The sequence below is a fragment of the Phyllobates terribilis genome, unplaced genomic scaffold, assembly GCF_046119375.1.
Source record: "Phyllobates terribilis strain yellow unplaced genomic scaffold, ASM4611937v1 Scaffold_12__6_contigs__length_324123572, whole genome shotgun sequence".
NCBI lineage: Eukaryota > Metazoa > Chordata > Amphibia > Anura > Dendrobatidae > Phyllobates > Phyllobates terribilis.
In genome coordinates this window covers 73,474,310-73,544,123 of record NW_027362772.1, presented here as the reverse complement: position 1 = coordinate 73,544,123, position 69,814 = coordinate 73,474,310, and the positions used below count along the sequence as shown (strand labels likewise).

Here is a 69,814-nt window from a genome sequence, read left to right as displayed (position 1 = left end):
GAGCGAGTCCCTTTCTCGAGAAGGGGGGTTTGCAGAGCGAGTCCCTTTCTCTGGTGGGGGGGTTTGCAGAGTGAGTCCCTTTCTCGGGGGGGGTTTGCAGAGCGAGTCCCCTTCTCGGGGGGGGTTTGCAGAGCGAGTCCCTTTCTGGGGGAGGTTTGCAGAGCAAGTCCCTTTCTCGGGTGGGTTGCTGAGCGAGTCCCTTTCTCGGGGGGTTTGGAGAGTGAGTCCCTTTCTCGGACGGGGTTTGGAGAGTGAGTCCCTTTCTCGGGCGGGGTTTGCAGAGCGAGTCCCTTTCTCGGGCGGGGTTTGCAGAGCGAGTCCCTTTCTCGGGCGGGGTTTGGGGAGCGAGTCCCTTTCTCAGGCGGGGTTTGGAGAGCGAGTCCCTTTCTCAGGCGGGGTTTGGAGAGTGAGTACCTTTCTTGGGCGGGGTTTGCAGAGGGAGTCTCTTTCTCGGAGGAGGGGATTTGCAGAGCGAGTCCCTTTCTCGCAGGAGGGGTTTGCAGAGTGAGTCCCTTTCTCGGGGGTGGGGGTTGCAGAGTGAGTCCCTTTCTCGGAGGGGTTGCAGAGCGAGTCCCTTTCTCGGGGGTTTGCAGAGAGAGTCCCTTTCTTGGGTGGGTTGCAGAGGGAGTCCCTTTCTCGGGAGGGTTTGCAGAGTGAGTCCCTTTCTGGGGGGGTTTGCAGAGTGAGTCCCTTTCTCGGGGGGGGTTTGAAGAGTGAGTCCCTTTCTCGGGGGGGGTTTGCAGAGTGGGTCCCTTTCTGGGGGATGTTTGCAGAGTGAGTCCCTTTCTTGGGTGGGGGGGGTTTGCCCATGGGTTTGTCTATGGGAGTATGTGCACCTCTGCTCCATTCTGGACAGGGTTGGACAGTGAGTCGCTTTCTCAAGTGGGTTGCAGAGTGAGTCCCTTTCTCGGGGGAGGGGGGTTACAGAATGAGTACCTTTCTCGGGGTGGGGGGGTTGCAGAATGAGTCCCTTTCTCGGGGGGGGGTTGCAGAGCGAGTCCCTTTCTCGGGGGGGGTTGCAGAGCGAGTCCCTTTCTCGGGGGGGGTTTGCAGAGCGAGTCACTTTCTCGGAAGTTTGCAGAGCGAGTCCCTTTCTCGGGAGTTTGCAGAGAGAGTCCATTTCTCGGGTGTTTGCAGAGGGAGTCCCTTTCTTGAGGCGGTGTGCAGAGGGAGTCCCTTTCTCGGAGGAGGGGATTTGCAGAGTGAGTCCCTTTCTCGCAGGGGGGGTTTGCAGAGTGAGTCCCTTTCTCGGGGGGGTTGCAGAGTGAGTCCCTTTTTTGGGGGGGGTTACAGAGCGAGTCCCTTTCTCGGGGGTTTGCAGAGAGAGTCCCTTTCTCGGGTGGATTGCAGAGGGAGTCCCTTTCTCGGGGTGGTTTGCAGAGTGAGTCCCTTTCTGGGGGGGGTTTGCAGAGCGAGTCCCTTTCTCGAGAAGGGGGGTTTGCAGAGCGAGTCCCTTTCTCTGGTTGGGGGGTTTGCAGAGTGAGTCGCTTTCTCGGGGGGGGGGTTTGCAGAGCGAGTCCCCTTCTTGGGTGGGTTGCTGAGCGAGTCCCTTTCTCGGGGGGTTTGGAGAGTGAGTCCCTTTCTCGGGCGGGGTTTGGAGAGTGAGTACCTTTCTTGGGCGGGGTTTGCAGGGCGAGTCCCTTTCTCGGGCGGGGTTTGGAGAGCGAGTCCCTTTCTCGGGCGGGGTTTGGAGAGCGAGTACCTTTCTTGGGCGGGGTTTGCAGAGGGAGTCTCTTTCTCGGAGGAGGGGATTTGCAGAGCGAGTCCCTTTCTCGCAGGAGGGGTTTGCAGAGTGAGTCCCTTTCTCGGTGGGGGGGTTGCAGAGCGAGTCCCTTTCTCGGGGGTTTGCAGAGAGAGTCCCTTTCTCGGGAGGGTTTGCAGAGTGAGTCCCTTTCTGGGGGGGGTTTGCAGAGTGAGTCCCTTTCTCGGGGGGGTTTGCAGAATGAGTCTCTTTCTCGGGGGGGTTTGCAGAGTGGGTCCCTTTCTGGGGGGGGGTTTGCAGAGTGAGTCCCTTTCTTGGGTGGGGGGGTTTGCCCATGGGTTTGTCTATGGGAGTATGTGCACCTCAGCTCCATTCTGGACAGGGTTGGACAGTGAGTCGCTTTCTCAAGTGGGTTGCAGAGTGAGTCCCTTTCTCGGGGGGGGGGTTACAGAGTGAGTCCCTTTCTCGGAAGTTTGCAGAGCGAGTCCCTTTCTCGGAAGTTTGCAGAGCGAGTCCCTTTCTCGGGGGTTTGCAGAGCGAGTCCCTTTCTCGGGGGTTTGCAGGGCGAGTCCCTTTCTCGGGAGTTTGCAGAGCGAGTCCCTTTCTCGGGTGTTTGCAGAGGGAGTCCATTTCTCGGGTGTTTGCAGAGGGAGTCCCTTTCTCGAGGGGGTTTGCGGAGGGAGTCTCTTTCTCACAGGGGCGGTTTGCAGAGTGAGTCCCTTTCTCGGGGGGGGGGTTGCAGAGGGAGTCCCTTTCTCGGGTGGGTTGCAGAGGGAGTCCCTTTCTCAGGTGGGTTGCAGAGGGAGTCCCTTTCTCGGGGTGGTTTGCAGAGCGAGTCCCTTTCTTGAGAAGGGGGGTTTGCAGAGCGAGTCCCTTTCTCGAGAAGGGGGGTTTGCAGAGCAAGTCCCTTTCTCGGGTGGGGGGGTTGCAGAATGAGTCCCTTTCTCGGGGGGGGGTTTGCAGAGCGAGTTTCGTTTTTGGGGGGGTTTGCAGAGCGAGTCCCTTTCTCGGGGGATTGCAGAGCGAGTCCCTTTCTCGGGAGTTTGCGGAGCGAGTCCCTTTCTCGGGTGTTTGCAGAGGGAGTCCCTTTCTCGGGTGGGTTGCAGAGGGAGTCCCTTTCTCGGGTGGGTTGCAGAGGGAGTCCCTTTCTCCGGGTGGTTTGCAGAGCAAGTCCCTCTCTGGGGGGGGTTTGCAGAGTGAGTCCATTTCTTGAGAAGGGGGGTTTGCAGAGCAAGTCCCTTTCTCGGGTGGGGGTTTGCAGAGCGAGTCCCTTTCTCGGGAAGGTTTGCGGAGCGAGTCCATTTCTCGTGGGGGGTTGCAGAGCGGGTTCGTTTCTCGGGGGGTTTCAGAGCGAATCCCTTTCTGGGGGAGGTTTGCAGAGCGAGTCCCTTTCTCGGGTGGGTTGCTGAGCGAGTCCCTTTCTCGGGGGGGGGGTGTGCAGAGCGAGTTCCTTTCTTGGGTGGGGTTTGGAGAGTGAGTCCCTTTCTTGAGGGGGTTTGTAGAGCGAGTCACTTTCTCTGGGACGGGGGGTTTGCAGAGCGTGTCCCTTTCTCGGGGGTTTGCAGAGCGAGTCCCTTTCTCGGGGGGTTTGCAGAGCGAGTCCCTTTTTCGGGAGTTTGCAGAGCGAGTCCCTTTCTCGGGTGATTTCAAAGCGAGTCCCTTTCTCGGGGGGGTTGTTGAGCGAGTCCCTTTCTCGGGGGGGGGGGTTGCAGAGTGAGTCCCTTTCTCGGGGGGGGTTCAGAGCGAGTTCCTTTCTCGGGGGGGTTTCAGAGCGAGTCCCTCCCTCGCAGGGGGGGAGAGTTTGCAGAGCGAGTCCCTTTCTTGGGGGGGTGGGTTTGCAGAGTGAGTCCCTTTCTAGAGGGGGTTGCAGAGTGAGACCCTTTCTCGGGCGGGGTTTGCAGAGCGAGTCCCTTTCTCAGGGGGTTTTGCAGAGCGAGTCACTTTCTCGGGGGGGGTTCAGAGCGAATCCCTTTCTCGGGGGGTTGCAGAGTGAGTCCCTTTCTCGGGGGGGTTTGCAGAGTGAGTCCCTTTCTCGGGGGGGATTTCAAGAGTGAGTCCCTTTCTTGGGCAGGGTTTGCTGAGTGAGTCCCTTTCTTGGGTGGGGTTTGCAGAGTGAGTCCCTTTCTCGGGCAGGATTTGTAGAGCGAGTCCTTTTCTTGGGCGGGGTTTGCAGAGCGAGTCCCTTTCTCGTCGAGGGTTTCAGAGCGAGTCCCTCCCTCGCGGGGGGATTTCAAGAGCGAGTCCCTTTCTTGGGCAGGGTTTGCAGAGCGAGTCCCTTTCTCGGGAGTTTGCAGAGCGAGTCTCTTTCTCGGGTGTTTGCAGAGGGAGTCCATTTCTCGGGTGTTTGCAGAGGGAGTCCCTTTCTCGAGGGGGTTTGCAGAGGGAGTCCCTTTCTCGGAGGAGGGGTTTGCAGAGCGAGTCCCTTTCTCGGGGGGGTTGCAGAGGGAGTCCCTTTCTCGGGGGGGTTGCAGAGGGAGTCCCTTTCTCGGGTGGGTTGCAGAGGAGGTCCCTTTCTTGGGTGGGTTGCAGAGGGAGTCCCTTTCTCGGGTGGGTTGCAGAGGTAGTCCCTTTCTCGGGGGTTTGGTTAGTAGAGCGAGTCCCTTTCTCGTGGGGGTTTGCAGAGCGAGTCCCTTTCTCAGGGGTGGTTTCAAAGCGAGTCCCTTTCTCGGGGGGGTTGCAGAGCGAGTCTCTTTCTTGGTCGGGGTTTGCAGAGCGAGTCCCTTTCTCGGGGGGGTTGTTGAGCGAGTCCCTTTCTGGGGGGGGGGTTGCAGAGTGAGTCCCTTTCTGGGGGGGTTGCAGAGCGAGTCCTTTTCTTGGGCGGGGTTTGCAGAGCGAGTCCCTTTCTCGTCGAGGGTTTCAGAGCGAGTCCCTCCCTCGCGGGGGGATTTCAAGAGCGAGTCCCTTTCTTGGGCAGGGTTTGCAGAGCGAGTCCCTTTCTCGGGAGTTTGCAGAGCGAGTCTCTTTCTCGGGTGTTTGCAGAGGGAGTCCATTTCTCGGGTGTTTGCAGAGGGAGTCCCTTTCTCGAGGGGGTTTGCAGAGGGAGTCCCTTTCTCGGAGGAGGGGTTTGCAGAGCGAGTCCCTTTCTCGGGGGGGTTGCAGAGGGAGTCCCTTTCTCGGGGGGGTTGCAGAGGGAGTCCCTTTCTCGGGTGGGTTGCAGAGGAGGTCCCTTTCTTGGGTGGGTTGCAGAGGGAGTCCCTTTCTCGGGTGGGTTGCAGAGGTAGTCCCTTTCTCGGGGGTTTGGTTAGTAGAGCGAGTCCCTTTCTCGTGGGGGTTTGCAGAGCGAGTCCCTTTCTCAGGGGTGGTTTCAAAGCGAGTCCCTTTCTCGGGGGGGTTGCAGAGCGAGTCTCTTTCTTGGTCGGGGTTTGCAGAGCGAGTCCCTTTCTCGGGGGGGTTGTTGAGCGAGTCCCTTTCTCGGGGGGGTTGTTGAGCGAGTCCCTTTCTGGGGGGGGGGTTGCAGAGTGAGTCCCTTTCTGGGGGGGTTGCAGAGTGAGTCCCTTTCTCGAGGGGGGGGGTTTCAGAGCGAGTCCCTTTCTCGGGGGGGTTTCAGAGCGAGTCCCTCCCTCGCAGGGGGGGAGAGCTTGCAGAGCGAGTCCCTTTCTTGGGGGGGTGGGTTTGCAGAGTGAGTCCCCTTCTATGGGGGGTTGCAGAGTGAGTCCCTTTCTAGGGGGGGTTGCAGAGTGAGTCCCTTTCTAGGGGGGGTTGCAGAGTGAGTCCCTTTCTAGGGGGGGTTGCAGAGTGAGTCCCTTTCTCGGGGAGCTTGCAGAGTGAGACCCTTTCTCCGGCGGGTTTGCAGAGCGAGTCCCTTTCTCAGGGGGGTTTGCAGAGCGAGTCACTTTCTCGGGGGGGGGGGTTCAGAGCGAGTTCCTTTCTCGGGGGGGGTTGGAAAGCGAGTCCCTCTCTCGGGGGAGGTTGCAGAGTGAGTCCCTTTCTCGGGGGGGTTTGCAGAGTGAGTCCCTTTCTGGGGGGGTTTGCAGAGCGAGTCCCTTTCTCGAGAAGGGGGGTTTGCAAAGTGAGTCGCTTTCTCGGGTGGGGGGGGTTTGCAGAGCGAGTCCCTTTCTCGGGGGGGTTTGCAGAGCGAGTCCATTTCTCATGGGGGGTTGCAGAGCGGGTCCCTTTCTCGGGGGGGTTTCAGAGCGAGTCCCTTTCTGGGGGAGGTTTGCAGAGCGAGTCCCTTTCTCGGGTGGGTTGCTGAGCGAGTCCCTTTCTCGGGGGGGTGTGCAGAGCGAGTCCCTTTCTTGGGCGGGGTTTGGAGAGTGAGTCCCTTTCTTGAGGGGGTTTATAGAGCGAGTCACTTTCTCAAGGACGGAGGATTTGTAGAGCGAGTCCCTTTCTCAGGGGGTTTGCAGAGCGAGTCCCTTTTTCGGGGGTTTGCAGATCGAGTCCCTTTCTCGGGGGTTTGATTTGCAGAGCGAGTCCCTTTCTCGTGGAGGCTTGCAGAGCGAGTCCCTTTCTCAGGGGTGGTTTCAAAGCGAGTCCCTTTCTCGGGAGGGTTGCAGAGCGAGTCCCTTTCTCGGGGGGGTTGTTGAGCGAGTCCCTTTCTCGGGGGGGGGGTTTCAGAGCGAGTCCCTTTCTCGGGGGAGTTTGCAGAGCGAGTCCCTCCCTCGCAGTGGGGGAGAGTTTGCAGAGCGAGTCCCTTTCTTGGGGGGGTGGGTTTGCAGAGTGAGTGCCTTTTTAGGGGGGGTTGCAGAGTGAGTTCCTTTCTAGGGGGGTTTGCAGAGCGAGTCCCTTTCTCTGGGGGGTTTGCAGAGCAAGTCACTTTCTCGGGGGGGGGTTCAGAGCGAGTACCTCCCTCGCGGGGGGGTTTCAGAGTGAGTTCCTTTCTCGGGGGGGGTTGCAGAGCGAGTCCCTTTCTTGGGGGGTTGCAGAGTGAGTCCCTTTCTTGGGGGGTTTACAGAGTGAGTCCCTTTCTCGGGGGGGATTTCAAGAGTGAGTCCCTTTCTTGGGCAGGGTTTGCAGAGTGAGTCCCTTTCTTGGGTGGGGTTTGCAGAGTGAGTCCCTTTCTTGGGCAGGGTTTGCAGAGTGAGTCCCTTTCTCGGGGGGGTTTGCAGAGCGAGTCCATTTCTCGTGGGGGATTGCAGAGCGGGTCCCTTTCTCAGGGGGGTTTGCAGAGTGAGTCCCTTTCTTGGGCAGGGTTTGCAGAGTGAGTCCCTTTCTTGGGTGGGGTTTGCAGAGTGAGTCCTTTTCTCGGGCGAGATTTGTAGAGCGAGTCCTTTTCTTGGGCAGGTTTGCAGAGCGAGTCCCTTTCTCGTCGAGGGTTTCAGAGCGAGTCCCTCCCTCGCGGGGGGATTTCAAGAGCGAGTCCCTTTCTTGGGCGGGGTTTGCAGAGCGAGTCCCTTTCTCGACGAGGGTTTCAGAGCGAGTCCCTCCCTCGCGGGGGGATTTCAAGAGCGAGTCCCTTTCTTGGGCAGGGTTTGCAGAGCGAGTCCCTTTCTCGGGTGGGGTTTGCAGAGCGAGTCCCTTTCTCGGGTGGGGTTTGCAGAGCGAGTCCCTTTCTCGGGTGGGGTTTGCAGAGCGAGTCCCTTTCTCAGGGGGGTTTGCAGAGCGAGTCCCTTTCTCAGGGGGGTTTGCAGAGCGAGTCACTTTCTCGGGGGGGGTTCAGAGCGAGTCCCTTTCTCGGGGGGGGTTTCAGAGTGAGTCCCTTTCTCGGGGGGGTTTCAGAGCGAGTCCCTCCCTCACAGGGGGGGAGAGTTTGCAGAGCGAGTCCCTTTCTTGGGGGGGTGGGTTTGCAGAGTGAGTGCCTTTCTAGGGGGGGTTGCAGAGTGAGTTCCTTTCTAGGGGGGGGGTTGCAGAGTGAGTCCCTTTCTCAGGGAGCTTGCAGAGTGAGACCCTTTCTCAGGCGGGGTTTGCAGAGCGAGTCCCTTTCTCAGGGTGGTTTGCAGAGCGAGTCACTTTCTCGGGGGGGTTCAGAGCGAGTGAGTGAGTTCCTTTCTCGGGGGGGGGGCTGCAGAGCGAGTCCCTTTCTTGGGGGGTTGCAGAGTGAGTCCCTTTCTCGGGGGGGTTTACAGAGTGAGTCCCTTTCTCGGGGGGGATTTCAAGAGTGAGTCCCTTTCTTGGGCAGGGTTTGCAGAGTGAGTCCCTTTCTTGGGCAGGGTTTGCAGAGTGAGTCCCTTTCTTGGGTGGGGTTTGCAGAGCGAGTCCATTTCTCGTCGGGGATTGCAGAGCGGGTCCCTTTCTCGGGGGGGTTTGCAGAGTGAGTCCCTTTCTTGGGCAGGGTTTGCAGAGTGAGTCCCTTTCTTGGGTGGGGTTTGCAGAGTGAGTCCCTTTCTCGGGCGGGATTTGTAGAGCGAGTCCTTTTCTTGGGCGGGTTTGCAGAGCGGGTCCCTTTCTCGTCGAGGGTTTCAGAGCGAGTCCCTCCCTCGCGGGGGGATTTCAAGAGCGAGTCCCTTTCTTGGGCCGGGTTTGCAGAGCGAGTCCCTTTCTCGACGAGGGTTTCAGAGCGAGTCCCTCCCTCGCGGGGGGATTTCAAGAGCGAGTCCCTTTCTCGGGCAGGGTTTGCAGAGCGAGTCCCTTTCTCGGGTGGGGTTTGCAGAGCGAGTCCCTTTCTCGGGTGGGGTTTGCAGAGCGAGTCCCTTTCTCGGGCGGGGTTTGCAGAGCGAGTCCCTTTCTCGGGCGGGGTTTGCAGAGCGAGCCCCTTTCTCGGGCAGGGTTTGCAGAGCGAGTCCCTTTCTCGGGCGGGGTTTGCAGAGCGAGTCCCTTTCTCGGGCGGGGTTTGCAGAGCGAGTCCCTTTCTCGGGCGGGGTTTGCAGAGCGAGTCCCTTTCTCGGGCGGGGTTTGCAGAGCGAGTCCCTTTCTCGGGCGGGGTTTGCAGAGCGAGTCCCTTTCTCGGGCGGGGTTTGCAGAGCGATTCCCTTTCTCGGGCAGGGTTTGCAGAGCGAGTCCCTTTCTCGGGCGGGGTTTGCAGAGCGAGTCCCTTTCTCGGGCCAGGTTTGCAGAGCGAGTCCCTTTCTCGGGCGGGGTTTGCAGAGCGAGTCCCTTTCTCGGAATCTCGCAGAAAATGAAAAAATGAAGAGGAAATATTATTTTGTCCAAAATACACAATTTCCCAACCTACGTCAGGGGTCCTCATCATCTTATGAGGCACTAAACTACATTTAAAAAAAATTAAATTCATGAGGACATAATAAAAAAATAAATAACTTGCATACTCCCCAATACATGGACATGCACTCAGGATACAGCCGACCCCATGATCGAGGTGGAGGCAGCGCAGGCACAAAATACTACTGAAGCGACCACTCATAAACCTCCCAATCATGGCGGGGGGTGCATAATATTAGAAGTGCGCACAGATGAGGCTTGTGTATCTTCATTTCTCCCGCTTGCATTACTCTGTAATCTTATTATATTTGTGCATTTACCCCCTGAAATGTAAATTACTGCGAAACATGCTGCCTCTATCAAAGGGGTTGTCCGGTAAAAAAGTCAACAGGATAGGTGATAAATTACTGATCGGGTGGGGGCCGACCACTGGAACTTGCACCGATTAGGAACCTTAAACCCTGTTATAATGGAGCAGCATTGCGTATGCCCGACCTCCGCTCTATCCATTCTCTATGGATGAATGTCGTGGGGCCCAATCTTCCGCGCCACTTTGTAACAAAAATAAAAATCTCTGAAACCTGCACCAATCAGGACAATCCCTTTAATAAAAATGATAAATTCTGTTCTTAGTATAGAAAATCTGGGTGTAACTAAGAAACTGCCCAGTAGAGGGTGCCATTGCAGCAATCAATCTGATGACTGACCGTAGGATGACCCATGGGGGGTAAATGACCCCTTGATAGCTGATGGGTGATTATGACTTTGGCCATGGGACCCCGTCCTCTCATTTGGACTACTTTTGTCATGGTCGTTGGTCTCCAGCCTCTAATTCTGAAGAATGCGGCGCGTCTGTCACCCGACAGTAAGTCTTTGTTTTCTCAGATAAACGTACAGGGAGTGCCCTGAAGCTAATGACAAGGTACGAGCTGGCAGACTGCCATGCTGCCACATTAAACTGAAACTCTGGGAAAGCGGTACTACCCGAAAAACAATGAGAAGGAGAAACCCTGATTAGGTCCCTATTCACTCCCTGACACTTCTTGGAACAGTTGCTTTGTGAACTCTGAATAGAGATCAGGTAAAGAGACAGCCAATGGCATAACTGGGACTTTCTGCACCGCTGTGCACTGGTCTCCAGTAAGACGTCCTCCTCCTATCCTGTCAGTCAGGCTCTCACCCCCTCTGGCCCAGTTTCCCATCCCGCAAAGTGATGTGGCCTCTCAGCACCTAAGGACAATGTCACCGGCTCATCTCCTGTGATTGAACACTACCCAGGTGTACGCACGACTGTGAGCCTGCCAGGATGTACCACTCATCAGCACTACCCTTCAACCTCTTCTCCGGCTTCACAGCAGATCTGGCCAGCACTGCTACCCAGACAGGTAAGAAGTTTAATGTTATTTAACTGATACCAGAACTTTTTAAAAACTTTTTTTTCACGTGTTTAAAACTTCTGACCAATGGTTAGAACACATGAAAAGTTTTTTAAAAGTTTCAATAACTTTATTCTTTGTGCCTTTTTTAAAAGTTTCAAAAACTTTATTGTCTATTCTTCGCACCTTTTTTAAAAGTTTCAAAAACTTTATTGTCTATTCTTCGCACCTTTTTTAAAAGTTTCAAAAACTTTATTGTCTATTCTTTGCACCTTTTTAAAAGTTTCAAAAACTTTATTGTCTATTCTTCGCACCTTTTTTTTTAGAACGTTTCAAAACTTTATTCTCTATTCTTTGCACCTTTTTTAAAAAGTTTCAAAACTTTAGTCTCTATTCTTTGCACTTTTTTAAAAGTTTCAAAAACGTTATTGTCTATTCTTCGCACCTGTTTTAAAAAGTTTCAAAACCTTTATTCTCTATTCTTTGCACCTTTAAAACTGTTACAACTATTTTATTATACAATGGTCATAGAGCTTGTAATAATTCTGCCCATTTGTGTCATTCTCATATTTAACTATCTATACAAAACCCAAAAAAAGATAATCTAGGGCAAAGTGAAAGGTCCCAAATACGAAACCAAAACCTAAGTAGCCATAATAATAAAATATAGATTTTATTAAAAATGGGTTAAAGAAATTATATGTATTTATTCAGCACAGTAGACACAAAAAGAAAAGTGGCGCAAATGGCAAAGTAGGCTTAATATATTTGTACAGTCTAAGTAAAAATTGATAGAACATGGTTAAGTATACATTGGAAGCAGATCAGATTGGAGTGCCCAAAAAAAAAAGAGGTACATGCTAAAAGAGCAGCTCACCCACCAAATACACCTGACTTGCGTTTCACAAACGCTTCATCAGGGGCAAACACATTTCACAAATGGTTTGTCGGAAGCATTTGAGAAATTTGACAAATGCAATGACAAAGAATTTGCAGTGTATATCCTCCGGCCCCCTGCCGTGCAGTTTGCCATTACTAACATGTGACAGACTGGCTGGTGGTGCAGTGCTCCCTGATACCAGCGTGGTCCTATAATAGGAGCCACCGGAGTAACAAGTCTGTCCATGACATTTCTTCCTCCTAAATTTTCCCCATCACCTGTGAGTGATATTATTGAAAAGTGGAAAGAACCGCAGCAACTCAGCCACAAAGTGGAGACCCCGTAACGTTACAGAGCGGGGGGCCGAGTGCTGAGGAGCAGAAGGGAGAAAAGTCACCACCGCTCTGCTGACTCCATAACTGCAGAGTCCAGATCTCCTCTGGTATAACATCAGCACAAACACTGCGCCCCCGCCTGGAGCTTCATGGCCGAGCAGCTACATCACCAGGCACAATGCTGAGCGTCGGATTCAGTGGTGTAAAGCCACCACCACTGGACTCTGGAGGAGACGTGTTCTGTGCAGTGACGGATCACACTTCTCTATCTGGCGTCTGATGGAGGAGTCTGGGTTTGGTGATTCCAGGAGAACGTTACCCCCTGACTGCATTGTGCCCCTGTACAGATGGTGGAAGAGGATAATACTATGGGCTGTTATCAGGGGTCAGCCTTGGGCCCTTCGTTCCAATGATTGGAAATCTCAATACTTTAGCACAAGACATTGTGGACAATTGTAGCTTTATGGGAAAAGTTTGGGGAAGACCCTTTTCTGTTTCCCATGACTGTGCCCAGTGAGGAGGGAGTTTGGTTTGAAAGAACATGACGGCAGCAAAGTTCCTGGACCTTAACCCCATCCAACACCTAGCCAACTTGTGATGTCAACGCAGACCGTAATTATTTATAAACACCAACAATAAGGACAATGTATAAGAACAATCCGTGACCCTTGTTCTCCTGCTGTCTATTTGAGCTCATTCACGTCTCACCAAAAAAAATCCTTACCACTGCACCAGTCCACAGGAATTGATCCAGTTGGGGTTAGTAGTTATGTATTAAAAAAAAGTTTTAGAAATATCTATAAAACCTTTTCCTGTTAGTAATAAAACTTTTATATATGGTGTATGTAAATAATCCACACCTCAACCCCCGCAGTCATGGAATCTGAGCACCTACCTAGAATACTACAAACTAGTGCGTAAACCCTATACTTAAATGATCACAGGTACGGGTTTTTGACAACCTAAAATGTGAACAGTGCCTTCCAATTGATTCTTAAATGGGTTAAAATGGCAAAGTTTGTAAAATCAAGCAACTTTACAATTTACTCTGTATTTTAAAATCTTCTTTCCAATCAAGAACAGGGTATTTTTTATTTTGGAATTTACATCTCGTTGTTTAGTTACCGGCCACCTCCTACAATCTCAGAGGTGGCAAGTTTCTTAGACAAGGAGCGAAGGTCTTGCCAGCTGCAGCGCCCATGCCGATGCAGCAGATGCAAAGCAGCCTCCTCTAGCAACATTGGAGAGTCGGGGTGAGCAGACTGGTGAAAGTTTGGGTTGTGGTACCTGACCCGAACTTTTGTCAAAACTTCGGTTTGGGTACCAGAACGGTACCTGAACTTCAACCAGAACCCGAACTCTCTCTCTGTGTCTCTCTATCTGTGTCTCTCTCTGTCTCTCTTTCTGTGTTTCTCTCTCTGTCTCTGTGTCTCTCTCTGTCTGTATCTCTCTGTGTATGTGTCTCTCTCTGTGTCTCTCTCTGTGTATGTGTCTCTCTGTGTCTGTGTTTCTCTCTCTGTGTCTGTGTCTCTCTCTCTGTCTGTGTCTCTTTCTCTGTGTGTGTCTCTCTCTCTGTGTCTCTCTCTCTGTCTGTGTCTCTCTCTCTGTCTGTGTCTCTCTGTGTCTGTCTCTCTCTGTGTCTCTGTCTGTGTCTCTTTCTGTCTGTGTCTCTTTCTGTCTGTGTCTCTCTCTGTCTGTGTCTCTCTCTCCGTAGGCCCTCTCTGTCTGTCTCTCTCTCTGTCTGTGTCTCTCTGTTTGTGTCTCTCTGTGCCTCTCTCTTTCTGTCTCTCTCTGTCTGTGTCTTTCTATGTCTGTCTTTCTCTCTCTTTGTCTCCTCTCTCTGTGTGTGTCTCTCTGTCTTGTGTCTCTCTCTCTGTCTTGTGTCTCTCTCTGTCTCTCTATGTCTGTGTCTCTATGTGTCTCTCTCTGTCTGTGTCTCTGTCTCTCTCTCTGTGTCTCTTTCTGTGTCTGTGTCTCTCTGTGTCTGTGTTTCTCTCTGTCTCTCTCTCTGTCTGTGTCTCTCTGTCTGTCTCTCTCTGTGTCTCTCTCTGTCTGTCTCTCTCTGTCTCTTTCTGTCTGTGTCTCTCTCTGTCTGTGTCTCTCTCTGTCTGTGTCTCTCTCTCTGTTTGTGTCTCTCTGTGCCTCTCTCTTTCTGTCTCTCTCTGTCTGTGTCTTTCTATGTCTGTCTTTCTCTGTGTGTCTCTCTCTGTCTGTGTGTCTCTCTGTCTTGTGTCTCTCTCTCTGTCTCTCTATGTCTGTGTCTCTATGTGTCTCTCTCTGTCTGTGTGTCTGTGTCTCTCTCTGCGTCTGTGTCTGTCTGTCTCTCTGTCTGTGTCTCTCTCTGTGTCTGTGTCTGTGTCTCTCTCTGTCTGTGTCTCTCTCTCTGTCCGTGTCTCTCTGTCTGTGTCTCTCTCTCTGTCTGTCTCTCTCTCTGTCTGTCTCTCTGTCTGTGTCTCTCTCTCTGTCTGTGTCTCTCTCTCTGTCTGTCTTTCTATGTGTCTCTGTCTGTGTCTCTCTGTAGGCCCTCTCTGTCTGTCTCTCTCTCTCTGTGTCTTTCTATGTCTGTCTTTCTCTCTCTGTCTGTGTCTCTCTCTGTCTGAGTCTCTCTGTGTCTCTCTCTGTCTGTTTCTCTGTGTGTGTGTCTCTCTGTGTCTGTCTGTGTCTCTCTGTCTGTCTCTCTCTGTGTCGTGTCTCTCTGTGTCTGTGTTTCTCTCTGTGTCTGTGTTTCTCTCTGTGTCTCTCTGTGTCTCTCTGTCTGTGTCTGTCTGTCTCTCTTGGTGTCTGTGTCTCTCTCTGTGTCTGAGTCTCTCTCTCTGTGTCTCTTTCTGTCTGTGTCTCTCTCTGTCTGTGTCTCTCTCTCTGTAGGCCCTCTCTGTCTGTGTCTCTCTGTTTGTGTCTCTCTGTGCCTCTCTTTCTGTGTCTTTCTATGTGTCTTTCTCTCTCTGTGTCTCTCTGTCTGTGTGTCTCTCTCTGTCTGCGTCTCTCTCTCTGTCTCTCTATCTGTGTCTGTGTCTCTCTCTGTGTCTGTCTGTGTCTCTGTCTGTGTCTCTCTCTGTGTCTGTGTCTCTCTGTCTGTGTCTCTCTCTGTGTCTGTGTCTCTCTCTGTCTGTGTCTCTCTCTGTCTGTGTCTCTCTCTCTGTCTGTCTCTCTGTGTCTGTGTTTCTCTCTGTGTCTGTGTTTCTCTCTGTGTCTCTCTGTGCCTCTCTTTCTGTCTCTTTCTGTCTGTGTCTCTCTCTGTCTGTGTCTCTCTGTCTGTGTCTCTCTCTGTCTGTGTCTCTCTCTCTGTTTGTGTCTCTCCGTGCCTCTCTCTTTCTGTCTCTCTCTGTCTGTGTCTTTCTATGTCTGTCTTTCTCTCTGTGTCTCTCTCTGTCTGTGTGTCTCTCTCTGTCTGTGTGTCTCTCTGTCTTGTGTCTCTCTCTCTGTCTCTCTATGTCTGTGTCTCTATGTGTCTCTCTCTGTCTGTGTGTCTGTGTCTCTCTCTGCGTCTGTGTCTGTCTGTCTCTCTGTCTGTGTCTCTCTCTGTGTCTGTGTCTCTCTGTGTCTCTCTGTGTCTGTGTCTCTCTCTGTCTGTGTCTCTCTCTCTGTCCGTGTCTCTCTGTCTGTGTCTCTCTCTCTGTCTGTGTCTCTCTCTCTGTCTGTCTCTCTATGTGTCTCTGTCTGTGTCTCTCTGTAGGCCCTCTCTGTCTGTCTCTCTCTCTTTCTGTCTCTCTCTGTCTGTGTCTTTCTATGTCTGTCTTTCTCTCTCTGTCTGTGTCTCTCTCTGTCTGAGTCTCTCTGTGTCTCTCTCTGTCTGTGTCTCTGTGTGTGTGTCTCTCTGTGTCTGTCTGTGTCTCTCTGTCTGTCTCTCTCTGTGTCGTGTCTCTCTGTGTCTGTGTTTCTCTCTGTGTCTGTGTTTCTCTCTGTGTCTCTCTGTCTGTGTCTGTCTGTCTCTCTTGGTGTCTGTGTCTCTCTCTGTGTCTGAGTCTCTCTCTCTGTGTCTCTTTCTGTCTGTGTCTCTCTCTGTCTGTGTCTCTCTCTCTGTAGGCCCTCTCTGTCTGTGTCTCTCTGTGCCTCTCTTTCTGTGTCTTTCTATGTGTCTTTCTCTCTCTGTGTCTCTCTCTCTGTCTGTGTGTCTCTCTCTGTCTGCGTCTCTCTCTCTGTCTCTCTATCTGTGTCTGTGTCTCTCTCTGTGTCTGTCTGTGTCTCTGTCTGTGTCTCTCTCTGTGTCTGTGTCTCTCTGTCTGTGTCTCTCTCTGTGTCTGTGTCTCTCTCTGTCTGTGTCTCTCTCTGTCTGTGTCTCTCTCTCTGTCTGTCTCTCTGTGTCTGTGTTTCTCTCTGTGTCTGTGTTTCTCTCTGTGTCTCTCTGTCTGTGTCTTTCTATGTCTGTCTTTCTCTGTCTGTGTCTCTCTCTGTGTCTGTGTCTCTCTCTGTCTGTGTCTCTCTCTGTCTCTCTATGTCTGTGTCTCTCTCTATGTAGGCCCTCTCTGTCTGTCTCTCTCTCTGTGCCTCTCTCTTTCTGTCTTTCTCTGTGTCTTTCTCTCTCTGTGTCTCTCTCTGTCTGTGTCTCTCTCTCTGTCTCTCTATGTCTGTGTCTCTCTGTCTGTGTCTCTCTGTCTGTGTCTCTGTGTCTGCATCTCTCTCTGTGTCTGTGTCTGTCTGTGTCTCTCTCTGTGTCTCTCTCTGTGTCTGTCTCTCTCTCTGTCTGTCTTTGTCTGTGTCTCTCTGTCTGTGTCTCTCTCTCTGTCTCTCTCTGTGTCTGTGTTTCTTTCTGTGTCTGTGTTTCTCTCTGTGTCTCTCTGTCTGTGTCTGTCTGTCTCTCTTGGTGTCTGTGTCTCTCTGTGTCTGTGTCTCTCTCTCTGTGTCTCTTTCTGTCTGTGTCTCTCTCTGTCTGTGTCTCTCTCTCTGTAGGCCCTCTCTGTCTGTGTCTCTCTGTTTGTGTCTCTCTGTGCCTCTCTCTTTCTGTGTCTTTCTATGTGTCTTTCTCTCTCTGTGTCTCTCTCTCTGTCTGTGTGTCTCTCTCTGTCTGCGTCTCTCTCTCTGTCTCTCTATCTGTGTCTGTGTCTCTCTCTGTGTCTGTCTGTGTCTCTGTCTGTGTCTCTCTCTGTGTCTGTGTTTCTCTGTCTGTGTCTCTCTCTGTGTCTGTGTCTCTCTCTGTCTGTGTCTCTCTCTGTCTGTGTCTCTCTCTGTCTGTGTCTCTCTCTCTGTCTGTCTCTCTGTGTCTGTGTTTCTCTCTGTGTCTGTGTTTCTCTCTGTGTCTCTCTGTCTCTCTGTCTGTGTCTTTCTATGTCTGTCTTTCTCTGTCTGTGTCTCTCTCTGTGTCTGTGTCTCTCTCTGTCTGTGTCTCTCTCTGTCTCTCTATGTCTGTGTCTCTCTGTCTGTGTCTCTCTGTCTGTGTCTCTTTCTGTGTCTCTCTCTATGTAGGCCCTCTCTGTCTGTCTCTCTCTCTGTGCCTCTCTCTTTCTGTCTTTCTCTGTGTCTTTCTCTCTCTGTGTCTCTCTCTGTCTCTCTATGTCTGTGTCTCTCTGTCTGTGTCTCTCTGTCTGTGTCTCTGTGTCTGCATCTCTCTCTGTGTCTGTGTCTGTCTGTGTCTCTCTCTGTGTCTCTCTCTGTGTCTCTCTCTCTGTCTGTCTTTGTCTGTGTCTCTCTCTCTGTCTCTCTCTGTGTCTGTGTTTCTCTCTGTGTCTGTGTTTCTCTCTGTGTCTGTGTTTCTCTCTGTGTCTGTCTCTCTCTGTGTCTCTCTCTCTGTGTGTCTCTCTCTGTGCCTCTCTCTTTCTGTCTCTGTCTGTGTCTTTCTATGTCAGTCTTTCTCTCTCTGTGTCTCTCTCTCTGTGTCTCTCTCTATGTCTGTCTCTCTATGTCTGTGTCTCTCTCTGTGTCTCTGTGTCTCTCTGTGTCTGTGTTTCTCTCTGTGTCTGTGTCTCTCTCTGTGTCTCTCTCTGTCTGGCTCTCTCTCTCTGTCTGTCTCTCTCTCTGTCTCTCTCTGTCTGTCTCTCTCTGTGTCTGTGTCTCTGTGTCTCTCTCTCTCTCTCTGTGTCTCTCTCTGTCTGTCTCTCTCTCTGTCTCTCTCTGTGTCTGTGTCTCTCTCTGTCTGTGTCTCTCTCTCTGTCTGTGTCTCTCTCTCTCTGTGTCTCTCTCTCTCTGTGTCTCTCTCTGTGTCTCTCTCTCTCTTTGTCTGTGTCTCTCTCTTTGTCTCTCTCTCTTTGTCTGTGTCTCTCTCTCTTTGTCTGTGTCTCTCTCTCTTTGTCTGTGTCTCTCTCTTTGTCTGTGTCTCTCTCTCTCTGTCTGTGTCTCTGTCTGTGTCTCTCTCTCTGTGTCTCTCTCTCTGTGTGTCTCTCTCTGTGCCTCTCTCTTTCTGTCTCTGTCTGTGTCTTTCTATGTCAGTCTTTCTCTCTCTGTGTCTCTCTCTCTGTGTCTCTCTCTATGTCTGTCTCTCTATGTCTGTGTCTCTCTCTGTGTCTCTGTGTCTCTCTGTGTCTGTGTTTCTCTCTGTGTCTGTGTCTCTCTCTGTGTCTCTCTCTGTCTGGCTCTCTCTCTCTGTCTGTCTCTCTGTCTCTCTCTGTCTGTCTCTCTCTGTGTCTGTGTCTCTGTGTCTCTCTCTCTCTCTGTGTCTCTCTCTGTCTGTCTCTCTCTCTGTCTCTCTCTGTCTCTCTGTGTCTGTGTCTCTCTCTGTCTGTGTCTCTCTCTCTGTCTGTGTCTCTCTCTCTCTGTGTCTCTCTCTCTCTGTGTCTCTCTCTGTGTCTCTCTCTCTCTCTTTGTCTGTGTCTCTCTCTTTGTCTCTCTCTCTTTGTCTGTGTCTCTCTCTTTGTCTGTGTCTCTCTCTTTGTCTGTGTCTCTCTCTCTTTGTCTGTGTCTCTCTCTTTGTCTGTGTCTCTCTCTCTCTGTCTGTGTCTCTGTCTGTGTCTCTCTCTCTGTGTCTCTGTCTGTGTCTCTCTGTCTCTCTCTGTGTGTCTCTCTCTCTGTCTCTCTTTCTGTGTCTCTGTCTGTGTGTCTTTCTCTCTGTGTGTCTCTCTTGCTGTCTCTCTCTTTGTCTGTATCTCTCTCTCTGTGTCTCTCTCTGTCTGTGTCTCTCTCTGTCTGTGTCTCTCTCTGTCTGTGTCTCTCTCTGTCTGCGTCTCTCTCTCTCTGTCTGCGTCTCTCTGTCTCTCTTTCTGTGTCTCTCTGTCTGTGTTTCTTTCTCTCTGTGTGTCTCTCTTGCTGTCTCTCTCTCTTTGTCTGTATCTCTCTCTCTGTCTGTGTCTCTCTCTCTGTCTGTGTCTCTCTGTCTGTGTCTCTCTGTGTCTCTCTCTCTCTGTCTGCGTCTCTCTCTCTGTCTGTGTCTCTCTCTCTGTCTCTCTTTCTGTGTCTCTCTCTGTCTGTGTGTCTTTCTCTCTGTGTGTCTCTCTCGCTGTCTCTTTCTCTGTGTCCGGTAGGAACACCGAACATTTCTGTTCGCTCTTCTCTATCGGAGAGCCATGCTGCTGTTCTGAACTGGCAGCCTGCAGGAGCGCACCGCCACCACCCAGCAAGCAGAGAGGCAGAGGAGTGGTGCACTCCTAGACAAGAAACTTGAGACCACTCCTTTTTTAAAGGGTTATACCTTGTAAAGAAAACAAAGGTTATTCATTTGTAAGATGTCATTTTTTCTAATAGACTATTTATACCAATTCATCACTTTTCAGATCTCTTGTGGCATTCATTGGAAACCTTCATTATCAGTTTCCAGAGGATGATAATTTGCATTGGTCGTGGGATGGTCGCAGTGGAAAGCAGCTTGTCGCATGAGAAGCTACTGTGCACACGTGTGAGCTTCATATGACGAAAATACAGGGAGGTTTCTATTAAAGGGAACCTGACGGAAAAAAAAAAACAATTTCCTGCTACCTTGGTGGCAATCTGCAGGTAAATATCCCTTTAAACATATGGTTTAAATTGGAGCAGCAGCTACAGGGAGAAAGTAAAGTTTTATTCTCCCTGCAGCCACTTGCTTCCAGTCATCAGTGCGGGAACAGTCACCGATCACTATACAGTGAGTGCACTGTAATCACCCCCTGCACTTTGACCGTCTGCTGTGCAGCGTGTGCGCAGAGCAAGCTGTCAATCAATCATGTCAGCCACACACTGTATAGTGAGCCGTGACTGTTACCATTTCTTGCACCGCCCCGATGATTGGAAGCGAGCGGCTGCAGGGAGAATAAAATTCACTTTCTCCCTGTAGCTGCGCTTCCATTAAACCAGCCAGACATGAATAAAATGGTATTTACCTGCAGTTAACAACTATAAAATACTGGATTTTTTTTTTGCTGAGTGGTCGTAACCATAGATACCTAAGCTACTGCAATGCCCTGCACATGGGGTAAAAGACATAGCTAATCAGGAGAACTATACTACATTTCTAATCAGAGATTTTTGCTAATATTATTATTATTACACCTGCTACACATTGGGACAGGATCTTGGAGATGGGAAATACCCCTTTAAGTTGTAAAAACCGGTTATGATGGAGTAAAATAACAAGAGAATTAATACTCCCTTTACCAATCCCCTGTGCCCACAATTCTCTGATTCTCCTCCAGGCTGTGTTTACCAAGTGCAAACAATGAAGTGTGTGTGTACCCTGCAGCCATTGACTGGCTGTAGCGGTGATACAGGTGCATCTCACAAAATTAGAATATCATCAAAAAGTTAATTTATTTCAATTCATCAATACAAAAAGTGAAACTCCTATATTATATAGAGTCATTACAAACAGAGTGATCTATTTCAAGTGTTTATTTCTGTTAATGTTGATGATTATGGCTTATAGCCAATGAAAACACAAAAGTTATCTCAGTAAATTAGAATAATTAACAAAAAACACCTGCAAAGGCTTCCTAAGCGTTTATAAAGGTCCCTTAGACTGTTTCAGTAGGCTCCACAATCATGGGGAAGACTGCTGACTTGACAGATGTCCAGAAGGCAGTCATTGACACACTCCACAAGGTCCTAGAGTTCCAATTTTCATTTGGAAATCAAGGTCCCAGAGTCTGGAGGAAGAGTGGAGAGGCCACAATCCAAGCTGCTGGAGGTCTAGTGTGAAGTTTCCACAATCAGTGATGGTTTGGGGGGCCATGTCATCTGCTGGTGTAGGACCACTGTGTTTTATCAAGACCAAAGTCAGCGCAGCCGTCTACCAGAAAATTTTAGAGCACTTTATGCTTTCCTTTGCTGACAAGCTTTATGGAGATGGAAATGTCATTCTCCAGCAGGACTTGGCCCCTGTCCACACTGCCAAAAGTACCAATACCTGGTTTACACACAACAGTATCACTGTGCTTGATTGTCAGCAAACTCGCCTGACCTTAACCCCATAGAGAATCTATTATAGAGAATCTATGGGGTATTGTCAAGAGGAATATGAGAGACACCAGACCCAACAATGCAGACGAGCTGAAGGCTGCTATCAGCACAACCTGGGCTTCCATAACACCTCAGCAGTGCCACAGGCTGATCGCCTCCATGCCACATTGCCGCATTGATGCAGTAATTGATGCCAACGGAGCCCGACCAAGTATTGAGTGCATTTACTGAACATACATTTCAGTAGGCCAACATTTCGGATTTTAGAAACATTTTTCAAGCTGTTGTTATAAAGTATTCTAATTTACTGAGATAATGACTTTTGTGCTTTCATTGGCTGTAAGCCATAATCACCAACATTAACAGAAATAAACACGTGAAATAGATCACTCTGTGTGTAATGACTCTATATAATATATGAGTTTCACTTTTTGTATTGAAGAACTGAAATAAATTAACTTATTGATGATATTCTAATTTTGTGAGATGCACCTGTATTTTAACACCACTGAGGCCAGTGATTGGCTGCAGCGGTCACATGTCATTGCTCGAGGCTGGCTGCTTGTGTTTTGCTGTGTGTAGACAAAACCTTTTCCACCATTGGACCGAAAATGTTCAGACTGAGCGCAGTATGAGCCGGACGGCACGCAGGTGGTTGTGCTGCTGGTATCAAATGCCTGAAATGACGTCACAGTTCTTGGCATTGCACAGCAGATGCAGACAACAGGAATAACAGGACCGTGCAGCTTGTGAGAAGTTCCAGTAAAAACGATAGATAAGAAGGAATCGGAACAGGTCCTGTTGTAACTATCAACATCCATATCTCTAGATCCAGCAAGCCCGGGCGAGTCTCCATCGTGTACAGGCCGCCACCGCACAAATTACTGTACTGAAAGTTCATACCCCCAGAACATGTAGTTAGATAATCTTCCTTGCTGTCAGTGTGTGGATTGGATGCTGAAAAACGATCCCCATCAGATTCCCATCTATTGGTTTCCGCAAATATTTGGAATATTTCGTAGCGTGGCATTTTATTTCCATGGATCCCAAACAATGCGTCCAAAGGCAAAATGCTCTTGCTTACCCCACATGGGGTTCCGGGGGGAAAACAAGGCAAGACTCCAGCGCAAAATTTGTATAACTGAGCCATGGAAAAAAAAACATGGTCTGGTGAATCCTTATTTCGGTTGCACCATGCTGATAGAAGGGTCCAAAATTTTGCACAATTCAGGCTGATGAACGTGAGGCGAACGTTTTCTCGGCACCCTTTGGGTTCCTAATACTCGTGGTCAGACTTTTGGACCATAGGACATCCATAAACATTTTGGTGATCCCTTCATCACAGCTGTTTGCAGGACACTTTTTCAGCAGGGCCGTGCAGTCATAGATTGGTCCCAAGGACAAAGCAGTGAGTTTTCCCTGCCCCCCTGCCCCATCTTTGGATGAGGCCATTCAGAAGATATCATTATCCTTTATCTAATTAGCTTGTCCACAAGCTACTAAATGGGCGTCTGTATTAAAGTAGCCATTCAATAGTTTACATGTACAAGCACTGTAGAGAGACGTCCGTCACTGAGCAGAAGATCTTGAGGCTCTTTGTATTGATCTTGGGATGTAACGAAACAGACATCCATGTATCGTAGTTAAAGCCTTGGATTTGTGATCTGACATATAAAAGGTATTACAACGTTGGTGAACTTCTTCCAGTCGTAAAAGAACTTGTATTTTGGTATAGACCTATAATTTTATAATAATGACATTTATCTACACAGTCATCCTTAGGGCTTTTCCAAGAAGGACATTTATCTACACAGTCCTCCTTAGGGCTTTTCCAAGAAGGACATTTATCTACACAGTCCTCCTTAGGGCTTTTCCAAGAAGGACATTTATCTCCTATCCATAGCACAGATCCCAATCGAATGTTCCTCCTCTGAGGTCAGGATTGAGTGGGGCGGTACATGGTTGCTTATTGTCTATGGGACTGATGACGATCATGTCCCCTTCTAGTGATTGGTGGGACCTCAGGTGATCAGACCTATCCTAGGTGTACGTGTTAAATGTCTTTGGTGGGAAAATCCCTTTTACGCATAAAAGCAATTTCATCACATACCGTGTTACAGAGGTATTCTACCCTAGAGGCACTAAAAGTGGATCTGTCACCATAATATACTGTATTTTCGCAGGGCTGTTAGGCCAAATGGCTCAAAATTATATCATAATATTTGGTTAATACCAGAGTCCCCCATTAATCTCACCACATTCTCTCGCCCCCTGACCATTGATGGCCATTCACATCAGAGGGTATCCGATATAAAAGCCCCCTCATTCAGAAGATGTCATTACCTTTTATCCAATTAGCTTGTCCACAACCTACTAAATAGGTGTATTTAATAAAGTAGCCATTCAGCAGTTTACATATACAATTACTGTCGAAAGATGTCCGTCACTGAGCAGAAGATCTTGAGGCTCTTTCTATTGATATTGTGATGTAGCGAAACAGACATCCATGCATCATAGTTAAGACCTTGGATTGGTGGAGTAAAGTTGGTCGAACCCACTAATATTGAGGGGAGAGTCAGGCGACCACCACACACATTAGACTGTTGGCCGATCCCACCAATATTTGGTGTTGATGTGTGTGGTCAACTCTTCCCCAACTGATGATATTGGAGAAGAGAAGAATTGGAACCATGTTAGATTCTCATAGAGGACACCAGGGCGCTCGATCAAGCTGAAAGTTACTGTATATGGGGAAGTTGGGAAAGATGGCTGTCGGTCAATCGATGGTTCAACTGACAGGTATTCAATGTGTACTGAGGTTAAAGAGCCTGTCCTTGTGTTTTGCTACATATTGGGGTGAAAGATTAAAGCAATCCCCCCGAGAAACAAGTAACAAAAGAAAGCGTCTTATTATTTCCCTATTGTATATACAATTCTGAACCTTGATTTGGCTTTTATTTGCAGAGCTTTCCACCCTCATGAATTCCTGGGACTGTACAGACTACGACTATGATGTCAATGACATAGATTTGCCCTTTTTGGCTTATCTTACCTCTCCTGATTATTCCTCATGTGACTCAGACATCTGTAACCTGTCTGAAAGCACTGGCGTCAGTGAAACGCTCCCTCACTTTACAGGTGAGTGCACTGATAAGAGTTTTATTATTTAATATTACCTGTCTAAAGCTTGCCCGTACACTAAAGGTCCATTTACACCGACTTTCCTAGGAACCCTAATTTCCCGATAATTGCGCCGCGTAGACAGGCTGCCAATCACCCGACGAACGAGCAAAACGATCTCTTGGTTTGCACAAAAGATCATCCTTCTTGGCAGCACATCGTCCAGTGTAAACAGGATTCGCGCTGCCGAGAACAATGGCTGTCTTTTCTGCACAATCTATTACTGATCGTTCTGCCCACATATTTAATGTGGTCGGCCCATCTAAACAAGCTGTTAAACGACCGCTGATCAGCAAACAAGTATCTGGCGGTAGTGTAATGCCGCATATCAGGTGGTGGAAACCCACCCAGAACATTATCAAAGACCACCACAGAGTCTCAAGGAGGATTATTCCCCTATTCATGGAATAGGGGATAACTTGCTGATCCTCCATGGCTCTGAATCGCGAGAAACTAACTCTGCAGAGCCCCATCTCGAAAAGGGGAGTTATGCATGCTCGACCTCCACTCTTTCCCTTGTTATCTATGGGCCTGCTAGGAATAACAGAGCGCTGTTTTCTGCTTTTGCCAACAGTCCCGTAGACCATGAAAGGAGAGGAGGTCGTGCATGAACAGCTCCGCTTTATTCAAGACTGGTTCAGGTCTTGAGATTGCTAAGCATCTCGGTAGTCCCATCAGTAAGTTGCACCCTATCCTGCAGACAGGGTTGGACTGGCCCACCAGAGAACTGGAGAATCCTCCGGTGGGCTTCTCTTTCAGGAGAGTTCATAGTGCAAACCTTGCAGCTGCTATGGGTTTCTTGAGTGGGGGAGAAAGGTGGGCCCTCAGAATCAAATCCTCTGGGGGCCCAATGTTCTTCAGTTTGACACTGCCTGCAGAAATGCTCTTTGGGGCCTTTAGTTACTCGGGAACATGACATTAGGGTCCTTTTTCTAAAGGGAACCTGACAGCTGATACATGCTGCCCGATCCACATGATTTTGGCCATAAAACGCTGCTGTGTTTCAGAGAAGACTAGTCGGACAGACGGGTCCCCGGTGGCTTTTCTCGAGTGACAGGTCTCTCACTGCGTGCATGTATAGGGAGAGACCTGTCAGTCATTGGCAGTGGGCGGGGAGAAGACACCAGGGACCCGCCTCTCTGACTAATCTCCTGTGTAGAAAGATGTATTCTATGAATCTCATTTCCTTCCTGGAGGTCTTCTCCTTGCAGCTGTTTCTTCTCGTATTATGTCATTAATCCTAACAGAAGGTTTATCACAATCTCCGTCTTACATATCTGATCAGACTCTACGGTTTGTTTGCCAACCCTCAGTTCAGTGGCCTCATAACTTTTTTTTCTTTTTTTTATAAGTTATTTACTTGAAGTGGTTCTCATATTCAGATGTAAGAGTTTTCATATAAGGGGAACTTGTAGAGCAAGAATGTCCAGCTGAAAGGGAATTAGATGCCCCCGAAATAATGAAGCTTGAAAATGAGGAGCTAAATGCCAAGGCCTCCATTCATTATTGCATTTGTTCCTTTATTTTTTTACAACATTCATGAACCAAGTGCAAATAAAATATCCAATGAGTAAATGCCACAAGACAAAAAAAAAAGTGAAGCGTAAATTAATCGGGCCCTAAAAGAAAAAAAACGGGGAGATGGTGGGTCCTACTCTGTCTGTGCACGTCATGGACTTCAGTAGAAACTGTGTGATGCTTCATATCCCCTGTGGTGGCGCTGCAGAGATATTGATCGCTTTCTGTGCTAGCTTTTCCAAAAGATCACAGTTGATTTTTAACATGAAAGGACCCTCCTCCCCCCAAAAAAAGAATTGTCCCAAGCAGAGACTGTTGTGAATGGGCACACAGAGTCTCAGGATCAGTTGTATGAGTGAGAGACTTTGTTCCTTCCATCGAAAAGAAGAGTAAGGGCGGGGTATCAGGGGTAGGAATAGCTTTTGGCAAACTGTTAGACCTTTAAAGGGAATCTCCCCCATCTAAAAGCAGCATATTGTAAGGGCAGAGACCCCGTTTCCAGCAATGTGTCACTTATTAGGCTACTTGCTGTAGTTTTGATAAAATCCGTTTTATCTGCTGCAGTTCTCTGAATGCTGAGCTCTGTATAGCCCCGCCCACACCACTGATTGGCAGTTTATGTACAGTACACATAGAAAGCAGCCAATCAGTGGTGGGGGGCGTAGTTGGACTACATGGCTGCAGGTTTACTAGTCCTCTAGTGATAATCTCCTGCTGATAAAACTGTAATTTTATAGAAACTACAGCAAGCAGCCCAGTAAGTGACACATCGCTGGAATCAGGGTCTCTGTCCCTACATCATGGTGCTCACTGATTAGGTGACAGATTCCGTTTAAAGCATTTCAAAGCATATTTTGGCTTTAATTGATGTCCTACCCTCAGGAGCCGAGTATAGAAGGAACAGCTTTCGTCACCTAAGTCATGGCCACCCTGAGGCAAGGCTCACACGGAGTGTTTTTGTTTTGGCAGAAAAATCAAAAAAAATTTCTAAGAAAAATACATTTCAGGGAAAGTTCCTTTTTTGTTGTTTTTGGAGGGGTTTTTTTCCAGGAAGAGGGTTTTCTGAAGCATCACCTCCCCCCTCCCCATGTTGTTTAGCAACTTTTTAGACTTCACTGTATCAAGTTCAGAGCAGAATTTACTTCCAATGAAGCATAGCTATACTCGCCCTGATTTTTTTTTCCTTTTGAGGACCCACCCTGCTGCTTCAAACGGCGAGTTTTTTGACACTCAGGTCAATTGGTCAAAACACTGAGTGAGGGGAGGAAAAAAAGCCTTCAAAAAGTTAGCTTCAGAAAAAAGTTTCTTGAAACTTTTTTTTTTTTTCCGCCTCCAAAAACATTTTACCCTTAGCCTCAGTGAGGTTTTCACAACCTTGCAGCAAAATAAAATGCTCTAAAAAAAATGTAAAAAAATCTTTGAAAGAAATAAAAATAAAATCTTTCAAAACTATTAAGCTTTTAATTAAAAAAACAGAGTATTTTGGACCGGATGCACTTTAAAATCCTCCTTCAAAGCACATGTGTGAGCCCGGCCTGAGGATCCTGTGGTTATGACCAAAAAATATCCTTCCAAGTGGAGTAAGGGTGGAGCGTTTCCGAAAAACGCAGTAGAAAAAAAAAAAAAGAATCAATCAAAACTTGTGATTTTTGAAGAGTTTCTACTCTGAAAACTTATCAGATCTTTGCCTGAAATTAATATAGAATTGTATATTATTAACCTAAAAATGCAAAAAAAATATATATGCCCAAGTGAGAAGGGGTTAAGTTTTTGGCAATTATTGGCAGCGAGCTCGGTATCGACCACAGCAGTCTTCTATCTAACAGTCTACGGTTTCTTGTCTCCCTTTGTTTCTGGTTAATGTGTCACCGCCCCGCAGACCTGCTGGCCACAGTGACAACACACAGAAAGAATTTGGACCAACAGGTTTTACAGGAGAAGATAAACCCTCAGACTCCGGCGTGCGGTAAGTGGAACGCGGCATCTGCAATAATACGAGTGTATGTTTGGAAACGGCCGATCGCATAAGAACACAATGTGGCTGCCCTGTTCACATGAACTAATCACACGCAACCAGGTATATGGGATAAATTGACGGACGGCGGTAACAACCTGGACTTACCATCTAGATTTTCTGTGAAGCTCAGAAAATCCAGGGGAGAAACTGAGCTGATTTTATTTTAATTTATCTTGCAGATCAGTTCAGGATCCATTGCGGATTTTCCCTATTGGGGAAGTTTAAATCCTATTTTTGTAAATTTGACGTAATCGCCAAAATCTAAGAAAAAAAACTTTTAAAATGACTGGGATAAGATGACATGGCTTGACCAGGAAAGGAAGCCGATGATGCGCTGAGGAAGGCTTATCAATGTTAGATTGTTGGGGGTCTGAGACCTTGGACCACCGCTGATCAGCCACCGGCGGGGCTCAGAGACCTTGGACCCCTGCCGATCAGCCACCAGAAGTTCAGTGTACGGTGCTGCAATATCACAACTTGGTTCACTGTGTAGCAGCCATGCTTAGGTCCGGTTTAAAGGGGGCGTCCAATAAAAACAAGTTATTGCCTATTCGGAGGATAGGTGATAACTTGCTGATCAGTAGGAGAATGGGGGGGTGGTCGTGGCTGCTGGGGTCCGCAGTGATCTGTGGGAATGGTGGAAAAAGCTGAGCGCAGTATTCGTCACCCCCATTGGAAACAGACGCAGCAACAGTCGAACATGTGCACTGCTGCGCCATGTTAAAGGGGATAAAAGTGCCCGATTCCGCTGACTAGTGTGGGTCTCAGTGATCGGACCACCACCCATTAACAAGTTATCACCTATCCTAACTTATTTTGACCAGAAAGCCGCTTTAAAAAGGTTGTCCGGGACTTTAGCACTGATGGCCTAACCTTTGGATAGCTCATCAATGTCTGATCGGTGAGGGTGCACCACCCCGTACCCCGCTGATCAGCTATTCCCGGTGTTGGCCAGGACTACAAAGAACAGCTCCGTCGGCTCTATAGTGGCCACGGCCAGGTACTGCACATCAGCCACCTATTGATTTGACACAAGTCTAACTACCCCTAAGGGTGTAGGAGTCAAGTCAGGAGACCCGCGGCTTCACCGGTAACATGGACATGGGAGTGCAACCTGATACTTAGGTTAATGAGCAGTACACCACATTTTGGAAACATTTGCAACGGTCACAGTGCAACGCCATAGAAAGTAATTTGATGCTACGTTGCAATGAGACATCAAGGTCTCGCATGTCGCCATGTAGTCCCCAGCCTAAAAGATTCATGCGCAGCAGATAACCTACTTGTTGATGGTTTTCAGTCAGCTAGAATAGCGTAAAAAATCTAAATAAATGGCATTGATGACAAGTCTCTTCTGTTGTATCTTATATAGTCTGTATCCTGTTTATAGACTTGATATACAATGTCATATATTACTTTTTTTTTATATATATTCTAGTAGAGGAGATGAATATCAAGGAAACCAAACCATCTCCAGTTACTCCAAAAGATCACAAACGAAGAGGAGCCAAAGGAAACCGAACGAGTAAGAGACCAGCCTTTCCCTCTATTGCTGTGTCACGAATATGTATGCACATAATATTAAATATTAATATAATATATAATATATATATATATATAATATATAATAATATTAAAAATAATTAGTTCAAGACTTCCAGAATAAAGAGACATAAGGGAATTTTTAAGCTGGAAGTGCATATCCAAAAGGGCCGTCACTGCGCAAACTACAAGTGCCAAAAGTACATGTCCGATAAAAACACATTCACTGTAGCGCATATATTGTCAGTCACATAAGGTGCAAGTTTAAAGCACTAATTTCTGAATACATGGTTTAAATGATAAATCTCAGATCAATAATAAGTAGCACTGTTGAGAAAAGACCGTTACCATTACATTCTTGCCACCGGCCCCAACTTACGTTTCGCCAGTATGGCTTCTTCAGGGAGGAAGGTTAAAATGATCCCTGAGACATCTTAAATAACGTGTCTTGTAGTCAAAGCTCCACTAAAATTTGAAGAACATTAAACCTATATCTTAACTCAAAGCAAAACAAGACCCCAACTACCCAACCCCTCCCCGCCCCCCCCAAAAAAAGGTAGTATATAATCTGAAAAATTGAACAACGGTATGTTCTAGGCTTGGAGTTAATGTTGGAAATTATATAAATCAGTAGGTAGTAACAGTCTTTATTTTCACTCCCCAGCTGTTCTCCCCACTCCTCGTCGGGAACAGTTCTTTTAATTTTAGCCAAATTCTGCTTCCCTCCACTGTTTTAGATTGCGAATAATATTCCCTCTGAGTCCAACTTTGCACCATCAAATCGATACTCGCGTGTCTCCAGTCCTTTTCTACGGAGGCTCCTTTGGCTCAAGAGGTCAGCTCTCTGAGCTGCACTGATTCTTCTCCAAAGCGTTATTGCGGACTTATTTTGAATAGCCGCTGATTTTAAAGAGACCATCCTGGACTTGGGAAAAAATAAGCTGCGTAGATCCTGATTAAAATGTACTTCTTTCCACTTTAATGTTATACTTCCAGGACATACAATTAAAACCAGCCCATCAGATAAAAAGATTGCACATAAAGTGACCTGTTTCGCCTCATCAGGCTTTCTCAAGGGCCTCTCATTCATAAATAAATGAATGATTTAGAATCATACATAAAAACTAAAAATGGTCAGAAATTAATCAATGAAATCACCAAGTGCAAACAAAAAAGAGAAAGGAATGCACGGAATTCTTTTGTAACTCAAGTAGTTAAGAAAAGGTTTCACAAAGATATCCATAAGAAGCTGCTGAAAGGAGGGAGTAGCAGTATAAGTCTAATAAACTATACAAGGGGATGAACAACGTCAATTAGACATAATAAAAGCATAAAAAAAAAAATACTCATAATAAAGGAATGTTTAATTAAGTCAATAGGGAGCCATATTAAGGATACATTTTAATATAATATAGTAATAGGAACATTTTCCACTGATATAGCTGCTAGGATTCTCCATTGAAAATTGACATGAATCTCATATATCTTCTTTCCAAAAGACGGCTGGGGGTCACCTTGGCGTAGTTGTATCCATATTTGATACACCCGTTGCTATAACCCCCTAGCGTTGAAATTTGACATTCTGGCCTGTCCTGATAATGATTTAATTCTCAATAATTTCTCTCTTTCCTTCTAGTTTGCACAGTGCCTGTGACATGCATGCAGCTGCACAGAGCAGTTTGTCTCTCCTGTGCCTTCTCCTGTGTTTTAGATCACTGACTCGTTTTTGGTCTTCCTTGCAATAATAGAAGCGATGCCCTTTTTTTTTTTTTATATATATATATATATATATATATATATACACATATATATATATATATATATATATATATATATACAGTGCCTACAAGTAGTATTCAACCCCCTGCAGATTTAGCTGGTTTGATAAGATGCAAATAAGTTAGAGCCTTCAAACTGCAAACGAGAGTAGGTTTTATGAACAGAAGCATAAATCTTACAAACCAAAAAGTTATGTTGCTCAGTTGAATTTTATTAAATTTTAAACATAAAAGTGTGGGTCAATTATTATACAACCCCTATGTTTAATATTTTGTGGAATAACCCTTGTTTGCAATTACAGCTAATAATCGTCTTTTATAAGACCTGATCAGGCCGGCACAGGTCTGTGGAGTTATCTTGGCCCACTCCTCCATGCAGATCTTCTCCAAGTTATCTAGGTTCTTTGGGTGTCTCATGTGGACTTTATTCTTGAGCTCCTTCCACAAGTTTTCAATTGGGTTAAGGTCAGGAGACTGACTAGGCCACTCCAACACCTTGACTTTTTCCCTCTTGAACCAGGCCTTGGTTTTCTTGGCTGTGTGCTTTGGGTCGTTGTCTTGTTGGAAGATGAAATTACGACCCATCTTAAGATCCTTGATGGAGGAGCGGAAGTTCTTGGCCAAAATCTCCAGGTAGGCCGTGCTATCCATCTTCCCATGGATGCGGACCAGATGGCCAGGCCCCTTGGCTGAGAAACAGCCCCACAGCATGATGCTGCACCACCATGCTTGACTGTAGGGATGGTATTCTTGGGGTCGTATGCAGTGCCATCCAGTCTCCAAACGTCACATGTGTGGTTGGCACCAAAGATCTCGATCTTGGTCTCATCAGACCATAGAACCTTGAACCAGTCTGTCTCAGAGTCCTACAAGTGATCATGAGCAAACTGTAGACGAGCCTTGACATGACGCTTTGAAAGTAAAGGTACCTTACGGGCTCGTCTGGAACGGAGACCATTGCGGTGGAGTACGTTACTTATGGTATTGACTGAAACCAATGTCCCCACTGCCATGAGATCTTCCCGGAGCTCCTTCCTTGTTGTCCTTGGGTTAGCCTTGACTCTTCGGACAAGCCTGGTCTCGGCACGGGAGGACACTTTCAAAGGCTGTCCTGGCCGTGGAAGGCTAACAGTAGTTCCATAAGCCTTCCACTTACGGATGATGCTCCCAACAGTGGAGACAGGTAGGCCCAACTCCTTGGAAAGGGTTTTGTACCCCTTGCCAGCCTTGTGACCCTCCACGATCTTGTCTCTGATGGCCTTGGAATGCTCCTTTGTCTTTCCCATGTTGACCATGTCTGAGTGCTGTTCACAAGTTTGGGGAGGGTCTTAAATAGTCAGAAAAGGCTGGCAAAAGAGATCTTTAATCCACACATGTGAAGCTCATTATTCTTGGTGCCTGAACTACTTCTTAATACTTTAGGGGGACCAAACAGAATTCTTGTGGTTTGAGGGGTTGAATAATAAATGACACTCTGAATTAACTTTTAACGTTTTTAAAAAAAAAAAAAAAAAAAAAAAAATTTGCTGCAGTGCATTTTCCACTTCCAGGCTGATCTACAGTACAAATGTCACAATGCCAAGTTAATTCCGCATGTGTCAACCAGGTAAATCTGCAGCGGGTTGAATACTACTTGTAGGCACTGTATATACATATTCTCCACCCCTTCTCTTTTATATGTCCTGCTTGCAGTACAATTTACAAAACTAGATTTAGGACTTTACCTCCTTCTCTTTTCAGACCAAAGCGTGCACTTGTGGGAGTTTGTACGTGATCTACTACTGAGTCCACATAAAAACCAAGACGCCGTCCGCTGGGAGGACCGCAAAGAAGGGACATTTCGTGTCGTTAAGTCTGACATGATTGCACAGTTATGGGGGCAGCAGAAGAAAAACAAATGTATGAACTATGAGAAGCTGAGCCGGGCATTGAGGTAAGAGCAGGCAAATAAGATCCAATATTATACACAGCCTCTGTGCAGAACTTGGGTCCATTTGGGGACACTATCCAAAATTATATCGTTTTCTGCACACTAGCCTCATTTAGACTTTTTTTTTTTAAATGGCGGAATATAGTAATTGAGAGTTATCCATGATTACAAAAATAGATGCTTGCTATGAGCTGTGTCTGGGGTTGCATACAGAAAGCTGATGACATTTCTGGTTCTGGAAAAAAATATATTTTTTTTTCTCATACAGAACTTTTTTTAGGATTTACTTATACTAGGAAGTGTGAGAAAAAAATAAATAACCAATACTCGCCTATTAAATTTGCCACTGCTTCTGTGCAGTTGCTCCAGTTGTCCTCGGCTGTATTTATTTTTTTACTTTGCTGCAGCTATGATGTATTTTACATCCACATGACCACTGCAGCCTTTCTCTAGCAACAGGGATGGTGCTTGGATGTACGGCACAAGAGTGAGTCTGTGATTAACTGCAGAGGTCAAGTGGATGTATAGCACATTATTGATGCAGCAAAGTAAACGAAGACTGGTGAAGCCCACCAGAGCTTCGGCACTGAAGCTGTGGGTGATCTAATGGATTCTTTTTTTTTTTTTACAATCCTGGGCAACCTTTTAATAAGAAATGGATTGTAACACTAATGCCAGCGTCCCTGCATGTCCCCTCTCCCTCATCCCGGCAGGAACGCTGACATACTTACTGCCCCAGCCACGTGGTGGTGTCTCCGTTCCCTGCATGACTTCCTGGTCCCCTGGGCCTGTGCTCACTTTAGAAATGCCCCCAGCCAATAGCAGGGAGGCATCAGGTATTTAAGGCACGCTACCCTTTAGGGAGGTGTCTGTACAATGCCCTCTTTAGTGTTAGTTTGTGTTTGTCACTGTTAGTTAGTTGTTAAGTCCCTGAATCTATTCTGTTAGAACCTGAACCTATTGTTGAACCCGAACCTGAATTCTTTTAGGTAACAGTAACAAGTTCAGGAACTGAGCCTGAAGCCGCTCCGGCGGTACCAGTGTCCGTTCTGTCTTGTGTTCCAGAATCTGCACTGTCTGAAGCTGCAACAGTCTCCGATCCTGACCCTTGAGGTCTGCTGCTGCAGTACCGGGGACTGCCCTTGGAGTGGTACCTGGCGGCCACCTGCAGCTCAAGCCTAACTCCACCATCAGGAGCTCTAGCGAGGCTTAGCCATGCTCCTCCAAGGATAAGCCCGGCTTGTGGTGCAGTGGGTCCACAATCCATGACATGGAACTTTTTTTTTAATGTATGACGCAGCATATTAGTATCCGACCCAATTACTTTGGATGAACACTGGGTTGACCCAGTCTTATAGTCCCTAATAGTGGGAGATATGTTACTTTTCAAGAATTGTAGGATTACATGTAGATGAGTTCACAATCTCCAGGGCAAAAAAACTAACAAAACGGCAACCATATTCTATTCTATAACCTTTTCACAAGAGATACGATGACTCGATTTGGTTTCAGGTGATGTAACGTGATACAAAGCTGATAATACTGGGAATTTTTCTACTGAAAAGTCTCGTGACTGTGACGGTGTCAGTAAATTCCCAGCAACAGATAGGTGTAAACAGTGTGACTCACCCTGCAAAATGTCTTTGTGCAATAGTGAAACCGCGGCTTCCAAACAATAGGTAATGGGTAGACGGATCTAATATTAGACTCCTAGTGTGACGTGTGTCATGTTTAATCAAATGCCTTGTGACCCGATGGGTCAGGTGCAAAATATTACCGAATGTTACTGCTGATCCGATGGGACCTGTCCGACATGGACAACTTGATTTCCTCTTGTGGGTTCAAGACCAGCAGTAGTTTGTGGTGGTTACTTCGTGGACAGTAGAACAACGGGTGGTCTATGACCGAGGTCCCCTTTAGGAACTTGGTTTAACTTTTTTTTTTTTTTTTTTTAGTAGTTATGAAGAGGACAAAAAAAATAAAGCGATTGATAAAAATTTGCAAATTGAAATGGACAAAGGGGCGAAGATCGGCTGACTTATGCCACTCTTAAACTCTGCTGCTGTTTAGTCACTGTCAATCGGCTCTAACTCTGATCGCTGCTGTTATACAGCCGGCACCTGTCAAGTATGGGGGTGTACAGTGGCACCTGTCGAGTACAGACGACACCTGACGCATATGGGGGGCATCCAGCCGCCACCTGTCAAGTATGGGGGCGTACAGCCGACACCTGTCGAGTATGGAGGTGTACTGCCGCCACCTGTCGAGTATAGAGCGTACAGCCGGTCCCTATCGTGTACAGCCAGCACCTGCCGTGTATAGGGCGTACAGCCGGCACCTGTCGAGTATGGAGGTGTACTGCCGCCACCTGTCGTGTATAGAGCGTACAGCCGGTCCCTATCGTGTACAGCCAGCACCTGCCGTGTATGGGAGCATCCAGCAGACACCTGTCGAGTATGGAGGTGTACTGCCGCCACCTGTCGCGTATAGAGCGTACAGCCGGTCCCTATCGTGTACAGCCAGCGCCTGCCGTGTATAGGGCGTACAGCCGGGACCTGTCGCGTATGGAGCGGGCTCAGCTCCTGAACCTGCTCCATACACCCATCATGAGCTGTATCTGTATGGCTGATGTTGGAAAGGGATTAATGCGAGCATAAAAACTGTCATTTGTCGGCAGCACATCCTGTCGTGTAACAAGGGATCTGCTGCCAAAAATGTAATGTATATGGGGGATCGAACACCTCCCACCCTCATAATCATTCCCACATGTTTTTGTTTCCTTGGCAAAAACTGTAAAAACTTTTTTATGCTTGATGCCGTCATGCAAAATTGTGCATCGGTCGGAGTCGTCGAAAATCTGCATGCAAATTTTTGCAGTCAGTTCGAGGGCCAATCCAGGAAACAAGTAATGCAATAGGTGACCCAATCCATCCCATAGAAATCTACAGGATCATTTCTGACAGCAGAGGGAAACCTCACCAGATGACCTGATAATGCAGGAGACTAATTCTACAGCTCATTACATTGACATCCTCCTGGGTTTCACAATCTGCCAAGTCTGGTCACCGGCAGCACCGAGCCAAGAGGAACAGGTTCACGCCCTGAAACCATAGGACACGTAAACAGATTTGTGGTCGATCCATATTCCCGCTGATGTCTGTTTGTCATTACCGTCTGATCTGCAACAGATTACACCCTACATCAAAAATCTACTTGGTTTTCATACACTGAATTCGTAGTGGATTTTTCACCAGGTGGCTGGAAATTTTGAGGGTGTTTTTGTTTTGTTTTTTAAATATATTGCTTATTCAACCTCAAGACATGTCAAAAACTTACAATCATTGAGGAGGCTCTGGCAATTGAGAGCCCAAAGGTGGCCTTACACAAGATAGCGGTCAGCAGAACACTTTTGGTACTTTTCCCCCCTTCTTAAAGAACAAAAGGATCCGCAAGTCTAAATTTTAAGCTGCGAGGCTCCCATACGCATCGAAAATCGCCAATTTCCTCAGAGAGTCTGTCCATCTAAAAGTCTCTATACACATTATGTTAAAAGGAGTCTGTCAGCACAAATGACTGATCAAACCAAGCACAGATGTTTGGTGCACCCTTGGTGTGGCCAAGCAACTTAATGCACCGTCCCACTTGTGTTCCATCTACCTCCGCTCTCTTTCAGTGTCTGGAAGCGCCAGAGCTGTCAATCAAGGAAGAGGAGGAGCAGAAATGTGGATTGGAGCACACTAAGGGTGCACCAAGCATCTGTGCTTGGTTTGAACAATCATTTTGTGCCGACAGACTTCCTTCTAAAAGGAGTCTCTCAGAACAGAATGACTGTTCAAGCACAGTACATGCAGTGAAGTGGTCAAGTAGTCTGGTGCACCTTAACATCTATTTGTTTTCAATCTTTCTCTGACCTTCGTTGGCTCAAAAAGTCCAAGCTGTCAATCAAAGTAGGGTAGGGAGTGGCGGAGATAGATGGTGCTGTTTGGCCACACTAAGGGTTCACCGACCACCTGTGATTGGTTTGATCAGTCATACTGTGATGCTGACAGACAACCTTTTAATCCCCAGTGAGAGAAAATGGATCAAGCATGTTGGAAGTCAACATGCCCAATCCTTTCCAACTCCTCATGGTAAAGCTGGGACTTGCAGGAAATTAAGTTTTTTTATTTTTAGGAAGTAGAATTCTAGAAACCAATCCCCGACAGATTATTTGCTAACAAGTCTTGTGCTTTCTCTGTTTCAGGCATTACTACAAGTCGGGGATTTTGGAGCGGGTGGATGGAAGGTTGACTTACAAATTCGGGAAGAAAGCCTACGGGTGGAGGGAAGACTCGCCGAAACAACTGACTTAGTACCACGAAGACATCACATGGAAACCCGTCATGAAGACATCTCGGGAGCACGCTGGCCGATAAAGCCACGTTCTCATCCTATAAACTTACCAACGCACAGATGGTCCAGATATTTTATGGGATTGTACAACTTTTTTAACGCTACAAAGAATATTTTTACTCATGGGTTTTACCAGAACATGTACATTATTGTAATGAGAGACAAGCCGACATTAGGCGTGATGTAGCACCCCGGTATCTGTGGAGCAGACCTAGTAAGGCAAGGCTGGTCCAGTGAGGGGGTCGGGGCACGATGGCGGGTGCTTCTGACAACGAAATCGTAAGATTACATGAATGTGGAAACCTGAAGAAACAATCCTCCTTGACTCTCCTAAGAGACAACGGCAGAACGTCCGATCTCCATCCATGAAGACTGATGGTTGGTGGAGCATCTTCTTTGGAAACTCATTAAGAGCCGCCAGCCGTCAGGGAATGATGGGAGTTGTAGTTTTGCAGCAGGTTGGGGAATACTGCTCTAATCGAACTATGACAATGATCGTGTGGACTGCACAGAAGATCATCGTTCTCGGCAGCGCATCATCCTGTGTAAACAGGACTTGTGCTGCCGAGAACAACGGCAGCTTGTAGATCGTTCAATGTGCATCTGCGGTCGTTTAGTGCCGTGTAAACAATCCTTTACAAAAAGGCTACCCCTGATCTTGGGTTTACACAGCATGAGGTCATGAATGCAGAACGTGACCACTGCAGCTAATCACTGGGTTCAGCAGTCTTGTGCCGTCTACCACTGCCTGACAGTGGTCATGTGACGTCACCGATGCGGCAATAGGGGCAAAGAAGCAGCTCAGGGGTGAGTAAGGGGGATTTTTCTTATGTAGACAACAGAGCAAGTCTGTACACAAATAAACACCCCTTTAAATAATGATGGTGCCAAAGTTGTACATTTATGTAAATTAGCTTTGTACATTAGATGTGGAAACCTGAAGAGGTGTAAATTTCTTTTTTTTTTTTTTGTACCTATACAATAGTGTTTTATTAAACATTTTAGACTATTTGTCTTCTGCTTTTATGTATCACTCTCTGGGTATGTGCACATAATGGAATGGAGGAGCAGAGACCCCCAAAAACATGTTCAGAGTAAGCCGGGGTATTTATAAAAAGATGAAAAAAAAAAAGTACCAGCTCCACTCTTATGCTTCTATACACCCAGACTTAAATCTGAGGCCAATTGTTACTCTTCTCTGGTGTTAGAGGGTGTGAAATCTCAACACAAAGGAAAAGTCATGGAAATCACAGGATCGACAGACATGTTCATCACTTGCATAACAGTGGGGAAAATAATGCACCACGTACACAATTCCCCGCACTTACAGCCTTAGCTGTTATCAGTGAGGTCATTAATGGTCGTCTGAGGAAGGTTCTGCCGCTGTATCATCAAGATCCGCTGCTGGCAGCTCCTTTGTAATCACCGACCAATGACGTCCCAGATATGATCAATGGGAAACAAGTCTGGAGATGTGGCAGCCATGGGAGCAGGATTACAAGGGAACTTCACACAGGTCTTACTCCTGGGGTGTCAATGTACGATAGATGGACCCCTCTAGTCTTGACACAGCTCAGCTTCACATTGTAGAAATGGCTGTACCACTGGTTCCACGGCCACATCCTAGGTGCTACTGTGAGGAGCCTGTGTTTATTAAATGGAAAGAGGGAGGCATATCTAAAGAAGATTATAATGCAGTCTGCAGATCCTGCAGGGCACGTATCAGGTTAGCTAAAGCTGACAATGAATTAAGGCTTGCAAGAGATGTCAAAAGCAATAAAAAAGGATTTTGGGGGTATGTCAAAAGTAAAAGAAAAGTCAAAGATGTTATAGGATTTTTACAGGATGAAAATGGAGAAATGGTAAGAGAGGATGTTGAGAAGGCCGAACTTTTTAATTCCTATTTTGCATCTGTTTTCTCTCAGAAAGAAAATGTAACATCAACTGATCTTCACTGTCCTTTTAAAGGAATAGAGGAATCCAAGTTATCTGTAAACAGAAAGATTGTGAGGGAATATTTAGCTAACATAAATGAGTTCAAGTCTCCAGGTCCAGATGAATTACACCCCAGAGTACTGAAGGAGATCGTAGAAGAAATTTTAGAACCACTCTCCATAATCTTTGAAAATTCTTGGAGAACAGGAGAAGTCACAGAAGACTGGAGAAGAGCAAATGTTGTTCCTATCTTCAAAAAGGGGAAGAAGGTGGACCCAGGGAACTATAGGCCGGTGAGTCTGACTTCTATACCAGGAAAGATCTTTGAACAAATTATTAAACAACATGTATGTAAGTACCTGGATAAGAATGAAGTGATTAACCAGAGTCACCATGGGTTTGTAACTAACAAGTCATGTCAGACTAACTTAATTTCCTTCTATGACAGAATCACTGACTGGGTGGATCAGGGAAATGCTGTAGATATAGTATATCTTGACTTCAGCAAAGCATTTGACAAAGTATCTCACACCATCCTTATTGAAAAAATGACCAAGTATGCAATGGACCAGGCAACTGTTAGGTGGATTCATAACTGGCTTAGTGATCGGACTCAAAGGGTGGTTGTAAATGGCTTCACATCCAGCTGGATGAATGTCTCAAGTGGGGTACCACAGGGCTCCGTCCTGGGACCTGTATTGTTCAACATCTTTATCAATGATTTAGATGAAGGAATTGAGGGTAAACTGATTAAATTTGCTGATGACACAAAGCTAGGAGGGATAGCTAATACTAGAGAAGAGAGAGAGAGGAATCAAAAAGACCTAAATAAACTGGAGCAGTGGGCAGCAACCAACAGAATGGTTTTTAACAGGGAAAAATGCAAAGTACTACATCTGGGCAATAAAAATGAAAAAAGCATATACAGGATGGGAGGAATAGAGCTAAGCAACAGTACATGTGAAAAAGACTTAGGTATACTAATAGATCATAGACTGAACATGAGTCAACAGTGTGATGCAGCAGCAAAAAAGGCAAATACAATTCTGGGATGTATTAACAGAAGCATACAGTCTAGATCACGTGAAGTCATTATCGGTCTTTACTCCTCTTTGGTCAGACCTCATCTGGAATACTGTGTACAGTTTTGGGCACCACATTTTAAAAAAGACATAGACAAACTGGAGCAAGTTCAGAGAAGAGCGACCAGAATGGTGACTGGTCTGCAAACCATGTCCTATGAGGAACGGTTGCAGGATTTGGGAATGTTTAGCTTGCAAAAAAGAAGACTGAGAGGAGACTTAATAGCTGTCTACAAATATGTCAAGGGCTGTCACATTGTAGAAGGATCATCTTTATTCTCATTTGCACAAGGAAAGACTAGAAGCAATGGGATGAAACTAAATGGGAGGAGACACAGATTAGATATTAGAAAAAACTTTTTGACAGTTAGGGTGATTAATGAGTGGAACAGGCTGCCACGAGAGGTGGTGAGTTCCCCTTCAATGGACGTCTTCAAACAGAGGCTGGACAGACATCTGTCTGAGATGATCTAGTGAATCCTGCTTTGAGCAGGGGGTTGGACCAGATGACCCAGGAGGTCCCTTCCAACTCTACCATTCTATGATTCTATGATTCCATCCTGTGATTTCCATCATTCCACGACTTCCCGGCGCTGTAAGCTCAATGTTGAGGATGCGCATGTTCATTTCTTCACAGGTCTTGTCCTTCGCTGCAGGAAATCTACAGCACAATTTTAGTATAAGCTTCTGATCAGACAAGAGGTGGCACTAAATGGTCTGAAAGCCTGATTACAAAAGGACAACCGTGCTTCAGGTTGCCATGGTTCTCGGCAGCGCATGACTATGTGCTGCTGAGAACGATTTTTTTTTCTTGTGCATCGGCAGCCTATTCACACTGCGAGATTATCGTGAAATTTCGTTCAACATAATATTGCAGCTGTCGGTTTTTCCTCCCCTGCAATCTGGCTCCAGGAGATGGCTAGGAATCGCCGGAGCAAAGACAAGTCTCCCTAAGACTTTCCGAGTGCAGATAGTCACCTTGTACAGCCCAGGATAACGCTGCTACCTGTGCACAAACAATGCAGCGTTCAGCTCTGCTACATCGGCACATTAACGGATTACTACCATCAGGGTATCCCCTAGGATCTACCATCCAATAGATGCAGGTACCACTTCTAGCTTAATAACTAGTGGGCACCTCCAGGAACGGAGGTGGCTCCACACGTGCGGCTGTCTCCATTCATGGTCTTAAGAATTCATGTGCAAAAAAACAAATCAAACCCCAAGTTCCAATATAAACACAGTCCAAATCATAAGTTAATAAATTAGGTTGTATTGTGTCTCGGGTACATAATGCATCATTGACAATTTGATCATATTTATATAAAAAAAAAAATTTAAGACAAAATCTACGTCCCCCCCCTGATCTTCTGGAGACATCACAGTGCGGAAGTCTGTATGCCGTGTTCATCCGATCACCTGCCTCCAGCGTTGCCACCGCCTCCGCCGTTTCCTCCTTGGTTCCCGGCGTCGGATGCTCCAGACATCATCAAAAACAGAACGACGGGGATGATGTACATCCACTGCAAAAAAAAAAAAAAAAAAAGGAAGCGGACAATTGTTATCCTCACACAGAGGTCCATCCGGGCTGGTTGGGCATGTCGTTTCTGGTTGCCCAGAGGAACTTAAGATCAGTCACGCTAAAATCCAGCCCTCATTTCTCCAGAGACGTGGGTTAATAAAGAGTTGGCATGTTTCTCAAATTTATGCCAAGACTTCTAGTCCCCTCACAGATCCTGAAAACGAGTCTACGTCTAATAGGTCTGGCTGCAGACCCTCGAAAATCAGATTTCAGGGGGACACAGTGTAGAAAAAAAAAAAAAAAGATGCGGTGTTACACCAGCGCTGCGGACTCTTTATAATCTAGAGTGGTTGGAGGAACTAGTCTGCAGTCGCTACACACTTCCGCTCCATCCGGTGGTCACAGATGACAGCTACCGGATGTCAGACCCCCGCCGATTGGACGTTGATGATCATTATTACATTGATAAGCGAATATGTGATCGGTGAATAGCCGATGGTTGCATTGCTACCGATTACAACTATGACAAGACTCTTTTCCATGGTTGTCCATATTTCCAAAACTGGATAAGAATCAAGGAGACCATCACCTTTATTCTATGCTGAACTACTAAACCACAGTGCAGAAGGAAAGAGAAAAGTGGAGACCCCATCACCGGAACAAAGGACGGAAAATTCTGCCAGCCGCACTAAACTAGAGCTGAAGACATGCATGAATCTATGGGGGACAATGGGCGCATGGCAACACAGAGGGGCAATGGGGGACAACGGGTTCAGGACAACACAGAAGCATGGAGTGCTAAGGTACAAAGCTTAAAGGGGTTCTCCAGTGAAAGCAAATCACCTGTCCACAGGAAAGGTGAAAACTTGCTGTTCGGTCGGGGTCCGACTGCTGGGACGTGCAGGTGCTCGACCACCGCTCCATTCATTCCCCAAGGGGCTGCACTCCACTTTTTCTGCCAGCCCCTCGGGGAATGAATGGAGTGGCAATCGGTCATCCACCCCATTCTTCCAATCAGTGCTAATCCAACTTCTCAGATCACCTATCCCGTTGATAGGCAACTTATTTTCAAGGGAGAACCCCTTTATTCATTACGCAGAGACCTCTGAGATCTGAGCCGCCCCTCGCTGCTCTGACACTTTGGTAACTTGCTTGATTTTAATGGCAGATGTTTATATCTTACTACTGATTTGTAGGTAAAGTCCACGAAGCTACCTAGACACGGCCACCTCGACCCCCTCATGTACAAATGCATCGGGCTCTGACGCTTGTGCTTTATCAATGGGGAGAGCGTCTGGCAGAAACATCATGGAGCAAACATGCCTGATCCTTTTTTTCCGCCCCCAGACATCTGCCGATGAGGCAGCGTCAAGACCCCCCGATTCCACGAACGTCCCACATGGCAATACCCCTTTAACAGCAGAGCTGCCTGGTGGCTCATTTTCTTTTATGGACACTTACGTCCATTCCTCGGGGCATGATGGGCATTGCAAAACTACAACTCCCATCATGTCCTGAAAGCTGGAAAGCCACAAGTTAGGAAACTCTGCTCCGCTCTGGACCATGCACGGTGGGGAAAATATGTATTTGATTCACTGCCGATTTTGAAAGTCCCACCTACAAAGAATGGAGAGGTCTGTAATTTTTATAGTAAGTACACTTCAACTGTCAGAGACAAAATCTAAAATAAAAACCAGGAAATCACATTGTATGATTTTTACATAATTAAATTGCATTTTATTGCATGAAATAAGTATTTGATCACCTACCAACCAGCAAGAATTCTGTCTCTCACAGACCTGTTAGATTTTCTTTAAGAAGCTCTCATACTCTACACTCATTACCTGTATTAATTGCACCTGTTTGAACTCGTTACCTGCATAAAAGACACCTGTCCACACAATCAACCACACTCCAACCTCTCCATCATGGCCAAGACCAAAGAGCTGTCTAAGGACACCAGGGACAAAATTGTAGATCTGCACAAGGCTGGGATGGGCTACAGGAGAATAGGCAAACAGCTTGGTGAGAAGGCAACAACTGTTGGCGCAATTATTAGAGAATGGAAGAAACACAGGAGTCAAATCTTCCTCAGTCTGGGGCTCCATGCAAGGTCTCACCTTGTGGGGTAAGGAGGATTCTGAGAAAGGTCAGGAATCAGCCCAGAACTACACGGGAGGACCTGGTCAATGACCTGAAGAAAGCTGGGACCACAGTCTCAAACATTACTGTTAGTAACACACTACGCCATCATGGATTATAATCCTGCAGGACATGCAAGGTCCCCCCCTGCTCACACCAGCACATGTCCAGGCCCGTTTGAAGTTCACCAATAACCATCTGGATGATCCAGAGGAGGCATGAGAGAAGGTCATGTGGTCAGATGAGATCAAGAACTTTTTGGTATCAACTACAGTCGCCATGTTTGGAGGAAGAAGGATGAGTACAACCTCAAGAACACCGTCCCAACCGTGAAGCATGGTGGAGGAAAAAATCATACTTTGGGGGTGCTTTTCTGTAAAGGGAACAGGACGACTGCACCATATTGAAGGAAGGATGGATAGGGTCATGTATTGCGAGATTTTGGCCTCCTTGCCTCAGTAAGAGCACTGAAGATGGGTCGTGGCTGGGTCTTTCAGCATGACAATGTTCCATAACACACAGCCAGGGCAACTAAGGAGCGGCTCCGTAAGAAGCATTTTAAGGTCCTGGAGTGGCCTAGCCAGTCTCCAGACCTGAACCCAATAGAAAATCTTTGGAGGGAGCGCAAACTTCGTGTTGCCCAGCGACAGCCCTGAAACCTGAAAGATCTGGAGAAGATCTGTATGGAGGAGGGGGCCAATATCCCTGCTGCAGTGTGTGCAAACCTGGTCAAGAACTACAGGAAACATCTGACCTCTGGAATTGTAACAAAGGTTTCTGGACCAAATATTAAGTTCTGTTTTTCTATTGTATCAAATACTTATTTCATGCAATAAAATGCAAATTAATTATGTAAACGCATGGTAGAAGGCCTGCCATGTTCCCCAATGATAATCCGCATGTGCTGTGCACATGCTGCGGAAATTTCCGCTGCGGATTATCATTGCTGAAAAAAAGCAGCACTACCAATTATTTTGCGTAATCGCGGCGTTTTAGCAGACATTGACTTGCATTGAATTGCTTAATATCTGCATGACTACATGTGTACATGCGGATATTAACCACTTCGCGCCAGAGCCTGTTTTTGCCTTCGTGACCGGGCCAATTTTTTCAATTCTGACCACTGTCACTTTATGAAGTAATTACTCTGGAACGCTTCAACGTATTCCCCTGATTCTGAGACTGTTTTTTCATGACATATTGTACTTCATGATAGTGGTAAAATTTCTTCCATATAACTTGCGTTTATTTGTGAAAAAATCGGAAATTTGGCGAAAATTTAGAAAATTTTGCAATTTTCAAACTTTGAATTTTATGCCCTTAAATCAGAGAGATATGTCACACAAAATAGTTAATAAATAACATTTCCCACATGTCTACTTTACATCAGCACAATTTTGGAACCAAAATTTTTTTTGTTAGGGAGCTATAAGGGTTAAAAGTTGACCAGCGATTTCTCATTTTTCCAACAAAATTTACAAAAACATTTTTTTAGGGACCACATCATATTTGAAGTCACTTTGAGGGGTCTTTATGACAGAAAATACCCAAAAGTGACACCATTCTAAAAACTGCACCCCTCAAGGTGCTCAAAACCACATTCAAGAACTTTATTAACCCTTCAGGTGCTTCACAGGAATTTTTGGAATGTGGAAAAAAAAAATTAACATTTAACTTTTTTCACAAAAATGTTACTTTAGACCCAATTTTTTTTATTTTCACAGGGGTAACAGGAAAAAATGGACCCCAAATTTTTTTGTGCAATTTCTCTTGAGCGTGCTGATACCCCATATGTGAGGGAAAACCACTGTTTGGGCGCACGGCAGGGCTCGGAAGGGAAGGAGCGCCATTAGACTTTTTGAATGTAAAATTTGTCTGAATAATTAGCAGACGCCATGTTGCGTTTGGAGAGCTCCTGATGTGCCTAAACAGTGGAAACCCCCCACAGGTGACACCATTTTGGAAACTAGACCCCTTAGGGAACTTATCTAGATGTGTGGTGAGCACCTTGAACCCCAAGGTGCTTCACAGAAGTTTATAATATTGAGCTGTAAAAATAAAATTTTCACATTTTTCCCACAAAACCGTTTTTCATCCCTTAATTTTGCATTATCATAAGGGTAATAGGATAAATTGCACCATGAAATTTGTTGTGCAATTTCTCCTGAACACGCCGATACCCCATATGTGAGGGAAAACCACTGTTTGGGCGCACGGCAGGGTTTGAAAGGGAAGGAGCGCCATTTGACTTTTTGAATGTAAAATTTGTTTGAATAATTAGCAGACGCCATGTCGCATTTGGGGAGCCCCTAATGTGTCTAAACAGCGGAAACCCCCCACAAGTGCCACCATTTTGGAAACTAGACCCCTTAGGGAACTTATCTAGATGTGTGGTGAGCACCTTGCACCCCCAGCTGCTTCACAGAAGTTTATAATATTGAGCCGTGAAAATAAAATTTTCACATTTTTCCCATAAAAAATGTTTTTCATTCCCTAATTTTGCATTATCATAAGGATAACCGGAGAAATTGCACCATGAAATTTGTTGTGCAATTTCTCCTGAGTACGCCGATACCCCATATGTGGGGGAAAACCACTGCTTTGGTGTACGGCAGGGTTCGGAAGAGAAAGGAGAGCTATGTTGGCTGGGATAGGTTGCAGACACCATGTCACATTTGAAGACATGCCAAAACAGCAGAAACCCCCACAAGTGACCCCATTTTGTAAACTACACCTCTCAAGGAATTCATCTAGGGAAGTAGTGAGTATTTTTTAATTTTTAAATTTATACCATTGGGCAGTGAAAAAATCATAATTATATTTTTACCACAAAAAAATGTTTTACCCTCAGATTTTACATTTTCACACAGGGCAATGGGTAAAAATGGTGCCGAAATGTGTCACACAATTTCTTCTAAAAGTGTCAATACCCCATATGTGCCTGTATCGTACCACTTAGCCATACGGTGAGATCTGGGGGAGACGGAGTGCTATTTGACAATTGGAGAACAAATTATTGTAGAATAGGCATTTGGATTTGGGAGCACAAAATTTTCTGAATTTCTTTTGGGGGGCAAGGGTCATTTTGCTTTTCCAGAGCCTTTCTGCTACCAGTAACTTGGAAGTCCCTTATATTTTTAACAGATGACGGACCTGAGTGGGGACTAGCTTTTTTTGAGGACTGAGTTGAAGCTTTTATTGGGAACATTTTACGTAACATTTATCCGGCGCTCTAGGCTGAGCACTTACATCGGGGTTTCCATCTAAATTTCCAAGTGATGTAATTCAGATGAAACCCCTGCAGGATCCATTCACTGTAATGAGGCAGCAGAGTTACTCTGGACACCGTCTGGCCTCTGTGTAGCGGTGTCCTTTTTTTCAGAAGTGCACAAAACTGTGGCCAACCGCACTTTTATGCACGCCTAAAACAAATGACACCGTGGGATCCCAGGCTAGACGGCATTCACAGTGGCCTATATCTGCCTCATTACAGGGAATCTTCCATCATGGGTTCCGGCTGAATCATGTATTTCAGAGATTTACACGGAAACTCTGGTGTAAGTGCTCAGCGCAGAGCGCAGGATAAATGTGGGCAGAGCCTTACTGGGATCTTTGGGGACATAATAAACAAATCAGTAGCAGGTGAAGAATTGGTTTTATTTATTTTTTACGCCGTTCCTAGTGTGATATAACTGATTAGATTACTTTATTCTTCGGGTCGGTGTGATTACAGAGATACCAGATTTATATTGGGTTTTTATGACTGACAGCTGTCACACACTAAAAGACGCTTTTTTTGCAAAATCTAGTTTTTGCATCGGCATATTTTGAGAGCTATAATTTTTGCATATTTCGGCCGACAGAGTCATGTGACGGCTTGTTTTTTGCGGGACGAGTTGACATTTTTATTGGTACCATTTTTGGGGACGTGACATTTTTTGATCGCTTTCTATTCCGTTTTTTGGGAGGTAAAATTAACAAAAACAAACAATTCAGGAATTGTTTTTTGAGGTTTTTTTTTATGCCGTTCTGCGTGTGGTAAAAGTGATCAGGCAGCGTTATTCTTCGGGTCAGTACGTTTACAGCGATACTACACTTACTGTATTTTTTTTACGTTTTGGCGCTTTTACACAATAAAACTATTTTATAGAAAAAAATATTTTTTTTGCATTGCTTTATTCTGAGCGCTATAACTTTTTTATTTTTCGGCTGATGGAGCTATATGGCGGCTTTTTTTTTGCGTAACAAGATGACGTTTTCAGCGGTACCATTTTTATTTCTATTTTGTTTTTTGATCGCATTTTTTTTCCACTTTTTGTTTGGCAATATGATGAAAAAGCATATTTTTTTGCTCCGTTTTTTATTTATTTTTATTACGGTGTGCACAGAAGGAGTTAATTAGTGTGACAGATTTATAGCTCGGGTTGTTTCGGACGCGGCGATACCAAATATGTGTACTTTTTTTGGTTTTGTAAAAATATACGGATTTATTGGTTTAATATTTTATTTATTTATTTTTATTTATTTTGTGATTTTTTTATTAATAGTTTAAAAACTTTTTTTTTACTTTTTTTCACATTTTTTCTTAGTCCCTGTATGGGACATTAATTTTTATTTTTCTGATCTCTGATCTCATGTAATGTAATAGACATATATTACATTACATGAGATCTTCCCTGACTGTTTCAGTCAGAGTCTCCTGTCTGGCTACAGCTGCAGCTGAGCCAGACAGGACACCATATATGGCAGAGCTGGAGGCGGTCATGTGACCTCCAGCTGCCATAGCAACCCCAGGTCCTGGAAGGACTCGGAGGTCTTCGGAGAGGTAAGTTGACGACCCCCTCTCCTCCTGCTGTCTCCTATATGCCGCGATCACTATAGATCACAGCATATAGAAGACAGCTAAGGGTTAACATCACTGGGACCTGATCTAATCAGGTCCCGATGATGTTCCCTGTCAGAGCTAACGCTCTGCACCGGAATCGCAGCGCTTGCAGGACCCTGGGGGTCCTGAGCGCTGCGAGACCACCCACCGTTTTTAAACGTCGGCGCTGCACAGAGCCCGGCAAGCGCCGACGTTTATCTACAGTGGGCGGTCGGGAACCGGTTAAGCGATTCAATGTGCGGATGGTACCCGGGTCTGGAGAAGAGGAGACGCTCCTCCAGACCCGGGTACCACAGAATTAATATGCATGCGTTTTTTCTGCCAGGGAGATGCAGAAACGCTCAGGAAAAATCCGGAGCATTTCTGCATCGTGGGCACATAGCCTAAGAATCATACAATGTGATTTTCTGCCATTTTTTTAGATTCTGTCTCTCACAGGTGAAGTGACCTACGATAAAAAATACAGACCTCTTCATTCTTTGTAGGTGGGAAAACTTGCAAAAATTGGCAGTGTAAATACGTATTTTCCCCACTGTAGGTTCCTCTTCTTTCCCCCCTTGCTCTCACAATGTGGCGGGTCCCGGCTAACACTTTGGCCGCTGTGCTCAGTAAACCCTCCTGGCAGCAGTGCTGTCACCTTCTACGCCCGCAGCACCTGACAATGACTCCATGTCTGCAGGGCGCAGGATCCAGGTCAGGACAACCTCCTTTACACCCAGCTACGTGCAGCAGACAAAAATAGATATTGTTTCCTAAGAAGTGAAGGCTTATTTTTCTTTTTTTTTTTTTGGTGTGCATCCAAAAGACACAATGACGACTGTCCGTGATCAGGTGCAAGTGGAGACTGCGGATTAATCATTAAAAGGGGATGTCATAAATGGAAAATAAAATAAAGCGCTAGTAAAAAACAGGCCGCTATAAAATTAACCCCTTATTAAAAATCCAAAAGCATTGCCACTTCTGCAGTCTGACTTCCTAGACAAGGAGTGCAGCGCTTACAGGCTCTTTCCGAAAGGTTGTGTCTGGTGTTGCATTCAATGGGGCTGAGCTGCAATACCACTTGTAACCTGTGGACAAGGTGTGGCGCTTTCACTCAACAGCTCCACGACATATAGATGTAATATAGATTTTTGTCAATGGAAGTAGAAACAGTCAAGCTTGTAAATTATACATCCCCAGCACCGGGTGTATTCTGATAACATATGCTAACACTTTATATATCATTTCTGAAATCTCCGATCACCATTTTCAGCGCATATAGCTCCTTTGCACCATCTGGTGGCGAAAAGCAGCAATTGCAATGTAAAACTGGCTTCTGAAACTTGCAATCAAAACTATTGCAAAATCAGGTTTATTAGCAGAATATACAAACTTTCTGCTGTTTGCAATAAACCTGTGAAACAAGAACAATGTAAATAGCTCAACATGACTGATATAATAAGCGGTTTCTCTAAATTCAACACTTAATGACACTTTTACTGACTACCAGAGTCTAAGAATTAGCCTGTGTTCACAAAATGAGATTTTTTTTCCCTGAATCGTCTTTGCTTCTAAGACCCAGTGGATAAGTCAGCGCCTATAAGATGTCGTATGCAGATACTGTAAAAGGTGTATACTAAACACTAAAGATGTCCATGCCCAAACTCCAAAAAGCCATCTCTACTCATCCAAAAGCACAAGAAAAGCCCGCTCTAGTCTGCTCACAACCATAGAAATAAGCCACAGAAGTTGGGGATTTTGTTCTGTGGCGCAATGATGCAAAACTGAAATTTTTTGGGCTTATGGATCAGTGGCATGTCTGAAGGAGGAACAATATATTATATATAAAAATCAAACGCCTACAGGTGAAGCATGGCGGGGGGCTCGTCCACGCCTACAGGTGAAGCATGGCGGGGGGCTCGTCCACGCCTACAGGTGAAGCATGGCGGGGGGGGGGGCTCGTCCACGCCTACAGGTGAAGCATGGCGGGGGGGGGGGGCTCATCCACGCCTACAGGTGAAGCATGGCGGGGTTGCTCGCCCAAGCCTACAGGTGAAACATGGCGGGGGGCTCGTCCACGCCTACAGGTGAAGCATGGCAGGGGGCTCGTCCACGCCTACAGGTGAAGCATGGCGGGGGGGGGGGCTCGTCCACGCCTACAGGTGAAGCATGGCGGGGTTGCTCGCCCAAGCCTACAGGTGAAGCATGGCGGGGGGGGGGGCTCATCCACGCCTACAGGTGAAGCATGGCGGGGGGGGGGGGGCTCATCCACGCCTACAGGTGAAGCATGGCGGGGGGGCTCGTCCACGCCTACAGGTGAAGCATGGCGGGGGGGCTCGTCCACGCCTACAGGTGAAGCATGGCGGGGTTGCTCGCCCAAGCCTACAGGTGAAGCATGGCGGGGGGGCTCGCCCCAAGCCTACAGGTGAAGCATGGCGGGGGGGCTCGCCCAAGCCTACAGGTGAAGCATGGCGGGGGGGCTCGCCCAAGCCTACAGGTGAAGCATGGCGGGGGGGCTCGCCCAAGCCTACAGGTGAAGCATGGCGGGGGGGCTCGCCCAAGCCTACAGGTGAAGCATGGCGGGGGGGCTCGCCCAAGCCTACAGGTGAAGCATGGCGGGGGGGGCTCGCCCAAGCCTACAGGTGAAGCATGGCGGGGGGGGCTCGCCCAAGCCTACAGGTGAAGCATGGCGGGGGGGGCTCGCCCAAGCCTACAGGTGAAGCATGGCGGGGGGGGCTCGCCCAAGCCTACAGGTGAAGCATGGCGGGGGGGCTCGCCCAAGCCTACAGGTGAAGCATGGTGGGGGGGCTCGTTGATGATCTGTGATTGCTGTGCTTCCTCTGGCAATGGAGTCCTACAGCGTGCAGGGGCTCTACTAAGTACTGAAGTCACTTGTCATGAAGGGGGTGAATAATCCTGAGACTGCAGTAGTCCATAAAAGTGACATTTTGTGCTTAATTTTGAGAAACCGCTTGTTATATCAGTTGTGATGAACAGCAGAAAGTTTGCAAACTTTGCCAATAAATCTGATTTCCAATGAGTGGGGTGAATAAATGCAAAAAAAATAAAATAAATAAAAGTTGGCGTTTCCCTATTTATTAGTTGCTTTTGTTAGTTTGGTCTCAGAGCTCAGAGAAAGAAGAGCGAGTAGGTAGAGGAGGGATAAGGTTGAGGTATATTACTTCGGTTCCTCAGGCCTGCTGTCCTGGCTCTCTCGGTACTTTCGCCGAATTGGTTAACATTAGCAACATTGCCCCTCCTAGTATTAAATGCCACTGCAAGGAGGGAGAGACAAGACAGTCACAAAATATCCTGAAAACGGGAGGTCTTCAGGGGGCGCTCACATTGTCACTATACTGAACTAGGAGGGTCCGCTGCTGCCACTATTACTCTGGCGGTGACTAAGGGGAACGTATGACCGGCCACAATCACTTGGATAAGCTGGACCCGCGTCTTTGAAATTTGGGGTTGTCGACCTCTTTAAACAGGAAGAACTTTAAAGCAGGAAATGTAAAATCCAAAACTTACATATTTAGCAAAAAAGGATTTCTGTTCTTGAGGATTCTTGGCTTTTTGCGCTTGCTCCATCTCCAGACGTTCGATGAAAGCCGCCGTCTCCGGCCTAAGGAACAGGAGATAAGGTGAGATCTGAGCAGACAAGACCACGTGTGAAAAGACAAAACACTGGGGATGAACTCACACCGCCGCGGGAATCGGCTGCTGGATGAAGACCGTGGTGTTAAACTGCTCCAGATCCACATCTTCCACCTCTGCGCCGCTGCAGGATCCGGGGAAGGTCACTATGGACACTCCCACGATGTTCCCGGAAATGTCGGTATGGACGGAGATTTGATCAGAGAGGTGAGATTCAACCAAGGAGCACTGGGGGGAAAAAAAGCCATTAAAAAATAAATAAATAAATAAAAATAAAGGGTTATTTCTATCTTCATAAATGGATAATATTTATAAATACAAGCAATTTTGCAATTTATTGCTGGTTAAAATTTACAGCCGTTCTTGAAATATTAATACTATTGTGGTTGCCTTGGAAACAGACCACCAAAATCTGCAGTGCTTACAAGCTCTTTTCTATTGAGCTTGTAAGAGCTTTTTGAAGCCAGTCAGGATCTATATAGAGCACTGTAACCTTCCCAATCCCGGTCAGCTTCAGCCTAAATATTATAAGCCAGACAGCAGCGGTGGTCGGTCTCTTAGGAAACAGCCTCTAAAAGCAAAAACTGTTGATATCTCAAGAACGGCTGCAAATTTTAATAAGCAGTAAATTGCAAAAGTGTTTGTTTTTACACGCCCTATCCAACAGCATCCTTGAAGATGGGATTAACCCTTTAACAATCAGTCCTCAAGTCACAAACGGGTGTAATTCTGGGCCTCCTACAAACTAAATTTAAAAAATGGGGAAAAAAAAAAAAAGTGGCGTAGAAGAGGAGGTGCTGGGAAGTGACGTCTCCGGATGTGACCGTCCTCTTCTATTATGGGTTGGATTTGCCACAGATTTGTGCATAGCTTTGTATTATATATGTTGCATGCATGAAAGCAAGTGGGGTGTCTGGCAAGTGATAACTTCCAGGCGGCCGCAATAATTGTACCAATGCCCTACTTAAATTTCTTTCCCGCCCGCTGCCCTGGAGTGACGAGTCTCTCCCTGTCAGTCACTGGCAGCGGGCAAGCAGAAGCCTTTCTGACAAATTTATCATTAGGGCTGGGACTTGGCCTAAAATCGGTTTTACCCCGATTGATCCCTACTGGACGGAGCTGAACATACCACTCGTACAAAAGACGTGACGTACTCATGGGATTCTTCAGTAACTCCCAGTTTACGGGGGATTCGGATCCTGTAAAGTCCATTGAGGTTTGCAATATCCTGCCAGACAGAAAAAATAATAATCAGCATAGTAATCACCGCACCGTATAACCAGTATTTCGGTAGTCACCACTTACTCTTAATTTGTTCCTCTCATCTTCGGTCAATTGCTTCTGTAGAATAGAGACGCTATGGTCGGCAGCGGGACCCCAGATCAGCAGCCCCCGCTTCTTAAAGCTGATACTGTCATCTGTTTTACAATACAAGAAGTACAATATTTCCATTTCTCTCCCCTGCTTCCAAGAGCCAGGACTATTTTTTCATCTACCTAGCTGTATGAGGACTTGGGATTTCTTCTCCTCTTCGTAGGAGTACCAAAATGGCAGCTATGGGGGCCTTCTGCAGGCCCCCAGGATTCATGGTAACCAATGGGCATGCCACAATCATGCCACAGCAATAGAGATGGGTGACGATTCACATGGGTACCTGCGATCCAACCGACTGACAACAGCATCTACATAATTAACCAGCAGCAATCAAAGCTAGCTCTGGTCGCTGCTGCTATCGGCAGATGCCGGCTGTATACCACAGCTGTCACCTGCTTAACACGTTACAGCCTCAGCGCTTGACCCCCCCCCCTTCAGCTATATGACATAAATTTATTTTATAAAGTCACCGGCAACGTCTGATCACTTACCAAGCTCAAACGAATGCTCCAAATCCAGGTTTGCTCCACAACTCTCTGATTCTCTCCCGTCGACTGCCTGAAAATGAAAAGCAAACAGAGTAAATGCAACATGGCGGAAATCCTGCAGCCCCCAAAGACCAAATAATTTTATTTTTTTTTCTGTCCACATAGCTATAAGATGACTTGTGTTTTGTAAGAAAAACTTCATTATACACTTTCACCATTTTGGAGTACATACTATGTTGTAATTGCTTTATATTGCATTTTTTTCTGTTTGGAAAAAGAACAATTCTGGTGTGATCATTTTTTTTTGTTCTAATGTTTATCTTACAGGTTAAATCATTTTCTATTTCAAGATATCAGATTTTTACTGACACGGCAATATCAAATATGCAAGGGGGGGGTTATATATATATATATATATATATATATATATATATATATATATATATATATATATATATATATATATATATATATATATATATATATATATATATATATATACATATACATATACATAGTACAGACCAAAAGTTTGGGCACACCTTCTCATTTAAAGATTTTTCTGTATTTTCATGACTTTGAAAATTGTACATTCACACTGAAGGCATCAAAACTATGAATTAACACATGTGGAATTATATACTTAACAAAAAAGTGTGAAACAACTGAAAATATGTCTTATATTCTAGGTTCTTCAAAGTAGCCACCTTTTGCTTTGATGACTGCTTTGCACACTCTTGGCATTCTCTTGATGAGCTTCAAGAGGTAGTCACTGGAAATGGTCTTCCAACAATCTTGAAGGAGTTCCCAGAGATGCTTAGCACTTGTTGGCCCTTTTGCCTTCACTCTGCGGTCCAGCTCACCCCAAACCATCTCGATTGGGTTCAGGTCTGGTGACTGGAGGCCAGGTCATCTGGCGTAGCACCCCATCACTCTCCTTCTTGAGAGTCCCAACCCCATTTATAAGGCAAGAAATCCCACTTATTAAACCTGACGGGGCACACCTGTGACGTGAAAACCATTTCCGGTGACTACCTCTTGAAGCTCATCAAGAGAATGCCAAGAGTGTGCAAAGCAGTCATCAAAGCAAAAGGTGACTACTTTGAAGAACCTAGAATATAAGACATATTTTCAGTTGTTTCACACTTTTTTGCTAAGTATATAATTCCACATGTGTTAATTCATAGTTTTGATGCCTTCTGTACTGTATATAAATATATATATACACACACACTATTTATTATTAAAATAGATTTTTTGCTTTATTTTTTTACTATATAATTTTTTTAAAATGTTTCCTGGACCTATGATCGTTTGATCACTTCTACAATGTACTACACTAGTGCTACTGAAGTATATAATGAAATTAAACATCTCCTAATGCCGTGCTTCACAGGAACACCAGTATGATGGTAGCGGAGGCTCTCAGACGGCTCCCAACTGCCATGGAGACCCATCAGTACCCGGCAAACACGTCAGAAAGCACGATGGGCACCCAAAAAGGGATGCTCTACTATGAACGCATCACCTAAAATGCATTTACGATGCCGGCTGTGTGACACGGCCCCCCAACCATCCAGCTGTGTGACGCGGCCCCTCAACCGTCCGGCTGTGTGACGCGGGCCCCGCGGAGGACGGTGGCGGCTCAGCTCCTAATACCATAGCTAAAAAAATCCCACTCATTCAATCTCCACACCGTAATGTAAGGCAATGAATGGCGGTCACATTATAACCCACAAATTGCAAAAAATCCAACTGTTTAATATGTAATTAGGACGTCAGAATGTAAATGTGCCTCTATTCAGTGACAGCAAGCAGAGAGCTCTCATTATAAACAAAGTGCATTGAAATATTGCATATATATATATGTGTATGTATGTATATTCCTCACCTTCACCCTGCAGACATTGCCCCGAATCCCCGAGGGTAACAGGCAGGAGACTATGACAAGGAGCAGGCAGCCATACCAGGCCCCACAGGCCGAGGGACACCGAAATACCCCGGCACCAGTCATGTCCCTAGTGCTCCTCCGTCCTAATGCGGCCATGACAGTTCCACAGAGCACTGCGCAGGCGCAAAGCCCGACTCAGGATCATACCAATAATTCTACTACTAGGGAAGAACATTTAAGATACTTTGTCCTGCATCGATATTTTTCAAAGTATTGGTGAGTATTTTTTATAGGCTTAATCAGTAAAATATAAGACTCTGGATAAGATAAATTAAATGAATAGACGAGTGATATTACAGTGGTGCGTCACGGATGGTACAGTCCGAAAGTGGGCGGTAGCTATTGGTAAAGAATTGCAGGAAGAGGGCGTGACGCCTGTGGCCACGTGATTTTTCTGTATATAAGAAAGAGCGGCCTTGCTCGAGATGATAGTTTGTGATGTTTAGGGTCAGGGTGGAGTGTGTCCTGATGGTTAGGGCTGGGTGCTGTGTGGAGAAACCGCTCAGGGGGATCAGTAATGGTGATCACAGGGAGAGAAGGGCCGATAAAAGGTAGCAGGGGCCGTTGTGTGTGACCAGGGGAAAAGTGGGGCAGGAAGGTGAAAGTATATGTGACCGAAGGAGAAGAGGCAATGGGGGGCCGCAAGGTGGAAATATGAGACTGACGGAGAAGGGGTGATGGGGGGTTGCAAGGTGGAAATATGAGACTGACGGAGAAGGGGTGATGGGGGGCTGCAAGGTGGAAATATGAGACTGACGGAGAAGGGGTGATGGGGGGCTGCAAGGTGGAAATATGAGACTGACGGAGAAGGGTAATGGGGGGGGCCGCAAGGTGGAAATATGAGACTGACGGAGAAGGGGTGATGGGGGCTGCAAGGTGGAAATATGAGACTGACGAAGAAGGGTAATGGGGGGGCCGCAAGGTGGAAATATGAGACTGACGGAGAAGATGTAATGGGGGGACCGCAAGGTGGAAATATGAGACTGACGGAGAAGGGGTGATGGGGGGCTGCAAGGTGGAAATATGAGACTGACGAAGAAGGGTAATGGGGGGGCCGCAAGGTGGAAATATGAGACTGACGGAGAAGATGTAATGGGGGGACCACAAGGTGGAAATATGAGACTGACGGAGAAGGGGTGATGGGGGGCTGCAAGGTGGAAATATGAGACTGACGAAGAAGGGTAATGGGGGGGGCCGCAAGGTGGAAATATGAGACTGACGGAGAAGGGTAATGGGTGGGGCCGCAAGGTGAAAATATGAGACTGACGGAGAAGGGTAATGGGGGGGGGCCGCAAGGTGAAAATATGAGACTGACGGAGAAGATGTAATGGGGGGACCGCAAGGTGGAAATATGAGACTGACGGAGAAGGGGTAATGGGGGGTCGCAAGGTGGAAATATGAGATTGTCGGAGAAGGGGTAATGGGGGGCTGCAAGGTGGAAATATGAGACTGACTGAGAAGAGGTAATGGGGGGCCGCAAGGTGGAAATATGAGACTGATGGAGAAGGAATAATGGGGGGCTGCAAGGGGGAAATATGAGTGACGCAGAAGGGGTAATGGGGGGCTGGAAGGTGGAAATATGAGGCTGACAGGGGAGTAATGGTGGGCCGCAAGGTGGAAATATGAGACTGATGCAGAAGGGGCAATGGGGTGGGTCGAAAGGTGCAAGTATATGTGACAAGTTAAAAGGGGTAATGGGGGGCCTGGGTGTAGTGTAAATATGTGACTGAGGGAGAAGGGGCAATGGGGGAGCCGTAAGGTGCAAATATGTAACCGGGAGAGAAGGGGCAGTGGGTGGAGGCCACAAAGTGCAAGTATATATGGCTTGGAAGAAACAGTAATGGGAGGGGGCTGGAACATGCAAGTATATGTGACTGAGTGAGAAAAGGCAAAGGGGGGTAGTAAGGTGCAAATATGTAAAAGGGGGAACGGGGCGTCACAAGGTGCAAGTATATGTGACCAGCGGAGAAGGGGCAATGGGGAACTACAAGTTTCCAAAGAATGACTGGGGGTCATGGGGAAGGTGCAAGTATATTTGATTGGGGAAGAAGGGGCAATGGCTTTCTGGAATGTGTTGAGTGATTTGACCAGGAAGATGGGGCTATGGGAGAGCCGCAAGGTGCAAGTATGTGACCGGTGGAGAAAGCAATGGGGGGGGGGGGGTACAAATATATGTTACGGAGGGAAAATGGGCACTTGGGGCTGGAACGTGCAAATGTATGCCACCAGGGAAGAAGGGTACCACGAGTTGCCGGTGTGTGTGCCCGGTGGAGAAGGGCAGTCGGTGGGGGGCCATAAATTCAGCCATGTTCTCTTTTGCTACATCTGTTACTATGAAAGTAGTTTTTGAAATCATGACCGCCTCCTGATGTTGCCTGGTTTTTGTTACCAAGTACATACAGCAGGGGAGTGAGGAGATATGTCTTGTTGCATTCTTAAAGGAAAATGCACCTGAAATTATGCCATTAGTAGGAATTGTGCTGTTGGATTACTGCACAAGGGGAACGGCTTATCTATCATGCCAGGTCAGAAGCTAATTTGTTCCAATGTGGCTCTTAGCAAAGCCCAATTGCTTGCGTAAAAGGCTTCCTCCAAAAACCTGTCAAAACAGGTTCAACTTGTTCACCAAGCTGCTGCAGGAGATTGTTCTGAGGAGGATACATGAGCTGCCCCATCACTGTCATCATCTGTACTCCAAATGAGTACTTTCTGATATCAATGGAAATTGGCTTGAAAAGCAGGGGTTTGACAACAAATCCCCTAATAAATTATTTGCAAGGTTTCATAACTTTCTATGCTGGACAAAATTACGGGACATCCATATTGATGAGTGAAATAGGCCAACATTTTGTGCAGAGTGGGGGGAGTACTCTCCCAGGTTTAGGAATAACCTCACATGGCCCATTTGGGATTAACATGGGAAAGGTAAATTTGCGGAAGCGTGATAGAAGACCCTAATCAACATGGGGTATATAATGTCTTATAAAAACTTGGTGTAAAGCCATCTGGGCCAGGTCTGTTCCCAGGCTGGGTATTTGTGATAGCAGCTGTTACCTCCTGTTCTTTAAAGTTCTCTAGAGAGGATTTATCCATCTTGAGTATGCATTTTCTTTTTCATCTTGGTATGTAAAGATTCTTCATCACGGTCAAGATCAGCTTTAATGACTATAACAATGGATTATGGGGTCACTCCAAACATGGCAATGTGACTATAAGACTAGTGGGCTTGGGAGTAGTCCCTGATCTGGAAAGAGATGCAACAGCAGTCAGATCAGAAATAATTGAGAAACTGGAATATAACTTGTAGCCGTGGGTGAGTTAAGGTATTGTGAAATAATCGCTTCCAATCAGACAAATGCCCTCTTGAAAGCTTATGTAGAATGGAACTGCCTACGCAATCTGGATCCAGGTTGGGTTAAATACCAATTTGCCCTGTGATGGTTTGACCGGTCACCTTAATTTTCAGAAAAACATACCCACCATTTGAGTTGGTCAGTGTGTCCAGTACTTAATGCGGTAAGTTTTTGTGGATCAAAGTTGAGGTGTTATGGTGGTAACTCGTATGCCTCGTCAGTGCTTCTCTACTTACTGTACGGTTTCTCCCCATGTCAGGCCGCCCTGATGAGTCTGCTTCTTGCAGCACTCCTGTATCTGCTATAGCATTCATTTAGCCTTAGGAGAGCATGGCCGGTTTCTGCAGGAATTTAACCCTACTGTGTCCTGCAGAAATTAGCTTCCCTTGCCTATCCCGTGCTAGCAGGGCATTTAATAAGCAGCTCCTTCTACGACTCCCCATCCGAACGTTGGTTCCTAATCTGATAGCAAACGTTTATGTATACTTCTGTTTCGCTTCCTGTTAACCCTAGAACGCATGACCATAAAAATCTACTTTTTCACATACCTGGGGCCTTTTAGGCCCGTGTGCAAATAACATGGAATAACTCAAACAAAAATGACAAACAACTATATATCTGAGGAATACCTAGAGTTTCAAAATTCTAACTAAAGTAATCTTGCAGAAAATAGAAAACAATTAACAGGGCGGGCCTGCGAGGCCCCAGGTATGCGTTCTAGGGTTAACGACCTGGCTTGTTTACCCATCTTGCCTAACCTGACCTTGGCTAAGTTTACTGATCCTGTGCTGCCTGCCCTGACCTCGGACAGTCTGACTACGTCTCTGTCTCACCCCTCTGTACCTCGTACCCGTGTCTCTTACCTTCCGGTTAGCTGCTGCGGACCCAGGGACTTGCCTTGGAGTGGTCCCTGGTGACTACCGGCAGCAAAACTTATCCTCACCATCAGAGGCTCTAGTGAAGACCCAGTAGTCACTTAGTTACACCGCTCCAAGGTAAGCCCAGCCCGTGGCGTAGTGGGTCCACACCCACCAGGGTAACATGAGGTACCCTTAGAATTCGGATTGGGTCTACGTGTTCAGGATGTAAAATATCTGTCATGCAGGGTAGAAACATTCCCTGATAGAAAACGTCTCCTGCAAATAAGAGGACATGTGCATATAATCCATAAAGTTCAACTTTTCTCTACCAGTTATACATTTTTCTATCACTATATTATTTATCACCCATAGTGCCATCTGTTGTGAAAAAAGCATCCGACCCTTTTTAAAAGCTGTTATAGTGTCGGCCATTACTACCTCTTGTGGTCGGCATTCCACAGTCTGACTGCTCTAACTGTAAAGAATCCTTTCCTATTTAGCTGCTGGAATTGCCTTTCTTCCACCTGTAATGAGTGCCCCCTGGTCCTTCATAAGGACTTTGGAAGGAATAAGTCATTTGCCAGTCCTTGATATTGACCACACATGTATTTATACATATAAATGAGATCTCCTCTGTGCGTCTTTTCTCTAAACTGAACAAGCTCAACTTTTCCAACCTCTCATCATATGAGAGGCGTTACATCCCTTTAACACATTCTATGCACTTTCTCCACATCAACCCCTTCCTTCTCCCCTCTCCCATGTATAACTCTTAGGCTCTACTGACACTTCTCACCCACTCCAAACTATCCACTACCACCATACAGCACTCAAAACATTCATACAGATCATTGCACCACCTGCTCTTTCTCTTTTTTTCTCCTCCTAGTCGCTGTCAATATCTCCCCCAACCCTGGGCCTCACCCCACTAGTATACATAACTCTCTTCCAGTTGCATATAGAAACCCTGCTAATCTTCTTAACATTCAGTGCATGCCTGCTCCTATCGCTTTTCATTGTGCCCTCTGGAACGCAGTGTCAGTGTAACTAACTTACATTCATGATTTTTTCCTCTCTAATTCCCTTAACCTTCTGGCTCTTACAGAAACCTGGATCCAGCTGTCAGACACCATCGCCGCTGCTGCTCTCTCGTTTGGTGGGCTGAAATTTTCAAATACCACTAGACCTGAGAACAGACAAGGTGGAGGTGTTGGTTTTCTCCCTTCAAGACAATGTGTTTTCCAGATCATCCCCCACCCCTCCCCCAGTTCCCTCACTTATGTTTCCTTCCTTTGAAGTCCACACCATCAGACTCTTCAAACCATTCTCCCTGCGGTTGTGTATCGCCCTCCAGGCTCCTCCCGCCAGTTCCTGCATCACTTTGCCACCTGGCTTCTTCACTTTCTATCCTGTGACATCCCCACCCTCATCATGGGAGACTTTAATATCCCCATCGATAATCCCTTCTCCCAGTCTGCCTCTCATCTACTTTCTCTAACCTCTTCATTTGACCTCTCAGTCTACTAATTATCCTACGCATGAAGACGGGAATACTCTGGACTTGGTCTTCTCCTGTCTCTGCTAGCTGCATGACTTTACTAAGTCCCCTCTCCCGCTCTCAGATCACAACCTTCTTTCCTTCTCTGTCAAGAATTGTCTCCTCACCCGGGACACCCCCACTTACCACACTTATAGGAATACATGTATCATTAATACCCAGCAGCTTATGGACAATCTGCATACATCTTTAGCTCTCATCTCTTCCCTCTCCTGTCCAGACTTAGCATTGTCACACTACATAATACACTGAAGAGTGCCCTAGATGAAGCAGCACCTTCTAGATATAGAAAGACCCGACACAGACAACGGCAGCCCTGGCACATGCTACAAACACGTTTTCTTCAGCCTTGCTCAAGGTGCTCTGAGCGTCAGTGGAGAAAATCACTTTTAGCAGAGGATTTCATCCACTATAAGTTCATGCTAAAAACCTATAACTCTGCCCTCCGTCTGGCCAAACAATCCTACTTCACCACCCTCATCACTTCACTAGCTAACAATCCAAAATGACTTTTTGAAACCTTATACTCCCCCCTGAGCCCTAAAGTACAGGCCCACATGACCAACCTCAGCGGTGAGGATCTGGCCACTTCCTAGAAAAAAATCAACCACATCCATCAGGACATTTCAGTCCAATGTCCTCAGTGCCTGGATCCCCTTCCCTGCCGCACTTCAAGCTCACTTGCGATCTTTGAGCCTGTTACAGAAGAAGTCACCCAGTCCCTCGCTTCTTTTCGGCCTACAACCTGCAACAGTGACCCTATTCCCTCACATTTCCTGCAGTCTCTCTGCGCTGCTAACTACAGACCGGTCTCTAATCTTCCATTCATCTCTAAACTCCTGGAATGCTTGGTCCAATCCTGTCTAATCCGCTATCTCTCAGATAACGCTCTTCTCGACCCTTTGTAATCTGGTTTCTGCTCTTTACACTCAATCAATGTATTAACAGCTAAATCCAAAGGTCATTGCTCCCTGCTGATTCTCCTGGATCTCTCTGCTGTATTTGACACTGTGGATCACCAGCTCCTCCTCACTATGCTCCGCTCTATAGGCCTCAAGGACACCGTTCTCTCCTGGTTCTCCTCCTACCTCTCTGACTGCTCCTTCACTGTATCTTTTGCCGGCTCCTCTTCCTCTCCTCTTCCTCTCCTCGTCCCCTTAATATCGGGGTTCCGCAGGGCTCAGTCCTAGGCCCCCTCCTCTTCTCTCTATACACTGCCCCTAATAGACAAACAATCAGCAGATCTGGGTTCCAGTATCATCTCTATGCTGACTACACCCAATTATACACCTCTTCTCCTGACATCACCCCCTACCCTAATACAAAATGCAAAGGATTGTTAGTCTACTGTCTCTAACATCATGTCCTCCCTCTATCTTAACCTGAATTTTGCCAAAACTTAACTTCTTGTGTTTCCTAACTCTACCTGACATTTAAATTACCTTGGAGGGGTCAACCATAGCTCCCAAGCAGCACGCCCGCTGCCTTGGGGTCATATTCGACACTAAACTTTCCTTTATTCCCTATATCCGATCACTCACTTGCTCTTGTCACCTGCATCTTAAAAACCTCTCCAGAATCCGACCTTTTCTCACCCTTGAAACTGCTAAAACTCTTACTGTCGTCATTATTCACTCTCGTCTGGACTACTGCAACTCTCTTCTGATTGGTCTCCCTCTTACCAAACTTTCTCGTCTCCACTCCATCCTGAATGCGGCAACCAGGGTCGTATTTCTGTCCAGCCGCTTCACTGATGCCTCCATCTTGTGCCAGTCATTACACTGGTTACCCATTTGCTACAGGGTCCAATATAAACTTATCGCTCTCACCCACAAAGTTCTCCACAGTTCTGCACCGACTTATATCTCCTCTCTCATCTCTGTCTATCGCCCTAAACATGCCCTCCGTTTTACAAATGACCTAAGACTAACATCCCCATAATCCGAACCTCGCACCTCCGTCTCCAAGACTTCTCTCCTGCTGCGCCTTTCTCTGGAATCCACTACCCCAGATGATCCGACTGATACCTAGCCGCCATATCTTCAAGCATGCTTTAAAAACCCATCTCTTTAAACAAGCATATCACCTCAATTCAGTAAACTAACTTTCCCCTTTTTCCTCCTTCCAAATATTATTCAGAATCTGCTCCCTCCTATTCATCTGTCTCCACAAACTCCATGCACACGATAACTGCACTTGATAATTGCACTTAAACATACTGGCTGATGACCAGATCATGCAGCTCTATATGAAAATCCCTATTTAGTATACTGTAATTGCTGGACCTGAAATAATAAGCACTTTTCACCTATTATGCCCCCCTATTCCCTTGTAGAATGTAAGCTTGCGAGCAGGGACCTCACTCCTAATATAACTGCTTAAACTGTCTTAACTTGTATTGAATTCATTGTCTGTATATGTCCCCGCTTAATTGTTAAGTGCTGCGGAATATGTTGGCGCTATATACCGGTAATTAAAAATTATTATTATTACCTTGTAGTAATCTAGTTGCTGCCTTTGAACTGTCTCTAACTTCCGAATATCCTTTTTAAAATGTGGGGCCCAAAATTGGATCCCATATTCTAGATGTGGCCTTACAAGGGATTTATAAAGGGGCAACAATATGTTGAGATCACAGGATTTTATCTGTCTTTTTATTCACTCTAAAATCTTGCTTGATTTTGCAGCTGCTGCTTGACATTGAACTTAGCCTAATTGATAAGAGTATTTGGCTCCGATTTTGTGACATTCAGAGAGCAGACATGAATGGGTGTTGTGAATGCTCCTAAAGGTTAGATAAAAAGGGAGAGAGAAAAAAAGAGACTGGTGATGAGAAAAGACATTCTCCTTGGAACCCTAGGGGAATAAAATTATATCACACTCCAAAAGTGTCTAAAACGGTATGCACTAATAGGAAGCGGTCTTTCAATAAATAAAAGGTTTCATCCGCATAAGTGATGTAATTCATAAGCCTAATATATAATACTTATTAAATGAGATTTAATGCCTGTTAACATAACTGTAACTTATCAAATGTGTTAGTTTGGGTGTAGCTTCTTCAGTATTTAGCATATCCAGATGAGTATATGTGCTATCAGGCTTCAGATCCTCAATCTAATGACAGCCAATTATGTCTCTTTTTGGAGAGTTGAGAGAGCAAGGCTTGGGATACATATTGCACATGTGGACAAAATTGTTGGTACCCTAAAGTAAGAAAAACCCACAATGGTCAATGAAATAAATTGAAACTGACAAAAGTAATTTTCAATTTAAATTTACTGAATATCAACTAATGAAAATCTGACATTGCATTTTGTTTTTTAATTGTGGCTCAACAGAAAAATAAAAAAATAAACTAATGAAAATGGCTTAGACAAAAATGATGTTAAACTAAGGTGTGTCTTGTTATTAGCATCATAGGTGTCTAAAAACTTGTAATCAATCAGTATGCTGATTAAATTGGTGAAAAGTAGTCACTGTGCTGTGTGGTATCATGGTGTGTACTGATTAAATGGGTGAAAAGTAGTCACTGTGCTGTTTGGTATCATGGTGTGTACTGATTAAATGGGTGAAAAGTAGTCACTGTGCTGTTTGGTATCATTGTGTGTACTGATTAAATGGGTGAAAAGTAGTCACTGTGCTGTTTGGTATCATGATGTGTACAGTACTGAATTTTGAGCTAAGGAGAGAGTTGTCTCAGGAGATTAGAAAGATAATAATAGACAAGCATTTTAAAGGTAAAGGCTATAAGACCATGTCCAAACAGCTTGAAGTTCCTGTTACTACAGTTGCTCAAATTATTATGAAAATGAAGGTCTGTTGGACTGTAGTCAACCTCCCTGGACATGGCCGCAAGAGGAAAATTGATGACAAATTGAAGAGACTTATAATATGAATGGTAACAAAAGAGCCCACAACAACTTTCAAAGAGATTAGAGATGAACTCAAAGGTCAAGATACATCAGTGTCAGATCACACCATCCGTTGCTGTCTTGGCCAAAGTGGACTTTATGGAGAACAAGCGAGGAGGAAACCTCTGTTGAAATCAAATTATAAAAAGCAAGACTAGAATTTGCCAAGAGCTAGCAGGATGCTCTATAATAAGAAGCAAGCTACAGTCTTGATCATACTGTGGCTACAGGTCACTTCAAGATAACCGAGAACTTTCCACAGCAATTAAAATAATTCTTCCAGATTAGTTTGTATATTTTCAGACCCTGGACAAAAGTCTAATTCGAAACAATCCATCAGACATCTTTATGTTTAGAAAATAGCACGGTACCACACAGTTTTGGGATTAAAATGCAGAAAAAGGACAAAATAGAAATTATTTATTATGCTCTGCTTATATAGCGTTGTCATATTCCGCAGCGCTTTACAGACATTATCATCTCTGTCCCCATTGGGGCTCACAATCTAAATTCCCTTTCAGTATGTATTTGGAGTGTGGGAGGAAATCAGAGAACCCTTTGCAAACCCATGCAAACACAGGGTGAACATACAAACTTTTTGCAGATGTTGTCCTTGGTGGGATATGAACCCAAGCGCTGCAAAGAAACAGTGCTAACCACTTAGCCACTGTGCTGCCTCATTATCTGTCTAAGAATATAACGATAACGAAATGAATAAGGTAGCTAAGCCATTCAAGCCTTAAAAAAAATGTCTCTTTCGAGAATGCAGGAAAATACACATCTTCCTGAGTCTCAAGTTGAGGATAGAAAGACCCATTTCTTGAGGTTCTGCTCTGAGTCACTTCCTGTGAAGTATGGCCTCTGGGATAAATGGCTTCTTTTTTTCTCGGAGCTCTAGACTGCAAGGATTTTCTAGATCTGGAAGGTCTCTCTTTGTGACCATGTGAAGGTGAAGGGGGAGTAAAAGGCCAATCCGGGCCGGATATTGGCTGTAATCCTAACAATGTCATAGATTAAAGTACTTCATCTGGATACTGGAGAATTAATGTACAGCCTCTTTGTGCGACCTGCAATCTAAAAGGGAATCCCAATAAATTTGATGAGTTTCAACTCTCACCTTGTGAGTAAAGTAATGCAAGATAAGTCAGGTAAAATCTGCAGGCTTTGTACAGTAATCTATGAAAACACATAGCACCGAAACCATGAGTATATGAAGGGACCACAGTCCCTCAAAATGGGGAACTCCCAGATAAATAAATCCTACAATATAATGGAGTAATGACCCCTCGAAATCAAACAACAATTAGACCCCATGTATTGTAAAGATAAAAAATGTACATTTTTATTACAAATATAAAGAAGATAAAAAATATACATAACAACGGACTGACAGTATATACAGTTTATAATAAAACTGGTAGGTCAGTGGTGAGGACACAAATAACAAGAAATCACCAAGGACAATGATGTACATAATCAGTAGGTATGAGGGTAGCTACAAGTGACGCGCCCAGGGGATGGGGATGACTACTCGGCGCCCGGGCCTTGCTGTTGGTTTTGGGGGATGTCGTGGTGGCCGGCTCCCGGGCCCACTCTTAAAAAGCAAGGAATGGATAATGGGGGAAAGGTGTATGGGATAGGAAAAGTTTGTGACGCCACCCGTGGTGTCTGGTGAGGATCACCAGCGCTGCTACAGTACTCTGAGGCCGGTGGTCAGGCAGCTTAGTTGGTGCGGCTCCCCACAGGTGGAGCCGGGGCCTCAGGGCAGCGTAGGAAAAGGGATGCAGGACAGAGGGGACCCAGCCGGGTCAGAGGAAGACTAGGCACACACACGACAGTTCACTTCAGTACCTTTACTGGTGGTGTTTCAGGCACGATCCAGGGCACTGTAGGGTGAAGGGTGCATTTCAGGACTCTCCCCAGTGAGCGGGTGTAGGGCCTCCTGTTTCTTGCCTTTTCCTGATAAGTTTATGACCTGCCTGGAGCTAGGCCTAACTTGGTCTCTGTCTTGCACCTGCTGACTTGGTGGTAGGGCCTTCTGTTGGAGATCACACTCCCTGGTCTCTTGGGCCTCAGTGATTCCTGACCCTGGTATAACGGTCAGCTTTTGGTGTTCCTGGGACATGTAGTTCGCCAGGGGTTCCGGTTGTTTCTGCTGGTCCTAGTGATCCTTGCAGACGCGGACCCGGTGTCCGGTATATGGTCCTGGGGTGAGCTGGCTAAGCTCCTCTGCCCCCTATGTAGCTCGCTTACTCCACTTGCCTTCGGATGCTCAAGGCCCTGACTAGGCTTCACACTGGCAGTAGGCCTTGCTACTCTTCACTGCTCTTTTGGCGTCGGCACGCCTTAGGCTCACTAACCTGAGCTCCTGAGTCTGGGCTGGGCTGACAACCTCTCTGGGTGCAGCAGACTGTCTGGGTGCAGCAGACTGTAGACTTAGACTGTAGATTCCAGACTTAGACTGTAACTGGACTCCTTACAGACTTCAGACTTACTCCAGACTAAACTGCCTAGCTCCACCTTCCCTATTTATGTCCCTATCCGGGCTCCCTCTGGTGGTCTGAGGTGGAAGGTGGAGGTGTGTGTATGCTGTGAGGGCCTCTTGTGGAGGAATCCGTCCATGCACCCCTCTAGGATCTGTGGCACCAATGCGCAGCAGGGCACCACACAAGTATATCCATATACATGGTCATTAATGAGAATGCAAGTCAAATCCCTAATCCAACAACAGTTACAGGCAGTAGTGTAGTATGGCCACGAGATAGCACTAAATTAAAGAACAGTGTTCCCATAATACTTCTATCACAGTATTGAATCCAAGTGATATGGTCCTAGTATGCTGACCACTGTAATGAAAAATTACTACCTAGTATTGCAGCATGGGTTTACCCATGTAATCAAGTTTCCTGGTGCACGTCAGCAGCCCCGACGCGCGTTTCGTGGGTTCTTCTTGGGTGGGGCTGTGTGGGCATGTGTGCAGGTGTATGGACACTCCCAGCAGGTGTATGGACTTCCAGCCATGGTAATTGAGCGCATGAGGAGGTCGGGTCTCCTGCCGCGATCACGTCACGTTCGACGATCCTGGTGTCAGCGCGGGTCAAGGAAAAGTTTCGTCTCATATCAGAGGCCAGAGGGGGCCATTGTACCCAGAGTGATAATCCATCAACACTCAAGCTGTGCCAAAACTTGTTCATCGGCTCCTCCCCTGATACCACAGTGTACCCTGTCAATACTTCGTATTTTTAGGTTATCAGGGTTGCAGTTGTGGCACAGCTTGAAGGATCTAGGGATGGTTTGAGAGTTGCGATGTCTTCAATATCTCATGCCGCCCTGATGTCCTTGGCATGGTCCAGAAGTTAACTTGACAAAAGTCCCAAATATATCAAATTAAAGGTGCATGCGGCATAATATACTACATAACTGGTACTGCAAAAGGTATAACTCGTAATGCGGAAATGTTTCTAGCCACATAGTGGCTTCTAACTAGCATATCCTTCAAGTGTTTACCTCTCCTGGCCGTTAGTAAGGGACGGTCAGGCAATATTTTAATCAAGATGAGTTCTGTTTTCAGGACTGACCAATGCTTTTGTAGCATTTGACTTATAGAGGATCACTGGTTATTGAAGGTGGAAATGAAACTCATACGTGGATCCTTCTTCGATTTAACCTTGGGACTACACATTGGCTTTAAGGGAGCAGAGTTTCCTGGAGTAGTTTGTGGGCACCATTTGCAGAGCCCTTAAGCTTCCAAAACAGCAGAAATCTTCATAAAGTGAACCCATTTTGCAACTTACACTCATGAAAGTCATCTAAGGGTGTAGTGACTATTTTGACACCACTGTGGTTTTCCAGAAATTAGTGCGCAATGAATTTTGTAGAGTGAAAATTGCAAATATGCTATTTTAGTATTCAATACATAGTGGCTTCTTCTCCCCGAGACATGTGCTGCATGGATTGTTAAAGGGTTGTCCAGGACCTAACAATTGACGACGCATCTCAATTGGATTGGTGGGGGTCCGATATTCTCACGATCAGCTGAAATTGCTCTGATAGAGGCTCAAATTAAGGCTAGGTCAACACTGCTCTTGTGGACACTGTCAGGTGCATACGCTCGGGAGGTATGTGCCCATCCTGAAGC

At 46.2% G+C, this 69,814-nt stretch overlaps 2 protein-coding genes across 5 annotated transcripts; one reads left to right on the top strand and one right to left on the bottom strand.

The window, feature by feature from the left end:
* Nucleotides 1–9,679: 9,679 nt before the first annotated feature.
* LOC141172126 (ETS homologous factor-like) lies at nucleotides 9,680–37,940 on the top strand. 3 transcript variants are annotated; one of them, XM_073655992.1, is made up of 7 exons: nucleotides 9,684–10,125; nucleotides 18,969–19,188; nucleotides 23,590–23,763; nucleotides 27,203–27,289; nucleotides 28,779–28,865; nucleotides 32,401–32,593; nucleotides 36,834–37,938. In XM_073655992.1, exons 3-7 carry the CDS (start codon nucleotides 23,604–23,606, stop codon nucleotides 36,940–36,942), a joined length of 636 nt encoding a protein of 211 aa, XP_073512093.1. In that variant the 5' UTR covers nucleotides 9,684–10,125; nucleotides 18,969–19,188; nucleotides 23,590–23,603; the 3' UTR covers nucleotides 36,943–37,938. The 3 variants fall into 3 exon arrangements, with proteins under 3 accessions (XP_073512092.1, XP_073512091.1, XP_073512093.1); XM_073655991.1 differs by lacking the exon at nucleotides 18,969–19,188 and having other exon boundaries at nucleotides 9,680–10,125; nucleotides 28,782–28,865; nucleotides 36,834–37,940; XM_073655990.1 differs by lacking the exon at nucleotides 18,969–19,188 and having other exon boundaries at nucleotides 9,683–10,125.
* A 3,312-nt stretch (nucleotides 37,941–41,252) lies between these two features.
* Nucleotides 41,253–56,137, bottom strand: EMC10 (ER membrane protein complex subunit 10). 2 transcript variants are annotated; one of them, XM_073655989.1, is made up of 8 exons: nucleotides 55,935–56,137; nucleotides 54,047–54,113; nucleotides 53,487–53,599; nucleotides 53,311–53,409; nucleotides 52,228–52,409; nucleotides 52,056–52,149; nucleotides 51,710–51,802; nucleotides 41,253–41,522 (listed from the first exon to the last, which is right to left on the bottom strand). In XM_073655989.1, exons 1-7 carry the CDS (start codon nucleotides 56,088–56,090, stop codon nucleotides 51,719–51,721), a joined length of 795 nt encoding a protein of 264 aa, XP_073512090.1. In that variant the 5' UTR covers nucleotides 56,091–56,137; the 3' UTR covers nucleotides 41,253–41,522; nucleotides 51,710–51,718. The 2 variants fall into 2 exon arrangements, with proteins under 2 accessions (XP_073512090.1, XP_073512089.1); XM_073655988.1 differs by lacking the exon at nucleotides 51,710–51,802.
* Between the last annotated feature and the right edge of the window lie 13,677 nt (nucleotides 56,138–69,814).

Bases quoted from the DNA above. Each gene is read 5' to 3' on its own strand.
- LOC141172126 (XM_073655990.1), top strand. From the start codon at position 10,047: ATGTACCACTCATCAGCACTACCCTTCAACCTCTTCTCCGGCTTCACA. The intron at 28,866-32,400 runs GTAAGAGACCAG...TTCTCTTTTCAG, and splicing joins AGCCAAAGGAAACCGAACGA to ACCAAAGCGTGCACTTGTGG. The intron at 32,594-36,833 runs GTAAGAGCAGGC...TCTCTGTTTCAG, and splicing joins AAGCTGAGCCGGGCATTGAG to GCATTACTACAAGTCGGGGA.
- EMC10 (XM_073655988.1), bottom strand. From the start codon at position 56,090: ATGGCCGCATTAGGACGGAGGAGCACTAGGGACATGACTGGTGCCGGG. The intron at 53,410-53,486 runs GTAAGTGGTGAC...TCTGTCTGGCAG, and splicing joins ATGAGAGGAACAAATTAAGA to GATATTGCAAACCTCAATGG. The intron at 52,150-52,227 runs GTGAGTTCATCC...CCTGTTCCTTAG, and splicing joins CAGCCGATTCCCGCGGCGGT to GCCGGAGACGGCGGCTTTCA.